General features: G+C 41.3%; 2 protein-coding genes and 1 pseudogene across 5 annotated transcripts; 2 read left to right on the forward strand and 1 right to left on the reverse strand.

Annotated features, from left to right (window-relative positions):
• Positions 1 to 1,546: 1,546 nt before the first annotated feature.
• LOC120726315 lies at positions 1,547 to 6,524 on the reverse strand (annotated as a pseudogene).
• Positions 6,525 to 23,802: 17,278 nt separating this feature from the next.
• Positions 23,803 to 29,370, forward strand: LOC120726147 (eosinophil peroxidase-like). 2 transcript variants are annotated; one of them, XM_040019501.1, is made up of 15 exons: positions 23,804 to 23,887; positions 24,072 to 24,140; positions 24,406 to 24,490; positions 24,623 to 24,795; positions 24,894 to 25,026; positions 25,171 to 25,300; positions 25,412 to 25,618; positions 25,708 to 26,071; positions 26,166 to 26,326; positions 26,411 to 26,669; positions 26,747 to 26,917; positions 27,364 to 27,601; positions 27,705 to 27,904; positions 28,066 to 28,101; positions 28,227 to 29,370. In XM_040019501.1, exons 2-15 carry the CDS (start codon positions 24,074 to 24,076, stop codon positions 28,643 to 28,645), a joined length of 2,643 nt encoding a protein of 880 aa, XP_039875435.1. In that variant the 5' UTR covers positions 23,804 to 23,887; positions 24,072 to 24,073; the 3' UTR covers positions 28,646 to 29,370. The 2 variants fall into 2 exon arrangements, with proteins under 2 accessions (XP_039875436.1, XP_039875435.1); XM_040019502.1 differs by lacking the exon at positions 28,227 to 29,370 and having other exon boundaries at positions 23,803 to 23,887; positions 28,060 to 28,101.
• A 3,697-nt stretch (positions 29,371 to 33,067) lies between these two features.
• ebf2 (EBF transcription factor 2) lies at positions 33,068 to 60,626 on the forward strand. Of its 3 annotated transcripts, none has more exons than XM_040019504.1 (16): positions 33,068 to 33,665; positions 35,519 to 35,675; positions 37,350 to 37,413; positions 38,663 to 38,718; positions 38,843 to 38,916; positions 40,260 to 40,328; positions 54,242 to 54,323; positions 55,796 to 55,937; positions 56,969 to 57,099; positions 58,005 to 58,131; positions 58,228 to 58,316; positions 58,435 to 58,500; positions 59,043 to 59,217; positions 59,309 to 59,491; positions 59,604 to 59,774; positions 59,949 to 60,626. In XM_040019504.1, exons 1-16 carry the CDS (start codon positions 33,532 to 33,534, stop codon positions 59,978 to 59,980), a joined length of 1,752 nt encoding a protein of 583 aa, XP_039875438.1. In that variant the 5' UTR covers positions 33,068 to 33,531; the 3' UTR covers positions 59,981 to 60,626. The 3 variants fall into 3 exon arrangements, with proteins under 3 accessions (XP_039875438.1, XP_039875439.1, XP_039875437.1); XM_040019505.1 differs by having other exon boundaries at positions 37,356 to 37,413; XM_040019503.1 differs by having other exon boundaries at positions 59,604 to 60,626.
• The last annotated feature ends 322 nt before the right edge of the window (positions 60,627 to 60,948 follow it).

Below are 60,948 nucleotides of genomic sequence, written 5' to 3' on the forward strand. Positions count from 1 at the left end.
GATTTCCTTCTGGCACAATATCACCAAAAATTAAAGGAATGTTTCTTATCAGACAAAGAGTCTGAATGGAGTTAAGACCTATACTATTACCACTACTGTCTAAGTTCACCCTTGTTGGACGATTTTTGCTCTCCAAGTAGCCATAGTCAAAAGCATAGATCCGTGACAAAAGAGCAGGTTTCGGCAGAAAATTGTCTGACAGATATTCCAACAGTAACTTTATCTCATATTGTGCTACCCCTTCGAGAATATCATGCATAATGTCCAAGGAAAAGTTCTGGCAAACATGAAAGAATTGAAGAGTGTTCAGTGTAGAATTCTTTCTTAAGCCAAACACATGTAGCTTTTGAGGATCAGATTGCAACTCACTGCAGTGCATTTCAAAAAGTTCTTTCCCTCGTAAGATGATCTTTGGATCATCCTCAGTATACACACTCTGTGCATCCTGTTTTGCAATTAAACACAAACGACAAAAGTAACGTCCACTGAAAGACTCAACAAAACCCAAAATTGAGTGCATCCCCAAGTTGTCCCCAGTTATCTGACATATAGTGCCATGGACCTTTTCAGATGAGAAGGGTAAATCAATGCCATGGCTCTCCAAAAACTTTATGTCATCAATCAGAGGCAGTAAAATAGGATCAAAGCCGTATTTTTTCACATCTTCTGCATGAAACAATGCAACCAAATGAATGTTCATCAATGCAGAATTTAACTTTGGAGGCAGATTTCTGAGGACAAAATAGATTGCACCAACTTTGTGAACACCACGTTTGGAACCAAGTGGATTAGCAGTCTCAAAGTCATCATAATAAAGCTGAATTTGCAAAGAAGTCTGTGGTTTTGAAAACAATGGATGAGACTTATAGTAACTCCCATCACAAAAGTCTTCATATCTGTCTTCTTTTGATACACATAGTTTAGCAAGCAGCTCGCAAATATAAGAATTGCGACATATAAATTTGATTGTTTCCAAAATTGGAATGTACACAAAAGTGTCTTTTACTGGTACCTGGTCATAAGTGCCTGATTTTTTATTTAACCTTGTATCATAGCGTATTCCTAAAGTCTTTTCCACTGGATCCACAATTCCCCATTTTTCACGGAAATATGACTTTCTTTTAGCTTCAGTGTCGAACTTCTCAACTGGATTGTCAAAAGTCTCAAGACATTTTTCCACTGGAGATCTAACAGGATTTTCTGTTGGCACAACGTTCAGTACTTTATGTTTAAACTCACAGTGCAGTCCATCAGCAAAATCTTCCAAATCACAAACAAGTGATGACACAAAACTATTTGCCAAACCACTACCATTGAGTTTACCAATAATTTTAGTGCAAATTGCTTCAGAATTTTTTTTAATTCTTTGACCTGACCCATTGTTTTCAGAACACCCAACCTCTAGGCTCTGAGTAACACTTGTTCCTACAACTGCTATGTCTGTATCTTGTAATCTGTCAAAATCAGCTTGAAATGACTCTGAGGGTTCTGCATCACCACTTTGACAACAATCTTCATCATGAACACTATTTAAATGTTTTTTTAAACCAGAATATGTAGTGAACTGACGGCTGCAACCATCTTGTGAACAAGCCAACTTAAATTTGGTGCTTGGATAAAAACTGTGACCTAGTCGCAAATGACTTATCAAAGCCTGACTGGTGCTATGCAGAGTTTGACAGATAAAACATTTAAACATGGTTCTCATTCAACATTTTGGCACGCAACTCACGAACACGTGGTGACTCATCTGTTGAGGTGGCATCAATGTTGAATATGGTGGTCTGCACAAAACTGTAGAGATGAACCAGTGACTCGTCGTAAGATAAGTTGAACACGTAGTGGGATTTGAAAAGTTCATCAAAAGCACTGAGTGAGCTGGTGGCTTGGCAGGGGATGAGCTGTTTGTCCACTGCGATGTAGAAGGTGTCAATGCTGTTCTGGGTTCGACCAACAGCGAGGATGTATGGTTGTTTACCATCTCTTGCTTGCAAGTGTTCATCAATGCTGCAGCATGACTAAAAACAAATGAGATATTGACATATAGGCCTAGCTTATACTTGCTGAGTATGAACCATTCATTCAGTTTGACATTATGTGCCTTGCTAACTTATTACAAAATACTAAGACACATACTTCATGGAGAGGAAAACTAAAAAGTGCAAAAACTGAAAAAGTGTTTTGTAGGATTTTAAAAAGTGAGACAACATATTTACCTTGTGAAAGTGCACCATTTTGTGTGCTGCATCAGTTGGACTTATTTTGGTTCTCCTCTTTCGTCCAGCTGTGGGTGGCAAAAGTTGAAGGAGTAGCAGCAGAGAGGCCATGTCACTGTCCCAGTCTGTGTATGGTTGAATTTATAAAACAATTTTAAAATGACAGGTAAAAATAAATATTATTAAAATCAAACAAGCATGGTGCGACGCCTACCATTTGCATCACTCTCTGTTGGTTTCTCAGCAGCTTTTATCAAACGACACAGGTCAGTTGACTGAGTCAGCTGTTTGGCTTCTTTAATAACCTTTGGCTTGAATGACATGTCCCACTTCTCAAGCAACTTGGTGGCTGTTTCAGCACCAAACAGCAGCAGGAAGTCTTGATTGACCTGTTCATCATACACACAGGACATAAAGACAGTGCTCAACATTGTTTACATTGCAATGTGATTTTGACCAATATGGGATATAGCCTGACTGGGATGACCAATGATCACATCTTTTACTGTTGCCATCCACATCAGCAAAACAAAAAAAAAAGGATTAACAGTTGAAAATATCAAGTGATTTGACTTACTAGTCCTTTGACATCCAAAAAGCGTGGAAATGTTTTGAAGACATCTGCAGTTCTTTGTGGATCATGCACCAGATCCTGGCGATGTTGGAACGTCATTTTCATCTTCTGAAATACACTTGCTTCATCAGGAGAGTGAACAAGAAATGAGATGGCCTCCTTGCAGGCATCTCCATCAAGTTGCTGAGGCAATGTGGTTGCTAATCTTCTGCGCTTAGGCCCTTGTTCTTGATGCACTGGGACTTCCTTCACTGGCCGTTTGGTTGTAGACCTGGACATGGTTTTGAGGCGCCACGCTACATATCCAGTGCCTTTCACTCCATCGTAGAAATGCTCCTGTCACATTTAAACATAGATGAAAAATAAACATCAAATGCGATCTTACAGACTTTGCAGATTCAGCAAAAAGAAACCCAAGGACTATTATCATGTAACAGGTGCAATACATGTTAAACAACATCCACAATTTCAATACAGTTTTATGACAATAGTTATTACGAAAGAGGAATTAAGATTTTTCTTTTAAATCATTTAGCTGATGTAATTATTCCATGATGAAAACTAAATAATGTGCTGTTTTACAATCACTGCATGACTTACATAGCCGTTTGGGGAAAATGGATCCTTCAATGAGGGAAAGAGTGTAATTATTCCAAGGGCATATTTCTCCTTTTGCTTACGGGAGGGAATTCTGCTATAGAGGAAATACAATTGACAATGTTAAATCAGAAGTATGTGTCTTTACTGCAGTATACATTACAAGAATATTCCATATGGCCCATCTTTACTTTTTTATTAGGTACTATTACTCTTACCCATGTCTCTCAGTCATATCACTTGCCAATATGTTAACAAGCTGCCGCCGGGTGCGGTGGCTCAGTGAATTTTCGGCATTGTATTCTTCAAGAATTTCCTCTCCACCAGGTTTCCTAGTCAAGGCATTTTTAACCATCTGCTCATATAAAAGGGAAAATAATAACAATAAAAACTTGTTTGTCAGTAAAGGTGAAAGTTTAGAGGAATGTCAACAAACCTGTGAAAGACATATCTAGCAAGAAGCACTAACTTCTACTAACATTTTTTCATACAGGGCAAGTTGGGAACCACCATGTTTTGAATTTCAATTTGTATAACAATCTACAGTATAAATGGTGTCAACTCAAAAATACAAAAGACATTTTCTGTTCTCAATTACCTCTTTTGCAGCCTCTGACACAGAAACATTTGGTGCAGAACTGTCTTTGCTGGATCTACTGCGGCCTGCAGGAATGCCCTTTTCCCTGAGGTCACTGTCACTTGATGAAAGTGATATAGTGTCCGTGAGGGAAGATAATGTATCCGAGGAGGATGGTGTGGAATGAGCTAAAGGACAAAAATCTTTGGGAGAGATGATTTGGTTAACTTTCTTTAGGCTACTCCACAATGCCATTAATAACACAATTTCAATGTTCATGTTCAGACAACATTCTATACAAATATGACCCAGCCCTGTCCACTGTCATGTATATTGCATGAAGACAGGTCAATGTCATCTGCATCAAGAGCAAAAGAACTTGGCTCTACATTGAGTGGGCTATACTATGAAAATTTAAGTTATGATAACATTTACCTTCATCTGAAATCTTTTCACGTATTGTCAGGCATAGGTCTGGTTGGGCCTCCAGTAACTCCAGAAAAATGTCTTCTTCGACAGCTGTGTCAGTTTCATCGAAAATATCAAGGTCAGCAGCATCCGGAAGTCCAAACTTGGTTTTGGCTTTACAAAAAGATAAGCATAATGTCACCTAAAACGCCTGAAAAACTTTTTTAAAAACTAATTTTGACTTTTTTATTTAGCTAATATTTATTAACAGCTGTTTTACCTGTCTTTAAAATGGTTAAATTAGACAAGTCTGCAGCAACAATATAGGCCTAGGCCTACTGCTCTGTACTGTTTTTAATGTCACACATTAAAATAAAATGTGTTAACATTTAATTCGTTTTTTAAATAGATGAGATGCAAACATGATGAACTGATACATGTGCAACAAATTTTGTTCTGCCAGGTTATCTTACCTTCACTGATGAATTCTAGATAAGTGAATCCTGCGTGCAATTTAATGTACTTCTTTACATTGAGGTATTTCACTTTCAGCAACATGTCTTACAACAGCACCTGGTGGAGAGAAGGGGGCACAGAATATTTTTTACCATATATTTAAACCATAGCTTAAGTGGCAACAGATCCGGACAACTTTAAGAAAATATTAGGCTATACATTGTGTGATGATCTGTGAAGGGGTGACAGACCACTTCAACCTCAGGAACATAATTTGGCTTCCCCCTGCGCACTAAAATAGCTGAACTTGGGTACACAGAAATAGCATCCAATGAATTATCCACCCATCCACATGTTTATAAGACGACAACGGCGATCTTCTCGTCTGCACGCAGGCTAGATACTTAGTTCTGCTATGTTGCGAGTAAATCGCTGTAGCCTACTTGGGGAAAAGCATCTCTGTTTAAACCATGTCAGGATGATAATCCACATAAAATTTCCTGTTGAACGCACACCTGCCTTCATCACGCTTTCACTTATGACAACAAATATCCCTTATACTGTAAATTAATGAGTGCAAGTCTTACATTTATATCGGGAGTTTCTGACACATGCACAGCCGTCTGGCTAGTTGCTACTTTGTGGTGGTTGTTTTGTGACACGACATGCTAGGATTATCAGTGGAGGCGACGTCAACGACCCTCAGTCGTTATACCGCTTTGTCTTAAACACTGGATGGTAGCCTATTTCACTAAAACTGTAGAAAAGGGGAAAATGTTCCCTTAGATTAGGCCTACTACAACATGTATGATATATCCTAACCGTTAGCAAGCAATCCATGCACAAACGCAGCGCGCCTTGCTTGGTCACTAACATCTAACAGAATTCCATAACCCCCTGCCACTTCAAAGATTTGTAGGCTAGGCTACTGCTAAACTCGCTGGTAGCACGTGTAATTAGCCTATCTTGACGCTTTCCAAAACTTGACTTGAACGTCTCCATGTGATTGTTTAGTTCACTTTTAAATAGGATATTTCTGAGGCGAATGTTCGCTTCCCTTAAAAGCAGTGGGCTAAACGCATTTGTCTTAGCTGCCAGCTAGGCTACCACAAATTCAAATTTTAACATTACATTTAACATATCCAGAGGATAGCTAACTCCTCCCTCGTTTCATTTAATAAGCATTGAACACTGGAAAGCATTTCTCTTATGACATTAGAACTAACTAGAATTGAGAATTATATTGAGCACGCATTTATTTTCGCTGCAATATTAACTTGTTATAGAGGATAGTTTAGCTACCTAAGCTAACGAATCCCATCTCTTACCGCAGATGAATACACTCCACATTAGGAAAATATTGCATGCTTCTGATAAATAATGTTATAGGCTAGTTAGTTACAATATTTAATAATGATAAAATAACATAGGTCTTGTTGTATAGTTCTTACCTGAACAACCTCCTCGATCTTGACAGCAAACTTCTGGCGGACTCCTCATGCCCATGAGCGCGAAAAACCCGGATGTGGAAATCAACTCCAAATGAGTGTTATAGTATTGACTCTTTGAAATAACTCCGGCTACAGAGCTTTTTCAGCACCGTTAGTGTTACTGTAACTCTCAAACCAACACTTTTCAACTCGAAATTTTTAACACCAGTAATTTTAACTCACATCAACACTTCGGATTTTGCTGTGTAGGCCTGCAGAGCGAGAGCGAAGCGCTCTAATAGGGTGATATGGTACTACAAGGTCATTAAGATAAGATGGGGCCTGATTATTTAAGACCTTGTATGTGAGGAGCAGGATTTTGAATTCAATTCTGGATTTAACAGGAAGCCAATGAAGGGAAGCCAAAACAGGAGAAATATGCTCTCTCTTTCTAGTCCCTGTCAGGACTCTTGCTGCAGCATTTTGGATTAGTTGAAGGCTTTTCAGCGAGTTTTTTGGACATCCTGATAATAATGAATTACAGTAGTCCAGCCTGGAAGTAATAAATGCATGGACTAGTTTTTCAGCGTCACTCTGAGACGGGATATTTCTAATTTTAGAGATGTTGCGCAAATGGAAGAAAGCAGTCTTACATATTTGTTTAATATGTGCGTTGAAGGACATGTCCTGGTCAAAAATGACTCCAAGGTTCCTCACCGCGTTACTGGAGGCCAAGGTAATGCCATCCAGAGTAAGAATCTGGTTAGATACCATATTTCTAAGATTTTCAGGGCCGAGTACAATAACCTCAGTTTTATCTGAATTAAGAAGCAGAAAGTTAGCGGCCATCCAGGTCTTTATGTCTTTAAGACATTCCTGCAGTTTAACTAATTGGTGTGTGTCATCTGGCTTCATGGACAGATAGAGCTGGGTGTCATCAGCATAGCAGTGAAAATGTATGCTATGTCTTCTAATGATACTGCCTAAGGGAAGCATGTATAATGTAAACAGAATTGGTCCTAGCACTGAACCCTGTGGAACTCCATAATTAACCTCAGTGTGTGAAGAGGACTCTCCATTTACATGCACAAACTGGAGTCTATTAGATAGATATGATATAAACCACTGCAGTGCAGTACCTGTAATATAATGTTCAACCCCGTGCTTCGTTGCCGTGTTCGAGAAATTAGGAACAGTCAGTGAAGGGAACTCCAAGAGCAAACGCTGAAAAACATTCCCTGAAGTCACTAAATTAGCCCGATTCAGGGGCTCGATGGCGCGAGTGAAACAGGGTATTGAAGAAAAAGACAGTGCATCGATTAAGCGTCTGTTAGCGACATCGACCAGCAGTCCGTGGGCACAAAGAAAATCGGCGCCCAAAATAGGTACAGAGCTAGCGGCAACAACAAAGGTCCATTGGAAATCCCGACCATGAAAACAAACAGTCACGAACCTTTCCCTGAACGTTGCGATGGGAGAGCCATTAGCCGCAATAAGCTGCGGTCCGCAGCCCGCTGCTAAACTGTCGGCTCCGGACGGGGGAAGGAGGCTCTTCTGGGAGCCAGAGTCGACCAGGAAATGTCTCCCAGAGCGCGAGTCTTCTATGAAGAGCAGTTTTTCTTTGTCGCCAGCGGTCGCGGCCGCTACAGCGCGCTGGCGGGGTCCATGTCCCAGGGTCGGAAAAGCGCAGGGCGAAGCAGAGAGTTGGCGAGGCCGGCTCTCACGGCCGCCGGCAGCTGTCGGAGGAAGATGTGGGCGAAGAGGAATCGTCCGGTCCGAGAAAGGATAGCATGTGCTCCATCAGTTCGAGAGCTGTACCGCCACCCAGGCCTGAGAGGGAGAGGAGCTTCTCGGCTCGCTCTGCGTCGGTGAGGGCATAGCGCCAAAGAAGCAGCTCCTTAAGGGCGGCGTACTTCCCTTGGGTGGGTGGGTCCCGGAGGAGAGTCAACGCACGACGGTTGGCTAGCGGGTCGAGAGAAGCCACCACATGGTGATATTTCGTGTCATCAGCGGAGATGCCACAAAGGGCGAACTGAGCCTCCACGTGCACGAACCACGATGGGGGATCGTGAAGCCAAAAGTCCGGCAGCTCGAGCATCACAGCAAACGTAGCTGCAGCCGGAGGCAGAGGGCTGGCGGCTGCTGATGCATCCAGAGCGGAGTCGGTGCCACCATCGGACTGCAGCATGTTCGAGTCAGGGGTCACCAATGTGGAGGTAAACACAGACGACACGAGAGCTCTCGATAAACACTGCTCGTTTATTACTCATCACCACAGAACTGAACACTTTCCCTCCAAAAAACAGCAACAACACTTCCTGGGAACTGGGTGTGAGTGGAGCCCTCCAGTGGTCCACCACAACGCTAAGATTAGCACAGATTCTCAAAGATGGGCAGCTTTTTTCTTTTTCTTTTTCTTTTTCTTTTCTTTTCTTTTCTTTTTTTAAGATCCTGGTCGCCACACGGACAGGCGCACATTCATTTTCGAAAAGTATATACTTTCCTCTATTTACAATCGCCAATTTAACTTGATAATACATGAGTTTTGCAGAAATTGTGCATCTTACTTTAGCTTATTTGGTTGCGTGGCCACGAGAAAAGTTAGTAGGCCGATGTGTAGCAACATCAATGTACATGGTGGTTTTTATTCACCGTGCATGTGTTGGACAATTACAGAATGAACATAAAAACACACAAACGCAAATTTTGCAACATGACACAATTTTCTTTTTGTTGGACATTGACTAGTAAGATAAACAATACGAATGTAAATGGAAATAAGAATATCCAATATCCTTTTAAATTCGCAAAGTAACTTAACGTATATACGGTCACTGCTTGTGTTGACTGGGAAATGTTTTAGTTTATTGCAATTCTTAGTATGCAGGAAGTTGTTTTCTTAGTTCATTGTTTGTGCGCATTGTCATTAAATCTGGAGAATGTTTGTCTGGCATCACTTATCGCTTATCTGACACCATCGTTTGACGAGCATTGTGCAAAAAATTATCTTTGACTGAAATAAAATAAAAAGCAGACAAAACGGTTTCAAGTTTATACTTTACCTAAAGCAACATTTGGATGCTACGTGTTACACAACAGAAATCGTGCATTTTGTGCAGCGATATGCAAATGTGATCAGCTTTTTTGGTTTTGTAAAAACAACCTGACCCATGTGAGAGAATAAATGGTGTACACTACAATCTGTGTATCCATGATAATACAACACTTATGGTGAAATGTTGTGTTCTCTCAAAAATTATTTAATGGAGACACAAACAAATGTATGAATTAAAAAAGTAAAGACACTTATTTGTGAGATTTTTCTCCCTCGTTTTAATCAAAACGCTTTCAATTTTTGGTATTATTTTGAAAATGTTGTTCTTATTCTTTAATACCATGACTAAACACCAGGTCTTCTAGGCATGGAATGAACAAGCTGTGACATATTGCAACATCTATCTTTTTCCATTCTTCAAGGATAACCTCTTTTAGAGCCTGGATGCTGGATGGAGAGTGATGCTCAACTTGTCGCTTCAGAATTCCCCACAGGTGTTCGATTGGGTTCAAATCAGGAGACATACTGATACTGATACATACTGGCCATTCTGTTCTTCCTCAGAGATGCAACAGTAGCTTTAGATGTGTGTTTTGGATCATTGTCGTGTTGGAAAAGTGCACGAGGACCAAGTGCACGGAGTGATGGCATCACCAGATGGGAATGATCAGGAATACAGGGGGGTCATCAGTGACTTTGTTGGCTGGTGTGAGACCAACGTACTCCAAATCAACGCCGGCATGACAAAGGAGATGATCATAGACTTCAGGAGGAAGTCACCTCCTACAACACCGGTGAACATCCAAGGGAAAGACATTGAGATAGTGGACTCTTATAAGTACCTGGGTGTTCACCTCAACAATAAACTGGACTGGACTACAAATACAGACATCCTGTATAAGAAGGACCAGAGTCGACTCCACCTGCTGAGGAGACTGAGGTCCTTCAGAGTCTGCAGGACTCTGTTAAGGACATTCTATGACACTGTGGTAGCATCTGCCCTTTTCTATGCAGTGGCCTGCTGGGGGAGTGGATGCACGGACAGGGACAGGAGCAGGACTGACAAACTGGTGCGGCGGTCTAGCTCCGTGCTGGGATGTCCCCTGGAGTCTGTGGAGGGGGTTGGCGAGAGGAGGATGTTAGTAAAGCTGACATCCATTATGAACAACCCACATCACCCACTGCATGAGTATGTGAGTGGGCTGAGCAGCTCCTTTAGTCAGAGACTGAAACACCCTCGCTGCAGGAAGGAGCGCTTTCGCAGATCATTCATCCCAACAGCAGTTAGACTCTATAACTCCTCAATCACGATGTCATAAGTCACTGGACACTGTGAACATCCACGGTCACCACTACATGCATAATGGACCTTCCATGTGTATGGACATGTGCAGGTATATATGTATACTAGGGGTGCAACGATACACAAAATTCACGGTTCGGTTCGATACTTTGGTGTCACGGTTCGATATTTTTTCGATACAAAAAAAATGTTCATGCCTTTTTAATTTTTTCATTTATTAAATTTTGAACGCACATTCAGCACCACATCTCTGTGCGTTCATCATTTGTTTGAAGCCAGCTCACCTCCTGCAACTACTTTTCCAAGAATACGTGCTTCTTTTGTGGTTCGGACTTCTGACATTTCTTTGGAGGTGGAGGAACATCACAGTAATTGCTTAAAGGAGCTTCTTCGACATCTTTAAGAGTTCTAAACAAATGTCTGTCCTCCTCCTGAAAAACTTATGTACACAAACACACGTTGCAACTTCTTTTCTTGTGTGCATTTTTTATTTTGACAGCGAATGCGCACCTGCGGACCACTTATGTGCACCCCTGGTTATTTAGCTTGTCATATTGCAGCCACAGAAATTCTTTTGTCCATGAAACCATAAAGCTGCACTTTCTTTTTGCCTTATAGTCTGATTTGTCATAACTTTTCCGTTTTGTGGTAAGCTTTTCTTTGGCTGTCACTTCTTCACCCTGACCTCTCTTATTTGGCTCAGCAGAACTAAAATATATATCCTGCTGCTTTTACACACGCACTCACATAACGCTCAGCGATTCTCTGCGCCATCAACCTCTCACATGTTTAAGCTTGCTGCGGGAGATTTCACTTGTCATGTTTGCGTAGTAAGCTGACGATTGATAAGACGATGTCAGAGGAATTGGTGCGCAAATTATCATCACTCACCAATCAGTACTGTCGCTCTCTATACACAGTTCACGCGATTGCAAAGTGAAAGCAAAAAACAAGTGCAAATTCAAACGCGATTTCAATATGTCACATATTGACAGTGGCTCACCGATGCCAATGACATAATTACCCAGCTACATTTCCGAAAGAATGCAAAAGCATTGACATATATTTTTCCTTCCTACGATAGGCTGATGGGCAGGGCAGAGATAGATTTTGGTAGCCCGACTGGAAAAATCGCTAGCCCCGGGACGTCGGGCTAGCGATTTTGCAAGCCCTGTATCTGATTGAGGAATCACTCATCTTTGGAAAAGAGAGTTTATTACAGAGAAATGGCTCTTTCCAAAATAAATGCTATACTATACGCTTCTTCTGGGCTATATTCTCAGCAGCATATTAAACATATCAGGTCCTCATAAGGAGAATCATGTGCTAACGGCTGTCTAAATGACTCGGGTAAAGTTTGTAGCATGCGTGCTTATTGTTTTTGTCTGCTTCCACTTGTCTTTGCACTAGGATGATGTCGGCGTAAATGTGCAGTCATATTCGTTGTGTTCCCACTAATGCTGTCAGCGTAAATCTCGTTGAAATGACGTTAACGCCACAACACGGCAAATCTCCGTTAATGAGCTAGCGCGGATCGCCCCGTGCACGGGGCTGGACGGCCAACACGTTAATGAGCTAACTGCGCTAATACACTAGCTCCCACCCATGTAATTGAGCGTTGCGTCTCACATCCAACATACTGTTTTACTTTAGTCCATGACGCGCTTACCTTCAGGGTCATACGTCACATGAAAACCAAAATAGTTCCAAACGCCAGATCTGAATGAGGGTGGGGGAGGTTCAATTTGCCATGTTGCAAGGAGAGCTTAACTTCTGTCTCGCTAGCTTGCCCTGCGCTCAGTGAATCTGCGTTCGACTACTCCTCCTAGGCTGCACTGTCGAGCGCAGATCCACTGAGCGCTCAACATAGACAGCATCGTCAGAAGGAAAGTTGATAAAATAAATTAAAAATTTTGTATTGTTCGATACATATGCGTACCAAACCGAAAGCACTGTATCGAACGGTTCAATATCGATACGAGTATCGTTGCACCCCTAATGTATACATATGTATATTTAGTGTGTACATGTGTGTGTGTACATGTCTATAAAAAGGAATAGTAGTGGTACAATAGCTATATCAAGCTATATAGTTTATGTCTTCCATATTTCCAACCATATCCATAATCACATACTGTGTATGCTACCATTGTATATAGTGTATTATCTTACTTTTTTTCATTGATTGTACTTATTTGTATTTTTGTATTTCCTTCTGATATCTGTATCTGAGCTGAGGTGACGCAAAAATTTCCCCGTTGTGGGATCAATAAAGTCTTATCTTATCTTATCTTATCTTATCTTATCTTATCTTATCCTTCAGAATAGAGCAGTACATTGTTGAGTTCATACCATCAATGAAATGCAGCTCCCCAACACCAGCAGCACTCATGCAGCCCCACATAAGGACACTACCACCACCATGTTTCACTGTAGGCACCATACATTTCCCCTTGAAATCCTCACCTTTATGACACCATACAGTTTTGAAACCATTTGTTCCAAAAACAGTGATCTTTGTCTCATCACTCCAGAGTATAGAGTCCCAGTAGTCTTCATCTTTTTCAGCATGGGCCCTAGCAAATTCTAGGTGTGCTTTTTTGTGCATGGACTTTAGGAGAGGCTTCCTTCATGGACGATACCCATGACATGCCATTCCTCTGCAATGTGTGCCGGATGGTGTCACGGGAAACGGTCACTCCAGTTTGGCTTTCTACTGCTTTAGCTAACTGCAGTGAACTTCCATGGTGATTTTCTTCAACCCTTTTCATTAGGAGACGCTCCTGTTGAGATGTTAACTTCTGTGGACGGCCTGGATGTCTCTGTAATATGGTTGCACTTCCATCTTTCCTAAATTTTTGGATCACTTTGACTGATATGTAAAGTTTTGCTGATCTTCTTGTAGCCCTCACCTTTTTTGTGTAAAGAAATTATTTCCTTTCTCAGATTTTGTGATATTTCTCTTCCATGTGGAGCTATTGCTGGTAGCATGAAATGGGAAGAGCTTTTCTTTGTTAAGTAATGCCCTTTTATCGTCACCTGTCTGCTGGACACCTCTTAAATAAATCATTAGACTCACCTGTGGTTGAATGCCTGTTAATTCGAATTTTGCAGTCTTGTGTGGCTTTTCTCCTACGACTATAATTGAGGTGTACTCATTTTTGCAACATGAGCTTGAATGAGTTTGTTAGGAAAATCATTTTTTGTGTGTGTGCAAATTAACAAATCTTTTTTTGCAATCAGTGGCCCACATTTATGGCAGTATTTTGTATTATAGCATCTCATAGAAAATGTTGATTCTGAAAGGAAACTAAAGGTTTTCTGACAAATGTAAAGGGGTGTACTCATTTATGCTGCTGAGCACTGTATATTCCAGCTTGCTACCACACTTGAGTCACCACTTCATGCATAATGGACCTTCCATGTGTATGGACATGTGCAGGTATATATGTATACATATGTATATTTAGTGTGTACATGTGTGTGTGTACATGTCTATAAAAAGGAATAGTAGTGGTACAATAGCTATATCAAGCTATATAGTTTATGTCTTCCATATTTCCAACCATATCAGAGATATAGAGGAATTGAAGAAATATGAATGAATACTACTGAGGGTCTGCACAACCTGTGTCAGTTAAGGGAGCGTAAACTCATACAATGACATCTAAATACGCCTTAAATCTGACAAAAGATGAATTAGAAACACAAGAACGGAGTTAAAACTTTGAGGATTTGGAATTGAAGCATTTCGAATATACTGATCATAATGCTTTAGATCAAGAAGATCAATTAGACCCTGACAACCACTTCCTATTAGCCAACCCAAATGACTGTAAATATTATTCTGAAAAAGAATATATTTCCTCAATTAAAACTGATAAGAAATTCTCAATCATTCACTTTAATAGTAGAAGTCTGTATGCAAATTTCAGTTCAATTGTGGAATATTTACAACAGTTTCACGACCCATTTAGTATTATAGCAGTATCAGAAACATGGATTAAAGAAGAAAAAGGTGTTGATTTTGAATTAAAGGATTATAATCTCAATTATGTTAATAGAACAAACAAAGCAGGAGGAGGTGTTGCTATATATGTCCACAGGAAATTTAAATTTCGAATATTGGAAAGTATGACATTGACAATAAATGACTTATTTGAATACTTAACCATAGAAATTATCAATGAAAAAGAGAAAAACATTATTGTTAGTTGTCTTTATAGATCACCTGGTTCGAGTCTAGAAGTATTCACTGATTGGATTGAAAAAATATTTTCAGTTGTAAGTAATAAAATATTATTCATCTGTGGAGATTTCAATATCGATTTGATAAACCCAAACAATCACAAGATCACCGAGGATTATATTAATAGGATGATTGGTATGAGTTTATATCCCACAATTTTAAGACCAAGTCGTATAACAACTCATAGTGCTACCCTTATTGATAACATCTTTACAAATAATTTAGAGTTAATAATTGCTAGCGGACTAATGGTATGTGATATAACTGATCACCTGCCAATATTTATAGTGTATGACGTTAAGAGTGTATGCAAGAAAGTACCTCAGAAATATATCTACAAACGAGTAAGAACAGAAAATGCAATTAATCTTTTTTATCAGGACTTGATGAATCAGGATTGGAATGCAGTGTATGCTGTAGATGATGTGGATAGTGCTTTTGAAATATTTTTGGATATCTTCAACTGCCTGTATGATAAAAACTGCCCAGTCGGGCAATTCAGTATCAACAATAAATCTATTAAATGCCCATGGTTAACAAAAGGATTACACAAGGCCTGTAAGAAGAAAAATTCTTTATATAGACAATTCACTAAGCTAAGAACTGAAGAAGCAGAGTATAGATATAAAAAATATAAAAATAAACTAACGGAAATATTAAGAACTAGTAAGAAATTATACTATACTAATTTAATACATAAAAATAAAAACAACACTAAAGAGATATGGGGAATACTTAACACTATTATTAAAGGTAACACAAAAAAGTGCTCATATCCAGATTATTTCACTAATAATAACAGTGACAATTACAATCTAAACGAGATGGTGGAGTGCTTTAACAGCTTTTTTGTAAATGTGGAACCGGAGCTGACTATAACAATTCCAAAAAGTAATAGCAGCGAAATGTCACTGATAGAAATAAATTCAAAGACTATGTTCTTGTCGGGAGTTACTGAATTAGATATTTTAGATGTAGTTAACAGTTGTAAGAACAAGACCTCTACTGATTGTTTTGGTATAGATATGACATTAGTTAAACGAATCATACATAGCATTGCCAGACCTCTAGCTTATATATGTAATTTATCATTTCAAACGGGGAAATGCCCAAAGAAAATGAAAATAGCTAAAGTTATACCCATATATAAAAGTGGAAACAAACACATCTTCACCAACTATCGACCAGTGTCCCTGCTCCCTCAGTTTTCTAAAATATTAGAAAAACTTTATAATAATAGACTAGGTAAATTTATTGACAAACATAAACTAATTAATGAATGTCAGTACGGATTTAGGATAGGAAGGTCAACTTCAATGGCTATCATTGATGCAATAGAAGAGATAACCAACAGTCTGGATAGAAAAAGACATGCAGCAGGGATATTTATTGACTTGAAGAAAGCATTTGATACGATTAATCATAGCAGATTATTTAAAAAATTAGACAGATATGGTATTAGGGGAGTGGCTTTGAAATGGATCCAAAGTTATTTGACTGAGAGACAGCAGTATGTGAAGATGGGCGAGTTTGAATCGGGGTATTTGGGCATTAGCTGTGGAGTGCCACAAGGATCAGTTCTGGGACCAACTCTATTTAACCTTTATATAAACGACATATTTAATGTATCAAAGTTATTAAAATTAGTTATATTTGCTGACGACACCAATATTTTTTATTCTAACGACGACCATAGTGACCTAGTACTTAACATTAACAATGAGTTAAGGAAATTAAAAATATGGATGGATGTTAACAAATTATCTATAAATTTGAGCAAAACCAAGGTAATGTTCTTTGGGAATTACAATGTAAATGAAGATACTGTAATAAAAATAGATGGTGTAGTCATTGATGTAGTATCAGAAATAAAATTCTTGGGAGTAATGATTGATAGCAAATTATGCTGGAAATCACACATCAGACATATACAAAATAAAGTGTCCAAAAGTATCTCAATCATAAATAGAGCCAAGTTCTTCTTAAACTGCCATGCAATGTTTTTGTTATACTGTGTACTAGTCCTACCATACTTGACTTATTGTGTAGAGGTGTGGGGCAATAATTACAAAAGTTCTCTGCATCACCTGGCTATACTACAAAAATGTGCTATAAGAATAATGTATAAGGTAGGATATTATAGTCACACTAATATTTTGTTTTTGCAGTCAAAACTATTAAAATTGATTGATTTAGTTGAATTCTCGACTACTAAACTTCTATATAAGGCAAATAAGGGTATACTGCCAGAAAATATCCAAAAGCTCTTTACGCCTCTCCCCACCGCAGGGAAAAGGGTAACACCACCTGGGTCTGGGTGCAGTTCCCCCCTCCAGGGGCAAGGGTACCTAGACCCGGTTCGTAGAGTACGCTTGGGGAGTGTGACCGTGTGTACAGCGTCTCTTTATGTCTGTCTCCATGTTGGTTGAGTGTGGAGTAAGTGCATATGAGAGCATGAGGGTGGGAATGGATGTTTGTGTCTGTGTGTGCCTGTATGTCTGTGTCTATATGTCAGGTTGGGTATCAGACGCCACCTCTCTGGGGACATCTCAGGCCCTCCAAGGTTTGGAGGCCTATCTCCACCCACCACCACTTCCCCTGCCAGTGGCGGACTCCCTCAGGTGTCGGTGCGTTGGTGGTTCTTTGTGTCTGGGGGTGGGCGTCCGGGTACACACCGGCTCACTCCTTGGCGGCCGCTTATCGGGGCCTGGAGCCTGGGGCTCGCTCGGGCCACTCCGGAGGTGGGGTCGGTCACTGAGGCACAGCTGGCTGCCGGCGGAGCTCACGGGCGCGTCACTGCAACTCCCCCTGGCTTCTGCTCCGCGGCTGCTGAGTGAGCCCTCATCTGGGACTCTCCTCAGCTCTTACTGGGACAGTGGCGCGGCTGCCCCTCTGTTGGTCTTCCTTGGTCTCTTGTGTTCTGGGGGCCTCTGGATGTCTGGAGTTTTGATCTCCTCCATACCTGCTTCATGCCCTGGAGGACGGGGCTGTGGCTCCCCACACTCCCTAGCAGATCGTTACATGGAGAAACCTTTGGAATGCAAGCATGCTGATCCACACAGGTATGCACACAGGTGTACACACGGGTATTCACAGACGCGGACTACAGCTTTCTTGGCTGCTGCCTCAAAGCACATTGTGCGCTGTCTATCTTGCGTGCTGCACAATATCATTTATTATTTAGTATCTACTGATATCTACTGCTAGCTAGTTTATTGTGATAGTGCCGGTTTTTTTATTTATTATGTTGCTCTTTGTTGTTTGCTTTCTCTTCTGTTTTTTTTCTCCATACAGGTGACCCAGGAGTTTTGTTCTTTTTTTTTTTTTTTTTTTTTTTTTTTTTCTTTCTTCCCCCCCTTCTCACCGTCTCTTCTCCCATTTGGTTTTCTTTCTCTCCCTCTCTTTCTTTCATTCTTTCTCCCTGTCCTATCCTCCAGTCATGTCTGTCCCGTTTGTAGCAACTGAAAATAAAATAAATTCATAATTATAATAAAGGTCAATCAAATGGACCAATATGGCAAGGCCATGATGATCCACTTGGTAAAATAAATCCGCTTGGCATCTTTCTTGGCCTTAAGACAACAATTCTGATGGCTATAGATCCAAACGGGACACAAAAAAAAAAAGAAAAAAAAGAAGGAGGTTACAATTTGAGGGGATGTAGTAACTTTAAAAGGCAGATAGTTAGAACTACCAGGAAAAGTTTGTGTGTGTCTGTGTGTGGAGTGAAACTTTGGAACAGAATGGATGTAGAGCTCAAGCAATGTCCAAATATTCATCTGTTTAAATCGAGGTACAAAAAATGTATATTGTCAAGGTACAAAGAGGAACCGAGTGTGTGATTGTTTATCCATGATAGTAAATAATAATATATTCTTTGTATTATTTCTTTCTTTTTTCTTTGTTTATATATAGAATGATAACAACAAATACTTATATAAACAATTATTTTGTAGAGTTGAAATGGACACTGTTGATATTGTCTTACGCTGTTGTTATTACTGTTATCTCCATTATTAGGAAACAGTAGACCAGAATTAATTCTTAAAAGTAAAATTGATGAAGTTACAACTATACAACGGAAGCATACTTCATTGATATTTTCATAGCTAAAATATAAATAATATACGGAGAAGATGTAATGGTAATGTAATGACCATGATGGTGATGACTGTGATATTCAACGGTGGTAACAAAGACTGTATTATTGATGCTAAATATTTACACTACTGTATGTTGTAATTATGACAATGCGATAATTTTATAACCGTAATTGTATGTCACAAATATTTAAATGTACTGCGCAACTACAAAATTTAAAACTCAGATAAGATTGTAGGGGTGGGAGTTAAAAAGCTTGTCTTCATCCCACTCCTTTTCGAGCTAAACTTGTTTTTTTCTTTTTTTGTGTAATTGTACATTACAATAACTTTATTATTTGGTTGCTCGAATAAAAGACATTCATTCATTCATTCATTCATTCAAATATCCATAATCACATACTGTGTATGCTACCATTGTATATAGTGTATTATCTTATTTTTTTCATTGATTGTACTTATTTGTATTTTTGTATTTCCTTCTGATATCTGTACCTGAGCTGAGGTGACGCAAAAATTTCCCCGTTGTGGGATCAATAAAGTCTTATCTTATCTTATCTTATCTTATCTTATCCTTCAGAATAGAGCAGTACATTGTTGAGTTCATACCATCAATGAAATGCAGCTCCCCAACACCAGCAGCACTCATGCAGCCCCACATAAGGACACTACCACCACCATGTTTCACTGTAGGCACCATACATTTCCCCTTGAAATCCTCACCTTTATGACACCATACAGTTTTGAAACCATTTGTTCCAAAAACAGTGATCTTTGTCTCATCACTCCAGAGTATAGAGTCCCAGTAGTCTTCATCTTTTTCAGCATGGGCCCTAGCAAATTCTAGGTGTGCTTTTTTGTGCATGGACTTTAGGAGAGGCTTCCTTCATGGACGATACCCATGACATGCCATTCCTCTGCAATGTGTGCCGGATGGTGTCACGGGAAACGGTCACTCCAGTTTGGCTTTCTACTGCTTTAGCTAACTGCAGTGAACTTCCATGGTGATTTTCTTCAACCCTTTTCATTAGGAGACGCTCCTGTTGAGATGTTAACTTCTGTGGACGGCCTGGATGTCTCTGTAATATGGTTGCACTTCCATCTTTCCTAAATTTTTGGATCACTTTGACTGATATGTAAAGTTTTGCTGATCTTCTTGTAGCCCTCACCTTTTTTGTGTAAAGAAATTATTTCCTTTCTCAGATTTTGTGATATTTCTCTTCCATGTGGAGCTATTGCTGGCAGCATGAAATGGGAAGAGCTTTTCTTTGTTAAGTAATGCCCTTTTATCGTCACCTGTCTGCTGGACACCTCTTAAATAAATCATTAGACTCACCTGTGGTTGAATGCCTGTTAATTCGAATTTTGCAGTCTTGTGTGGCTTTTCTCCTATGACTATAATTGGGGTGTACTCATTTTTGCAACATGAGCTTGAATGAGTTTGTTAGGAAAATCATTTTTTGTGTGTGTGCAAATTAACAAATCTTTTTTTGCAATCAGTGGCCCACATTTATGGCAGTATTTTGTATTATAGCATCTCATAGAAAATGTTGATTCTGAAAGGAAACTAAAGGTTTTCTGACAAATGTAAAGGGGTGTACTCATTTATGCTGCTGAGCACTGTATATTCCAGCTTGCTACCACACTTGAGTCTAAATAAGAACAAACTTTCACACATTAAGCAAACATAATTCTTATTCATTTGTCTTATTTGTCACACACACACACACACACACACACACACACACACACACGCCCATGTAACAATAACAAAGCGGTTACATGCCTGTGGAAGGACCAGTCAGTTCTCTATGTTGGAATGAATTTATGTTATTTTTAGCTTGAGGAAACAGAGTGCAGAAAACCCCAGTGACTCAATTTAAGTACCTAAAACTGAATGTTTTTCTAAGCTTACAATAGACTAGGCAGATTGATAATGTGAGTGCCATGTATGTTTTTTTGTGGTCACAAACATCTATTTTATCCCAGTAAAAATCCAGACACAGCCAATGTAATTATTAAATGATATAATCAAACCAAGTACACTACTTCCAACCCCTTTGTTCTCCAATGTGTGCCTTTTCATTTGTGTGCCTTTCTCTTGATAGTACTATATATATATCTCTTCCAGCTTTCATGAGTGGAGAGAAATGGTAATTTCACAAGTTAACCTAACTGGCACGTTTTTGGACTGAGGGAAACTGCACCTGAAGAGAACCCAAGCAAGTCATGGGTGGGTGGGTTGGGGGCCGACACAAACTCCACACAGAAAGGCACCAGACTAAATTTGATAACTAGATAACCCTAATCCCAGGACCTTCTCCTGTGAAGCAATGGTGTTACCACACTTCCACCATGCAGTGTTGGGGTCAGATGCGTAGAGCAAGCTGTTCCAGAGTTTACTTGTAGCTACAGCAAAGTTCTTTTTGTTTTAATCTGCTTCTGTGTACAACCAGAGGCATCTGGTCAGCTGACCTCAATGATTTTTTGAAAGCAAAAAGTTAAACGGAAAGGTAACAACTTCAAGCCAGTACAAATAAACCAGGAGGGGTAAAATGTGGTCCTGCTTGCATGTGTGGTTCAAGATACCAGCTCCAACATTTTGCAGCTATCTGAGACAGCCTAATGGTCAAATAAAAGCTGTCAAAAATAAAAAGCCTGGATGAAATTAAGGCATGGATCACTTTCTCAAAACAGCACCTGAGGATGACTAAAAGGGAAACACATCTGCTAGCAAAGAGACTTCTGACAGCAGTCGAAAGTTCAACATGGATGGATTTGTTTTGTTTTTCATGTTTGCGTGAAAGCAGTTTGCAAAGAAGCACAGGTCAAAGCAGCTTTTTCCATTAATGTGTTACATTAATAATTGTACAATACTGCCTTGCCATTTTTGCTAATATTATTTGTCGAATATGTATGTCAAATATATAAAAAGGGATTTTTTGTGACATAAAAGTGACACAAAAAGTGACAATGATCCTTGGGAAACAAGTCATTTCTCTGCTTTCGACATAATTCTTTCGTAAATCATATTTTCTACATCCTGTTTATGAATCAAGAGAAACTTTCTTTAAACAAATTGTGAAAAGTTTTAATCGCCCGTGTTCATGCTTTGCTGTCGCCAGTGAATATTTGGACAGGTAAATTGTTGAGCAAATAAAATGAAGCAAGGCTACTGCACACCGCACCCCAACAGCAAGCTATGGGTTTAGAATGAGAGGTCGGCTTGACCTTCAAAGTGCCAGCAGGGAGACTTAGTTTAAAACGATTATTAAATTCTTTACTTTATCAGGCTGTTTATCTTAATCTGTCTTAATAACCACTGGAACCAAGGCAGAACATTCGTTTTGCTTTATTTAACCATAAGTATGAAATTACTTAAGTATGAAAGTACTTAAATAAAAATGTAACCCATGTAGTTATTAAATTGTAGTTAAACAGACATATTGCTGTTTAAGACTAGGAGTTATTATTAGCCTATTAGATTTTAATCCCGTTTCACTCTCACGTCGTTGTCCACGTAAACTGGAAAGTTTTAATTGCGAATGAAGTTGATGAATGGCGACATCTTCCTTCCCCGAGACGGAACAATAGGAGATGGCCTTACCTTGATTAGTTACAGGCATTGTTCCGAGCTGACTCAATGACATGATCTACCTGTCTGAGATGTAACCTCACCTGCAGGCAGTGGAGGAATTTCAGTACACTAAGATTAGCACAGATTCTCAAAGATGGGCGGCTTTTTTCTTTTTCTTTTTCTTTTCTTTTGTTTTTTTAAGATCCTGGTCGCCACACGGACAGGCGCACATTCATTTTCGAAAAGTATATACTTTCCTCTATTTACAATCGCCAATTTAACTTGATAATACATGAGTTTTGCAGAAATTGTGCATCTCACTTTAGCTTATTTGGTTTCGTGGCCATGAGAAAGGTTAGTAGGCCGATGTGTAGCAACATCAATGTACATGGTGGTTTTTATTCACCGTGCATGTGTTGGACAATTACAGAATGAACATAAAAACACACAAACGCAAATTTTGCAACATGACACAATTTTCTTTTTGTTGGACATTGACTAGTAGGATAAACAATACGAATGTAAATGGAAATAAGAATATCCAATATCCTTTTAAATTCGCAAAGTAACTTAATGTATATACGGTCACTGCTTGTGTTGACTGGGAAATGTTTTAGTTTATTGCAATTCTTAGTATGCAGGAAGTTGTTTTCTTAGTTCATTGTTTGTGCGCATTGTCATTAAATCTGGAGAATGTTTGTCTGGCATCACTTATCGCTTATCTGACACCATCGTTTGACGAGCATTGTGCAAAAAATTATTGTTGACTGAAATAAAATAAAAAGCAGACAAAACGGTTTCAAGTTTATACTTTACCTAAAGCAACATTTGGATGCTACGTGTTACACAACAGAAATCGTGCATTTTGTGCAGCGATATGCAAATGTGATCAGCTTTTTTGGTTTTGTAAAAACAACCTGACCCATGTGAGAGAATAAATGGTGTACACTACAATCTGTGTATCCATGATAATACAACACTTATGGTGAAATGTTGTGTTCTCTCAAAAATTATTTAATGGAGACACAAACAAATGTATGAATTAAAAAAGTAAAGACACTTATTTGTGAGATTTTTCTCCCTCGTTTTAATCAAAACGCTTTCAATTTTTGGTATTATTTTGAAAATGTTGTTCTTATTCTTTAATACCATGACTAAACAAAGGAGGAAGATCCGCCTGTAAAGGTGACGGGCAGGAAGTAAGAACGAGAAAATTCCGAGCAAAATTCCTGCCTGCAGATGTTGCATGGGATGACGTACTTGTCCACTGGCCCTATAAAACACCTGAGCAGCGCAGACTTCTGACAGCTGCTGGTGGATGCCACAGGACATCAGAATACAGAAGGTACATGTCTTGTACACACACACACACACACACACACACACACACACACACACACACACACACACACACACACACATGTAACAATAGCAAAAAGGTTACATGCCTGAAGAAGAACCAGTTATATATATATATATAATTATATATATATATATAATTTACATTTTATTTTACTTTTTTTCCTCAGAGATGAATCAGTTTCTGTGCCTTCTGGCTGTGGGCCTGTACCTGTGCTTGCAATGCCAGGTCAATGAAGGTGAGTACTAACTCTGTCTTCTGACAGCAGCATATAACGTTTGATGCATTCCTCGCTCAAGTGAAATGATCACATGGTTCTACCATTTGCCTTAGATATTTTCGAATTAATTTATGAGATGACAAAGAAATGTAAAAGTTTTATGCTTCTTCTTCTCTTCTGCATTTATATCTGTGTGTAACAAACATTTTCATGCAATAAGCAAAGTATCATGCAGTCAGTGAAGCAAGGAGTGAATAAAAGCAAACATTTTCTCTTTTATCAGCACATTTGAGTCAGAGCTTCATTGAAAACACTGTGATGGCAGCAAAGGCAAAGGTGGATGCAGCCTATCGTTATTCAAGGCAACAGTGAGTCTCCAGACCTCTTAAACTACAGCTAAATCTTCAGACCCTGAACCAATGGGCACAGCAAAAATCAAAGTATTTTTCAAGGTATCCTACTTGAAACTTTAACAAATATGAATTCCTCACACATCACAGGAGCTTGGATCGCGTGAGAAGAAACGCACATTACGCTGACGTTGTGCGGCTAATGAAGCAGCCCAGAGGAGCATCCCGCATTGCTGTGCGCTCTGCTGATTACCTGGCTAATTCTTTGCAAATGATCACCGAAAGTCTTGAAAAGCGTCACAAGCGCTCCATCAATGCCACAGGTGTGTATTTAAAAATGTTCATTTAAATTTCAATTGGTAAATTTTCCATTTTACTTAAATGTTGAAGTTAATTAATTTTCATCGTCTGTCTTATTCAGATTTGATCTCTAAGGAAAATCTACAGGCCCTCATTGAACTGACAGGCTGCTCTCCACGTCACCGCATCCCTTCTTGTAGGACAACTCAAAACTTGCACACATATCGCACTGCAAGCGGTGTGTGCAACAACATGTGAGACAATCATTTATCATTTCCAGAATAATTATTTCCCATTTTGTCCTGACAGTGATGCCTATAATTTGGGACTTGGGTGAGGTCTTTTGTTTGATGTTGTTTATCTTTATACAATATAGTGAATCTGCTTCTCTCATGTAGGAAAAACACCCGCTGGGGAGCCTCCAACACACCTTTTCTCCGCTTTCTCCCTGCTGAGTATGAGGATGGCACTTCTACACCTAAAGGCTGGACCCGTGATCAAGCAGTGAACAATCACATTCTTCCCCTGGTAAGACACTTTAGAATTTCATCTTTACTGGGCACACTGCAAAATGCTCTAAAGAAATATGTGCATGAAGCCTCTCTACACAGAATTCATTTTCTACACCCTCATACACAGGTGAGAGAAGTGTCCAACCGCATTTTGCCAACACCTACCGCTGACGTGCAGAGCGATCCACTCTACACTTTCCTGGTGACAATCTTTGCCCAGCTCACTGATCATGACCTGACCTTCACTCCTACTTCTCCTTCCATTGCTTCATTCAGTGACGGCATTGACTGTGGAAAGACTTGCACGCGCAGAGACCCCTGCTTCCCCATTGATGTCAGTGCCACTGCATTACTCAGGGAAATATATATTTGCATTCAAATGCATGCAGAGTGAATGCTGAGTGTGCCTTGTCTTCCAAACAGATTCCTAAAAATGACCCCCGGTTCGGCAATAATTCAGAGGATGAGTGCATTCCTTTCACCCGCTCAGCACCAGCTTGTGGCTCTGGAAACACTGGCTTCAACTTCGGTGCAAGCACAGTCCGCGAACAGATGAACACTCTCACGTCCTTCCTCGATGCAGGTGAAGTCTACGGCTCAGACGAAGCCAAAGCTCACTCCCTCCGGGACCTCACCTCAGATAAGGGTCTTTTGAGGGTCAATGACATTTTTAATGATACCGGCCGTGAGCTTTTACCCTTCAGCTCTATGAGTACCAACATGTGTGCCACTCGAGCTCGCATTACGAATACCTCAAATGCGGTGGAGGTGCCTTGCTTTTTCGCTGGTGAGTACCATCAAATACACTGACTTTCAAATCTCTCAAGTGCACACAGCCAACAAGACTTGTTTTTTCCGCTCTAATATCATGTGATTTTAAGGTGACGATCGCGCCACTGAGAACAACGCACTGGCCTCTCTGCACACTGTCATGTTACGTGAACACAACCGACTCGCACGTGCTCTGGCCTGTCTCAATCCACAGTGGGATGGAGAGAGACTCTACCAGGAGGCTCGCAAGATTGTGGGCGCCTATCTGCAGGTTAGTGAGGAGCTAGACTTCCTGAAGTATTTTAATTACACTCATTATTCAATTACACTGCTGAGTTTCTCTTTGGTCTTTTAGGTGATGACATTCAGAGACTTCTTACATCACATTGTTGGTCCAGACGTCATTGCAGAGCTGCTGTCCACCTACCCTGGCTACGATGAAGACGTGAATCCCGGGATCGCCAATGTATTTGGCGTAGCTGCCTTCCGTTTTGCTCACCTGATGATTCAGCCAATCATTTCCCGTCTTGATGAGCAGTACCAGCAGCACCCTGAATACCCCAGCGATCTGCTGCACAGAGACTTCTTCACACCATGGAGGATGATCTTTCAAGGTAGAGACGAAATATTTAACTTTTTAGTCCTATCATTGAGGATTTTCAAAACTGAAATGATTTTGTGTGTTTCTCAGGTGGTGTGGACCCTGTCATGAGAGGGCTAGTGGGTCGCCCAGCCAAACTGAACACTCAGCAGCACATGATGTCTGAGGAACTGACGGACAGGCTGTTTAAGTTCTCCTCTAGGGTGGCACTGGATCTGGGTTCACTGAACATGCAGAGAGGAAGAGACCACGGAGTCCCTGGTATTTGTTTAATCTTTATAAATATAAGTATATTTAATCTGACAAGAGAGAACTGCAGTCCTTAAATATAAACCATAAACCTACTTTTTTGATTCATTTGATTGAGTATGTTTGATAGACATTACTTGCTACAATAATCTTTATTTTCTTTCTTTATGTTATTTTTAGGTATTTTTTTACTTAGTTATTTAGCTAATTATAATTACTTCTATTGTTAATGAAACTTTGCAATTTCATTTTTTTCTTTAAAAAATTCCTATCATTGCATGTCAGTAATCAGTGAAGGACTTTAAGCTACTCTACCTTGCATGGAAAGTACTATACAAACACATTTTGATAGATTTTTTTTGACTGATTAATATAATTAAGTTTGCTTAATCATTCAAGGCCTCTGATGAACATGCATAGAAGATGAACTGTCCTAAACTGTGCTTAATCCTTTTCAGGCTACAACAAGTGGCGCAAGTTCTGTAGACTGTCGCAGCCACAAACTCTTGAGGACCTGGCTGCAGTGCTGAACAATACAGATCTGGCACAGAGGCTGCTGAATCTCTATGGCACCCCTGACAACATTGATGTGTGGCTTGGAGGAGTGTCAGAGCCATTTGTCCATGGAGGACGAGTGGGACCTCTGTTTGCCTGCTTGATCGCAACTCAGTTCCAAAAGATCCGTCAGGGAGACCGGTAAGCAGAAGGAAAACAAAGCGAACACTGTTGAGGCTCAGGGGGCTGTGTTAGCCTTACTGTTGGATTTGGTCTTTAAACTTTAAACGTTGTCCCATTTCAGACTTTGGTGGGAGAATGATGGAGTCTTCACTGAGGCTCAGAAACGGTCACTGAGGCAAACATCAATGGCTCGTATAATCTGCGACAATACTGGTATCACTGAAGTCCCTGAAAACCCCTTCCTGTTCCGGCCTCGAGGGAATGGCTACACCCAGTGCGAGAACATCCCTAAGTTCGACCTCAATCCATGGAAGGAGGGTGGTGAGTCCTTGATGTGAAATTAGACTCCAGACAGTCAGTGACATTGGATTATTTAGGAAATAATTATTTTTGCTTATCTTGCATGTCACTAATCAGTGAAGCACTTTAAGCTACTCTTAAAGGATTTTGGACATACTGATTTTTACCTTTTTTTTTTTAAGATTCAGATGAATCTTCAAGTTCAGAAGAAGATCCAGGTAAACCTCTCACTTATTGTTCTATATTGTCCATGCATGTTCAAATTTATATTAAAGTATTACATGTAGCTTATATTCAAGTTTACAGGTTATTTCGTTATAATAGCACTTATGTTATTTTTCAGAAACAGAACCACCTTTTACCCCTAGCCCCCCTGACAACCAACGGAACATTGCTTTCTCAATGCGACTTGGCAGCAACTCCCCCAACGCTGACAATCCAATCATTTTCCGTGACGTGATCTACAACGGACAGAACGGCTACAACACTCAGAATGGGATCTTTACATGTGAGACCCCGGGTGTTTATGAGTTTGAGTTCAGCCTTACGATTTTCCAGAGGTCTGCCACTGTGGATCTGGTGCGCAACGGGAACCGGATTCTTCACTCATTCACCACAAAGCATACCGGTTACCTGATGGCCAGTGGAAGCATTTATGTTCAGCTTGAGCGTGGTGACAGGGTCTGGCTGGTTGCTCGTAACAGTGCCAATGGCATCACTAGTAACAGCTACTTCAACGGGCATCTGCTATTTGAAGTGTAGGATGTTTACTAATAGACAGCATCCTCACAACAATACCCAGTTTTTTTTGCATGTCTTTTGTTTAACTTGCACCTTTTAAAAGGCTGCCTTTAGGTTATGATAATTCTAACTAACTATTATAATCATTTTGTAGGTTACTAAGATTAAAATGACCCCAATCTAAATCCCTTAACCTCCTTGACCTGGCGTCCACATATGGGGACATCACATTTTGGGTTGTCTAGACCACAACACTAAATTTTGCTCTTTCAAATGAGCCATATTGCTCAAACAGGCACAATTGTTGTTTCTCATTTTGATTTTGTACTGAGGAAAAATGCTGCTGTGTTCAGACACCAAATAAAGAGTTCAATTATGACACTACAAATCTCAAATAGCAAAGAGAAATTTAAAATGAAAGAGTTGGGGTATTAGGAGGTTAAAGATAAAACAACTGAAACATGCTGTGGTTAATATGTTGCACTCTTTAAATGTTTTAAAGATTTTCATTTAATGAAGAAATATGTACAATCCATTGATACCTGTGCTTGCAAAAAGGGATGAAGAAGTTTGTTGTGAAGATTCATTTTAATCGTGAATGATTTGTTCAATCTTGTCTTTTAAATTCCTGAAGATTTATTGTTTTTCATCCTTTTCCTAAATCACATAAGATATATTTCAAAGATCATGCATTTATTCATAAACATTTATGACTTTCAGTTCCTAATAAATGAAAATTAAAATGAGCAACTAGATGTTTTCTTTTGATCCCTCCAACTCTGAAAGTCAGAGCTGAATGCTCCATGCAGACCAGGAGATGGCGTTGTCGTAGAGGCTTTTAAATTACAGCAAACTAGGCAGACGCGCAACCACGTGGATCAAATTCACTGACTTTACTAGAATGTTGTGATTATGCTGATTCTTGAGTTATTTTAACTCAATCTGTATGAAAATTGATGATTCTTTAAAAACATAACACTTAATTTCGTTTAATGTTTCCTTTAAACAGTTTGAAAGTTTGTGATAGTTTCATTAGAACAAAGAAACAAAGCAGATTGATCTTTCAAAGATGACTAAAGCAAAAGAAAATATAATATATTCTGGCGGTATTTATCCCCGTGTTTCTGAAAAGATGAACCCAATTCAGTAGTTGGTAAATCCTTTCCAAAGCCAAGTTTCTCTTATTGTAAAAATAAATTATCTAAACTATTACAGATCATAAACTCACGCTCCCATGAAGTGGTCCGCATTCAAAAAGGGGTTTTCTATTATAAGTTCATGTCAGAATTTGCAGCCTGACAACAAGTACAAAATTTCTCAAATAAAGAACTCAAATCAAATTTTAAATAGGAGGTACGTTATCGAGTTAATTTACATAAAGCACTTCACCACTTTGAGACTGAGAGTTTAAAAGCATTCTTTGATCATTTGTTTTACATTTACTTATCGCAAAGGTTTGGAATAGTTCTTTTGTTTTGTTTTGTTTTTTTGTTTGTTTTTGTTTTTTACTTTCAAAGGATGCACATTTTATACTTTAATGAGCGAAAGTAAAATTTTACATTTTTACACTATTAAAAGTCCAAACATCTGCAGTTGAGATGAAAATTTTGCAGTAATATGTTGGGCAGATGTTAACTGCACTGATATCATGAAGCCAATTTGCAGTGAAAACCCATTTTGATCAAACCGCCTATAACAGTCATGTGGGGATTTATTCAGATCCTCGCGCACAAACAGACGGTCTTCTCTCTGTGTTATTGAAACTAGCTATGGACCAATCCCTGTTTTCCATTTGGCTTGCAATATTTTATTCTATATACAAACATTAAACAGAACTTAATCCGAATGTTTGGGGAAACTTTAGCTGGGTGATGTGCTTAAGGAAAGAAAAGTGGCCACCCGGCCTCAATTGCAGATGCCGACACTTCTCCCGGGGATCTGCGTCCTTTCCTAAATAAATAAACAAACATATAGCGATCGATTAGGGACGTGGAGGGTCGCATTAGCTCTGTTGTTTTCTGCACAGTGGAGAGGAGGGACGGAAACCAGCTGCAGCGTCTGCGACTCCCCCTTACGCACAAGCCACGCCCCTCCTGCCCTCCCAGGACACGGTGCCATCCGTGCAGAGTGGATTTGGTTGTCCCATGGGAGCAGGGGAATTCTGGGGAGGACGAACGGCACACGATACCCCATTGTTTGGTTTAGCAGTCACCAACCCCCCCCCCTCCACACCTCTCCCCAGCTCCTCCCTAAAACGCACGGCCTGACCGTCTCAGTGGGTTAAATTGATTAGAAAGACGTTTGCGGTCTGACTAATCCCCCATTCTCGCTCCGGCTCCCTGCTTCACCGAATTACAAAAGCCACACATTTAGAAAGTCTTGCGGGTTGCGATAATCGCGGCCGAGCCTCTCACACCTGCGGGGCTGAAGAGTCGGGGCAGGCCGGACAAGTCAATACTAGACGAACTCCCAAACACACAGGTTACAGCAGGAAGATTTCGGTTAATGATCTGCATGGTCTTTTTCCTCTGTTCAATTCTCAAGGTGCACAAAAGCCTAAAACCATGAACATTAAATTATAATCGACAATACTCCTGTACAGTAATTTAAGTTATTTTCCATTTATTTGGAGGAACTTTTTTCTCAATTATAGTTAAAATCGGTTTTCTTAAAAGAGTCAATGATACAATAAATTGTTTTAAAGTATTTTTGAGGATTCTTTATTGACTCCATGCACATGTAGAGGATTTTCACAGAAGAGCTTTGTGTCATCCTCTTGTCATTTTTTTTTGCCTGCATTTAAAAATTTCGAGATCCTCCCCTGCTTAACATTACATGTGGCCCATCACGATGACAAATTCTGTAGCACTTACACCAGAGGAACTATTAAAAACTTGTCATTTAAATAGTAAACAAATAGATCGTTACACGCACACACACAAGCATACAACAAAACGTCAATTCCTTACAATCTACATCTTAACATTTAAAGAGCACATCCTTGTCGTTTCCTTGAGATCTACAGGAATTTTATCTTTCGCCTCTGTGTCATCATGTATAGATTTTGTCATGGTTTTAGGGTTAAGTAGAGCTGTCAGTCATTTTAGGAAAAGTGTGTGAGGGAGACGGCGACAGGGCGGAGACTCGGCAGCAGGATTCCCCAAGACTGCTTTCATAATTGGGGGAACATCTGACTTTGTCCCGCGCTGGCAGATGGTGAGCTGAGGCGCGATCCAAGGGGGGAGATTTACATTCATTGTCCAGGCGCACAAACTCCACATAGAGACAATAGTCTCGGTAAGGGGCAGAGAGCCCGCGTTGGGGGGGTAACTTTCCCTTTCATAGCCAGACGAATGGAAGCGGAAATTAATTTTATTCCCTCCCAAATGTAACCCAAAAGCATTGGACATACAACCCAAATTTGACTTTAATGAAAGTAATAACAGATCAGAAAGCACGAATGGTAAAATGAACCCATCAGCACTGTGCTTGGTTTCTTTAATATGAGCCAGTAACGAAATCATCAGATGGAGCAGCAAAGGAAACTTTGTCAGACTCTCAAAACTCGTAAGTTCATGTATTCCATTTTTTTCTGCGGACTACAGAGGATGGTAATCATGTTTGTTAACAGCATTATTTGCAACGGGTCTCATGACTAGGTTGGATTTGTTGAGGCAGTCTGTCGTATTGATTAAGAGAACTCATTTCGGGCACTGTCAGGCAGCGCTTCAAACGCCAATCAGAGTGCAGCGTCGTCGGCTGCTGGCGGAGATTGATGGACCAACCAGACGGCCATTGTTGCTGCTGACACTGATGCGATGCGTCCTCAGCGGAATCACCGCGTTCAAAGGAGCAGACGGTCGAGCTGCTGAATGCGTGCCTGTCGAGAGCGCACTTGTGTTAAATGTTGACTTGAATGAATAGACCAAACAGAACTGGCTGTACGGGCTTTTAATGGCAGTATAGCTGCGCAGCATGTACAAGACAATCTGAAACCAAACGCCAGTAATTGTTTTTTAAATACACAAAAGCGCCCAGAAATTCTTAAAGTGAGCAAAGTTTTTTTCTTTTCCCCCCTAACGTAACCTTTCACGTACCTTTTAATAAAAGGTTTCAATGACTACACTCCTACTTCTGCCACACACACAAAGAAAAAAAAAACCGTGAAATATAGTATACACACTAAATTCTTAAATTAACAACGTTTCTTCATTATAAATGTTTTATTGTGGTTTTATGTGATTTTTATCTAGGGAAACTTCTCTGTGTTTAAAAAAGTTTGCTGCTGGAGTCACAGGTTGGATGCTGAATCTGGCAGCAGACCAAACAAGGGATGCACTTTGCACCAATGAGAGCACCCATTTCAACGATCCCATATGGCATCGAGGCCCCGCCTCCACGCCCCATCCCAGCTGAGGGTCTCATTCATGCTTCAACACAGTCGTTCGCTACAAGCTTCCTGGCCCTCGGATCAACTGGTTTGATTCGATTTGGCCCTGTGACAAAGGAAGACTTTCTGCACACTCATACTTTAAAGAATATTTCGAGACTCGCTCCCGGATATCTGCGGAGCTGAACGCACAGAGCCCGTTCGGACTGACGGTAGAGATGTGCGCTTGGAGAATGCTTCACATCAGTGGAAGGATATATTTACTATCATCATTTGAACCATAAAAGAAAGTCCTTTCGGATTTTTAACGAGACGCCCCTGAAACATCACACAGCGTCGGTTACTTCTTTCCCCCCACAAAGCTCTGTAAATGCTCAGTTCGTTTGTGGCGCTTTGGAGGAGCGCAGCGCGTTGAAGTGGACCTTTTCTTGTGTGCCAAAGTGCTTTAGCTGCCTAGCTCAGTGTTTTTTTCAACTGCTTCAAGAAAGTGTTACCAGCCGATCGGAGCAGGGTGTAAATGTTTGGAATCCAGGAACATCTGATTCGTGAAGCGAGCGGATTAAAAGAAAGAGGTCTTGGAGAGGAGATGGATCCAGTCCGGTCGTGGGTGCGCAATGTTGGGGTTGTGGATGCGAACGTCGCAGCGCAAAGGTACAGAACAAACTCAGCTGATCTGCTGACTTTAGGTTCTAACCATCCTCTCATCTGATACGCCCAGGCTTGTCTGACTGCTCATGATGGAGACATCTTTATTATTATTATTATTATTATTATTATTATTATTATTATTATTATTATTATTATTATTATTCTTTTAAGGTCGAACATTAGAAGAGGCAACCTTTGAGAAAAGAGCTGCAAACTACTTGTTGCAAAATATGACACCAGTCCCCTATAAAACTCACTGCCCCCAAACTCGTAAAAACTTCCTTAAAAGTGACGAAAAAAATAACAACAAACATTTTTCACAATGCTTGAAATGATAATGAAACTTGCCCCAAATGCAAAACAGCTAACAATTATTTATTTCTACATAAAGGCAAGAGGCATTTAATAACGTCATTAGTTTTCGTTCACAGGAGCGGAGATCACTGTTAAAGCTGTTTGTGACTAAAACGAAATACATATTTTTCCCAGAGCAGCTTTAGCTTCAGCTTAAAGGCAACTTCATCGTCACCTGCCACAAACTTTACAGCTCTGACTTTTTTTAAAAAAACAGAAATGACAGATTTTCCAGTGTTGGCTCTTTCTTCTACTTGTTTTTTACTCTTCCGTAGATGTTCAGTCAGCTTCTGCACACATGTATTAATTAATATATATATATATAAATATATTTACAACACACAAACCGTATTGTACTTCAATGTTGAAGAAACAGTCATGAAGAAAGCAGAATCATTTTCAAGATGAAAAGTTGGCAACATGCTAAACAGCGCAGCGCGCATATTTTAATAGAGCAAATAGAAAACAGTTATCAGGATTATTTATTCATTTTTTAAAGTATTTTAGTGATTTTTTTAAGCAGATGGTAGCTGGCTGTTTGTTTTTTAATCGACACTTCTTTTGTTCAACTAGAAACAAAAACTGAAGTTGTCAAGACAAAATCTAAAGTGCACTCGAGTGTGATTTGAGGTCTTTTTCAGACAAAATTAAAATTACAGAACAATTTAACAAACAGTCAAACCTGCTCTGAACCAGCCCGCAGATTCATAACAGTCTCTTTTTTATTAAGATGAATTCAAACAAGCGTTTCACGTGTCCAAATCTTTAATCCGTGTTAATTAAACACTCAGTGTCCTAATGTATATTTTAACTATGATGCTCCGCCATCGACACAATTTTCACTTAAACAAGACGTCGACACTTTTCAAATTTCAAGTTAAAAGAAAAAAAAAGTTTGAGTAAGTTTGGCTTATAATGACGTTTTTTCTGTATTTTTTTCTAGTCCATATTTGGTTCTCCTTGAAGGGTCAAATCTATGCAAAATTATCCATCAGTTTAGTTATTTTATTTGTTTGGCTTATGCTAATAATCTACAATTAATGTATGGATCAAAGAAAGACTTTGAAGAAAAAAAAATGCACGATGATAAATATGCTTTTAATATTTTAATGTTTTAATTAATTCAAGCTATAGTAAATTTAACGATAGTTATTGTTGCATTTAATCTATTTTAATTTAACTTTCAAGATTTATTGCAAATAGAGAAAAGTGTTTTAGTTTAGTTTGTTAGCATGCTTGTTGTGTTTCTTTGTCCATGTTATTATTATTATTATTATTATTATTGTTATTATTATTATTATTGTTGTTGTTAATAATAATAATAATAATAATAATAATAATAATAATAATAATAATAATAATAGAAAGCTTGTTAATTGTCATTTAATAAAAGGAAAACAAGTATTTCTATTTGATGCTATAAATGTGTTTAATTAAATAAAGTATGATAATATTCAGTGTGATAAGCGTGAGCTGACTGTCTCTTCCGGTTGTGTCCTAAGTGGAGTGGCCCTGTCGAGAGCTCATTTCGAGAAGCAGCCGCCCTCAAATCTCCGCAAGTCCAACTTCTTCCACTTTGTCCTGGCGCTCTACGACAGACACGGCCAACCTGTGGAAGTGGAGAGGACTGCGTTTGTGGACTTTGTGGAGCACGAAAAGGTGTGTGACTGTTCCCGAAAGCTTAGAGATGTCAATTCTACATCGAGTTTTAATATTTAACGTGTTTAATCAAAATCGCACGACATTAGAGATTATCCACATGTATTTGTAATATACAGTATTTCAGCCGTAACCAGGTGCTCAGCTTAATTTCCCCCATCCTTGGTAAAGCCAAGCATATCGAACAGCTGACGGCTACATGTTTACACAAGCTTTACCCCCAATGAGCTGATGATGTGGGATTGAAAAAGAATATCTAATGACTAATTAGCAGCTTGCCTCATTAGGAGGACATCACTACTTTTTAAAAATGCAAATTATGCTCGCTCCTGTTAAGTTATACAGTGAACTAATCATCAAAGTCTCCTTTTCCTTCATGCCTCTCTCCCATATACTGCTGTATGGGGGTGGGGGGATTCCTCAAGTTGGACAACACCAAAATAAAGAAGGGTGCAGCATGGAGAGAAAGACAGAAAGAGTTTGAGATATGCCTGGAGTAAAGCCTTATGCCCAGTGTTAATGGATGTTTTTGCCTTGTGGTGAGGGGGCACAAATCTCCTGAACTTCTGGCAACCACTGCACTCTGTGGAAAAGACAAGGGGAGTCTATCCTAACAACTAAAGTTCTAGCATACTTTTGGGTTTTTGGAGCTTCGAAGTGAGGCAGGCAGCAATCCTGATGCCGGGGCCGAAGCTGTTGGCGTGCTCCCCTTTGTGCCACACAGACCATAGACTAATATGACGGCAGTGGAGAAGTTCATTTTCTGCATGGTTACCCTGGCATCTGTTTTTGCTTTGTAATTGCGCAGAGGTAGAGTGATGGCATGGTGAAGTAAACGTCCCTCTGTGTATATTTACAAAAGTTATGAAGCTGGGCATCCATCTATCTCCAGGTGTGTTCTCATATTAAGTTTGGAGCTTTTTCATCTTATCTTCATGCATCTTAATTTCCACCCCGTTTCCTCTCCTCTCCTTGCAACTGTCTCCATTTCCCAGTTTCTCTACTCCCCCAACCTTCTTGTTCTCTCGCCTCCTTTCTCGCGCTCATCTCTGCGATGCCAGCCTCCTGGGTTATTGGACCAGAGAGCATTCCTCTGAGACCACTTAGAAAGACCAGTGGAGGTAGAGAAAGAGAAAGGAAGAGGGAGAACACAGAAGAGAGTTGGGGGGGGGGAAGAAGGAAGAAGTGAGAGGCTAGCGGAGAGTGTAGGGCAGGGGGGTGTAAGGAGGGATAGCAGAAAGGAAGTTTTTCTGTCAAGGTCGACTGCTGCTCAGTCTCACACGCAGTACTTTCCACTCGCTGGAACACACTTTGCCCTCACACACACACGTGCATATAGCCATGCCTGCTACCTCACTGCAGCGAGGACCACTGCATTTGATCCGAGGGGTTTTTTAGGCATTTGTATCAGAGATGACAGTTCAACCTCTACAAAGAATATCCGACTCAAGGTTAAGTGCTCAGCTTATGAGCACAACACAGGGTCCCAAATGAGCTTTGAGCCTACAACTCTCTGATCTCGATGCTGCTCCATGGGAAGGGCGAGCTGCAGGATTAGGCAAGACTCACTGTGCTTAACCCTGTTTACTGATGCCCAGCTGTGCTTATCTGTACCCCAGCGAGCCTAACTGTATTCTCTGCGTTTGTCTGTACGCCTGCCTCTCTTTTTGCAAGGAGCAGACAGGAGAAAAGACCAACAACGGTACTCACTACAAGCTGCAGCTTCTCTACAGCAATGGTGAGTAGGTTCAAAGATGAGCAAAAATTGGACAAACCTGACACAGCTCTGCTCTTGACTTACCCATTAATTTCCCCTCTAGCTCTTATCACTAGATTTATACAATTTACTGTTCAGCTTTTCAAGCTGTTACTTATGGACCCATGTATAGGGAAATGAGGTGCACGCTGCCTCCCCATCCCAACACCTCCTCAGCTCCTCGATTCCTCTTTCCACTTCCCCCATGGTGCTTCCACAGCAGATCAGGGGGGATACACAGAAATTTGGTTCCCATGAGCCACTGCTGCCCCAAGTCTGTCGCAGTGGCACCCATGGGAGAGAAGATAAAAGACGCGTTCCAGAGCAACCCGCTGATACACACGCATACATACAAGTACACTAAAAGCACTTCCTCTCATCCCCTTCCCCCAAGCGTTATCAAAGGCATCTCAATCGAGACTTTGATGAAAGGAGCACATTTTAAAGGCAATACTTTCCAAACTCTCCATGAAAAAATTCACAGGCAGCGTGGTCTCCTCTGAGGGAGTAGTTCAGTGCGTGTTGTCTCCTTCTCCTGAGGCAAAGTTTTAAAGAGACACACCTGATTACATGCAAGTAAGAAGAAATGTTTTAAAAAAGAAACAACCCGTTTGTTTCTTCATTTAAACTCTTTAATAAGCCGATCAGCTCCCGTTCGAACGCAGCAGAATGTCTCCTGCCAGTCATAGCTTCACACAGGAACAACCATAAAAGGAACAGCTTGACAAGCCGTGAGATTCTGGTTATAAATTGTGGCCTTAGAGTCGAATATGAGTAATAATCATCAAACATCAAATAACTCAATCCCCTCAGAAACCATCAGAGAGGAAATTTGAACTGCATGCCAATCTTGTTCCTCCATGTTGGCTGGACAGAGTTCAATGCTTTTTTTTTTTTCTTAGAGCCTATCCAGATACTGTGGAAAAAAAAATTCTATCATAAATCTTTCCATCTTATTTTGAGAATCCACAGAGATTTATCGCTGAGTGGTTAGGAGAGGTAAGAGAGTTTAAGCGCTTAATGTGACAGATCGGTTATGTTTTGCAATTAATTTAAAATGAGCATCTCTTCTTTGGAGGTTTCCAGCACAATAGAAATGTCTCTTTCAAGCTTCAGTAGCCTCTACCCGCAGCTTACATCCAACTAAAGAATGACAATTATTTCAGTGTAACAGAATTGTTCTCATGTTTGAAACACTTTATAAAAAGTGACATCTTTTTTTTTCCTGCAGGGGTTCGCACTGAGCAGGATCTTTATGCACGACTTATCGACTCCGTCACTAAACAGGTTGTTAAACTTTCCTAAAGTTTTCCCTTGAATGGGATTCCTCTTAGAGTTTTAAGAAACAGCAGTTAATTTACTTTTACATGAAACTCAGTCTGACCCTTTGCCCCTTGCTTCTTTCTCTCAGCCCATATCGTATGAGGGACAAAACAAGAATCCAGAAATGTGTCGAGTTCTGCTCACACACGAGGTTATGTGCAGGTGAGTGTCACACACACACACACACACACACACACACACACACACACACACACACACACACACACACACACACACACACACACACACACAAGTACTTATATCCATTACACTCTTTCACTTTGTTTTGTCTCAGTCAGCTTTAAATGGGTTTTGTGGTGATGCTTGGGGCTGTTCTTTTTTAAAAATTACCCTGTTATTGAACTGTAAGTCTAGGTTGTCCATCATCATCCTTGTTACAGTTGTAACCCACCACTGCTGTCTGCTGTGAGGCAGCATGTCCCTGGTTAAGCTCCCGTTCCGTCTTGGAGCGCTCCACTCTCTCGGGCCTGTGGTTTTTGCAGTCAGAAATCAACTGACAGCAGCAAACACTTTAGGGGATCAATCTGCTTTTGGCTCATGGAAATAAAAATTATGTTTAGACATGCATGAACTTCATCGGCACTGGATGACAAGTGCGGTGGTGTAGCCAGTGCCAAAGAGCAACTTCGGAAGCAGAGCGAGTTTAAGAAGGCTGGTCGTGGCTTAGGTAGCTGTTTTTTTTTTGTGGATGTAGAAGAACTTTAAGAGTGTCTGGAAGTGGGCCTTGACCTATAGGATGTGAGGGCCACAGGAAGAAGGCTAGGGGGACTGGAATATCAGGAGGAGGGCTGAAGCAGAGTGAGCTTTGCCATTGTGTAGCCAGCAGATGCCCGAATGTGACTCACAGCTGGCTAATAACAGAGCCGAAGAGGCAGAGGGCAAGCGTCACAGCTGGGGAGTGAGGCCGTCTGACAGGGGGGCGGAGGGGGGGCAGGGCAGGGCCAAGCTGGGACACGAGAGGGGTAAGGCGAGGTGTAGGGGTGGCAGATGGTTAGGGGTGGGGGCACTTTTGTTATGCAGTGAAGGGGAGTTGGGGGCTTTGGGAGGGGTTGTTGAGGGGGACTGGTCGGCCAGCAGGCTCCTCGGACAAGACCGCTGACGAATGGTAGGATGTTATGGGACGGTGTGCGTGCGCAGTAAAGCTGCGTGGGGGTTGAGTTTGATTTCAAAATCAATGTGACAGATTGCCTAGCTGGCTTTTCACTTTTTCAATGGTCCCTCACTGTTTGTAGGGTGTGTTGTTGTACCTTTTCTTCCTCTTTTATTCTTTTGTCCATTCTTCCCCACCCCTCCCATGCTGCTTTTGTGTGTTCCTGGATCACGGCCCACTGTGGGGCAGAGCAGCCGGGGTCTATGGATGTGGATGGGTCAGAGAAAAATGGTGGCTCCTCCTGTTTAATTTGTTGTTGTTGGTGGGTTTTTTTTTTTTTTTCCCCACAATGCTAACCTTTTCCACTTTCCTGTTTCTTTAACCGCCCACTCAGTCGCTGTTGTGAGAAGAAAAGTTGTGGCAATCGAAATGAGACGCCGTCCGATCCAGTCATCATTGACAGGTAATAAAATCCAAGCATGTCCCACACAGTGTCCATCACCTCAAACCATCACCTATCTATACTATCTAAACTCTCACAACAGTCCCCTCTGCACCAACTGTAGAAGAAGCTTATACATGCTCTCTGTTCATTTAAGACATAATACCTAACTGTGCGTGTATGCATCACATGTCAATTTTGTTCTTCTTCTCCATGGGAAGTATGTTCATTGTTTCTCCGGGGCAATTTACACCACATCACTGCAAACAGGCGGTAACATCCAGTGAAAAGCGCCCGTGTCTGTCTCCCATGTGTCTTTCTGTCTGCGGCTTTCTGTTTATCGGCTGATCTATCTTCCAGCTTGCTGGGATCTGTTTCACTTTGGTCACTCATTTGCACCTGAGACCTGACAAAAGCACAGATTTACTTTTATCAGAAGCATGTGGACCATTCACACCACCAGACGGGCTCACATATGTACTTAATGTTCACCCCGAGGGCCAGTTATCAGGCTTAAAGGGAGATGACCACCCCTGTAATCAGCATGTGTGAGAGTCTTCACGTCTAAAGGGCTTTTGGAGGTCCCACACTGTCTGCCTGGCATTAACCAGCGTGATTGATACTCATAAGCAGACCGTATGTGAAATACCTACTGTGTGATGTCATGGGGCAACCTTCATCACCTCTCTCTCCCTCACTCCCTCCTTTGCCCTCTCCTTCCTTCTCTCCTTCCCTGCAATTGTCTGTCTAGAAAGCACTCACTTCACATATATCAAGGACCCTTTTCTTTCCCCTCCTCAGTTCAAGCCGGCTGGCTGTTGACAGTGTGTCTCAGAGGATCTCAGATGAAGATAGTTTTCATATAACGGAAAAATCGGGTTGTTGTTGTATGAATTTTCCCAGAATACCTTGGAGCAGCTGCTTTTCCCATTTACTCTAGAACATTATTCTCACAATCGCTCCCTCCGCACCCTTTTTATACTTCCTCCTAACATGGCTAAACTGCTTTGAAATTTGCTTTTTAAGTAGATTGGCGGTTTTCTGGTGAGGAAAAACAACACAAAAACAGTCTATATTTCTTTGTGGCTTTCTGTGTGTGTGTGTGTGTGTGCAGGCTGATGTGCAGCTCTGAGGATTGATTTAAATTAAATCATTGACCTACTGTACTCTCTAATCACACTGGCCATATCCTGTCCTGATGGGGGCTTCTCCCTCTCGACTAGCCTACAAAATCCCCTCCTCAGGGACCCACCTATTAGAAGCCAGTTAATTTCTGCTAAGCTGGTGGAATACTGCTTTACCCAATCAGAGGTGTCCTTACTTTTCTCCATATGCTCAATGTATGTATGCTCAACTAGGAGGAAGTTTATAACACATATGCATCGTTTGCATGCACGCAAACGAATGTATATTTTCATGCTTGTGGGGATGTTTATTTATGTATGTATATGGATCTATGTACGATTGTCTGTGTGTCTCTTTGACCCCTACACTGACCTTTTCCCCTAGTCCTTGCTTGGGTCTTAAATTATTCATGTGTGTGTGTGTGTGTCTGAAGCCTATGCGCACTTGTGTATGTGTGTGCACTTCTGTGTGTGTGTGTGGAGGAGACAGTCAGTTTCTGTGGCTCCAGTAATCAGCCTCCTGCTCCCAGCCCTAACACCTGTTCTCCAATTAACATGCAGCGTGCTGGGGCCCACTCCCTTCCACCACCACTGCTTTCTACCCTTTTCCTTCCTTCTTTTCTCCTTCTCCTCGCACCCTCAGTGCATTGCTCCCTTTCCACCTGCCCCAGTTTGTATCTGCGCTTCTGCACACCCCTCTCGCCCTTTTGCTCTCACATGCTTACTATTTTAACTCCCTATTGCTTAATTCCCGTGCTACTCTTTCTTTTCTCCGTCACATTACCATCTCCTTCACCAACACCCCCCTCCACCCTCCCTTTAGCCTGTCTAATTTTGCCATAATTAGGCAGTGTCATTAGGACACCTACCCAAGCACAAGGGAGTTTGCAATTCCCCAAACGGCCCAAACCCCCTCTTTTCTAATCTCCTTTCCATATTGTTTCAGTTTTCTCTCCCCCTTCTCCTGCTGCTGCTGCTACTGCTGCAGCTCCCTCCACCTTCCCTTCTTTCTAATCCTGATCTGAGTGAAAGGGGAGAGAGAGGAGATCACAGCTGATCCACTGGGAGGGGTGAAAGGACAGAGGGTGGAGGGATGAAGAGGGCAAGGGCAGGAGTTGACAAAGAGATGACTCGAGTTGCTTTTGGGGGCGAATTATCTAACGCCCCAGTGCCTGCTGTGTCTGCTAGTTTTGCAGCTGCATAGGTGAACTGTTATACTAGCAGTCCTAATGTGACATCTCAGTTTGCAGGATGTCACTTATCCTTGACTGATGGCCTGACTTGTTTTCTGATTGGTTAGATGAGTGGATTGTTCAATAGGAAGTTGGATCAATGCCTCTGGGCTCATTACTATAAATGTAATTCTTCAAGCTCATGCAATCAATGTATTTATTACATTACATTTCTTTTCTTTTCTTGTTTTAATAAACATGCGTAAATAAATCTTTTTTTCAGAAACTGGTGGTTGATTATTTTGACAGGTCATTTTTAAGGTCCTTTATTAAGCGAAATAGACAATTATTGAGTGCTTTCAGGTCAAAATTCAAATATTGGTATTTCTTTTATTTTTATTTCTTTATTTTTGGATGATTGCTTTCACTGTTTGAAACTTAGCTCATTCTCAATCTCAACCCAGGCAGATCTGTTAATGGTGGTATTATTGCAAAACTGATCTCTGACCTCAGAGAAACTATATTGGTTCTGGGCCTCAGTCTTTATGAGTGAACTGTGGGGTTTACAATGGAGACAAGCAGATGTCAGTATTAGTATTAGGCTGTGTGGGTTGAATGGGATTTATTGGGGGGGGGGGGGGTCAGCTCTGGGTGTGTGCTTTTATATTTGGCTAAGAAGCTGAGATCAATAGTTGGTCATATAGAGTGTGCAGAGGGATCCATTGTAAGGCAGGAGTCTTGTGAGGGGCACTGGGGTGATCAATGGTAAGCACTATCTCACTAATTGATCGTGTTTCCAAGAGGGCCCTTTTTTTAACAAGCCGGTGCTCAGAGAAAAGACGAATAATCAATAGGAATTTTCCAATGTTGTCAATATGCCTGTTCCCTTCCCGACACTGAAAATGAGCTCACAAGGACTGTTACATACTTGTGCACACTTTCAGCAGCAGCAGCTTAAACCCAGATTTTTTGTTTTTCAGAAGGATGCATTTAGAGTTTATTTTATTCTTTTATTTATTAAAACTATAGTATACGAGTCTCGAGAAATGACTTTATTTGAGCTTAGCTCCGAGAACGATCCATTATTCTTAATCTTAGGTTGTGGGTTGTATTGATCTGTTTGTAGTCTTGGTTCTAGTTGTGTGCATGTACCACAGGTTTGTTTTCATTGAGTGCGTGCAGGGTTTCCTTGCTGATCAATATACAGAAAATTGGTTTAGTTTCATCTCAATTACAAATTTCCTCAGGTCAATGTGCATTATTGCAGTTATTAGTGAGCAGTTCTTAATGCTGGTATAAATCTTATGTCACATTTGGATATCTCGCTTCTGCGGTGCTTGTGAGCTGTTACACTCTGTCATTTTTATTGTTTTTTATGGCTCGACGCTGTCTGGAAAGTTTGACAATAAACTATTCAAATATCTGTTGCTGTATGTAAATACCTGCTCCCTGCCATTGTGGTGTATTAGACAGACAGTGTGACCATCTGTTTTGATGTTAGTCTTTCCACCTGCGTGTGCCTGCCTGTCATATTTTCTTTAAAAAACCCATGATGATGCAGACTACTTCCCTCTGTGCTTCCTGCAGGGCTTTGCTGCCTACCTGATTTCACAGCAGGTCACATAAAGTTACTCCTTGTCCTACTAATGATGGGGAATATTGGCCTCCTCATTCTTCAACCGAAAAGAAAATAGAAGCTACAAGTCTTTGGGAAAAGAACATTAAACTATCAGCCAAAGAATAAATGCAGCAACATTTTTTGGACTGTGTCAGAGGTCGAATTCCTTCCCTTTCCCAGATGCATACTCAAATTCTACCGCCAACTCGCCCCGTTAGGTCGTCATATACGCGCTTGAGAGTTTTATGTGTGAGACAACAATGTCGTTTTAGGAGACTGTTTCTCATGCATCCAGTATTAGATTTGCCTTTTACTGTACTTAATTAAAACTCATAATTCACTCTGTGTACACTTGTATGCTGTCTTTACCTTTTTCCTCTCATATTATTTTAGGATGAGTTTTTTGAGGTTTGGTTCAAAGCTGGAAATGGTGCACGTAGTGTCTGAACCCACACGCTTTGGAAAGCACAACTCAGTTTCACATTTTTATTGTGAAGTCACAGATCTTTTTGCCAAGAAATTATTGAAGTCCAGTCAAATATCTCAAACCGTGTTCATACGCGCCATCCTGAACCCGAGCAATCAGCGCTAAGATCATAATATCATAGCTACATGGCTTCAAAGTTGGATCTCTCAGTTACTTTTATTTGATCCTTTGACTGGAAAAGAGTTGAAGATGATGGTGGTGAAGTTGTTGCAGACTGAGACAAATACACCTTCATATACTCTGAGTGCAGCTGTAGCTGGCTGAGGTGTTTAAGCTGTCAGTTTCTATGACAGTAAGTGGCAGTCCAGCTACAGGTGAGCCTCAAAATCTAACATTTTCAATGTGTGCAGACTTGGCTTTAAAGCTGCTGTTGAATACACTAAAGAAACTGAACATGTCATAGAGAAGCATGTGTGCGCTCTTAGTTACGGATACAGCAGCCATTATTATCTTTGCATAAATTACCTGTCTGTCACACATGCATGTTCAGAGACAAAGTCTGCCCCCCTCAGTCCGCTGTCACAGGACTCTCCCTGGTGAGCTGGTACTGTCCAGTCCCTCCAGACCCTCTGTCAGCAAGCCCCTCATGCAGGGGTCCAGGCAGCGTGGCGACAGAGCCCTGAGGCTCTAGTGCACAACGCCTCACACAGCAGAGCGGCACGCAGGCTGGACCACTGAGCAGCTGGCACAGGACTGTGGGGATGGCTCCTCCCTTGGGGCAATGCAAGCAGGAGAATGACACAAAGACAGACAGGGAGAGACGATGCAATGTCTAGAATATCAAATTCTCTGACAGGCACCGCATCAAACAGTAAGAGCCACACTCAGAGTTAAGACCGCTGAAAATGAGTTCAGGGACCTTTGGTAAGTCTCAAGCTCTCTACATTTTGGTGTCATGTGAGCTGGAAATACCCGGGACTCCAGCATGCACAGGAAGTGTATAATGAGTGGAAGGTTATGGGCCGAGTTTGTGTTTGGTCACCTTTGCTCTGATACGGCCAGCATTTGGCTGTTGTGGCTTGAACTCTGCCACAAGAAGTAGGCCTGGTTTGTTTTCTTTGAGAGCCTACACAGGGGGCAGTAGGAAACAGACAGCAACGGAGAGATGTTGTGACAGGAAATGGGATCGGACTACCAATGGATGAACTGTGGGGGGGTATTTATGAATGGGAATTTCGAGGAGGGGTGGGATGCTGGGGAAAACCCTCCCATTTGTCTAGCCACTAATAAGGTTCACCTTTGGTTGAGCAGTGAAGGGATTAAGCAGGGACACTCAAAGGATCACAAGTGGGCAAATTACAGTGATTTAGCAGCACTTCAGATCATGAGCAAGCGAACAAGCATTCCTGCACTGGACTTTCATAAGAATCTAGAATCTTTTGTGTGTGTTTGTGTGTGTGTTGGGGGGGTTGCTGGAGTCAAAGGCCAGTTAGCAGTGGTATTTAGTAACAGGGGCTGTTTTCTTTGGCTGGACACTGCTGCTGGGGGTGACTGGGTTTGGTTGTGGTTAAAGGCTTAAATTTCACTAATGACTTAACAATGCCCCCTGGTGCTAAGCCGGCCCCACAGGCCACCTTGTTTTTTTGTTTGTCTATTTATCTGGGATCTGGAAAGACTCTTATTTTTCTTAGGAGTTAGATTTCTCTGAAATCCCTGACGCTCACTTTTTGAAAGCATTTCCAAACACTAATATTTACACTTCTGCAGGATTTAAAAAAAAAAAAAAAATTTTGATTAAGTATCACAGGCAAAAGTTATACTTCCTGCGGTCCATGAAGGAAACAGACAGGCAAAGACACTGTGTATAGACACAGTTCTTATACAATAGCTTTTCATTCGTAAGAACTTCAGTACATTTATCAAAGCTGCTTGGAAAAAAATCAAGCATGGAGTAGCATGGAGCATATGAGTGCAGGATTGCTGTAGAGAACCTTCCCACTGAAGGCAAGTCCATGGTGTGTTTCCATCTTAATAAGAAGATCTTTGGTGTGACCGTTATTAGCCATTCTCAAGCAAATTTAATGTGTAGAGCACAATGTAGATACTGCACATTATCTTTAATAATAATCTTTAATAATTTGTTAACTGTCACAATTTGCTGTCTTTGTGCTATTTCAGATGTTACATCATATCCGATAGTCATGGCTATACCCAGGTTATGTTCCCCTTGAGATTTAGTTTGATTTAGTTAAGTTTTTCCTTCTGTTTTTTTTTTTTTTTGCTGACTTCATGATAGATTTTAGTTACAAATAAGAAAATAACCCACACTTTCTATTGACCGTGTGCAATACACAATTTTTTTTAACTGTCTTGCAACAAACAGCGAGCAAAGAACCAAAATGGGCTTAAAAGTATAGAGAGTGAGCTAAAAGCCTGAAGTTTTTGAAGCGTTTTCACGAGATCTCATGAGAACTGTAGCGGTGGCTTGTCTGATGTGGGGATGATTGCTGGATCGGACATAACATTAACAGATAAAAGTCTGACAGGAAATGTGAATTAAAAATGGCAAAAGCAGTTTAACAATTGTCGCTGCAATCTTTTGGATACATGCAGCAGGGTGTGGGATGGTCCTGATGAATCTGTCAGGGCTGAGGGCAGGGGGTGATGTGACTGCTGACAGGCTCCCAGCAGGCATGCTGAGAGCCCCAACAGTCTGCATGCCCTCCCTAAAGCCTCCACCCTCCTGGCCCCCCAACCACTCTGCTCCCCTTCTCCTCTCACAGTCCACGGCTCCCACACATTTGTTGTGTATTAGCCATGGACAGTAAATTACAGCACCTTGAAACCTCTGAGTGATTCCATTCCCATCTCTTCGCACGTTCCTCCTCTCTCCCTTCAGCACCATTATCCAGCTCACCTTCTCTGCGTCTGTCTATCTTCCTCATTTTCTCTCCTTTTGATCTGTTTTCCTTCTCCTGTCTGTCATAGTCGTCCTGGCTTTTCGACTCCCTCAACCCTGTCAGATTTCTCTCCCCTGTCTGTCTTTCTCTCACTTCTGCTATACTTCTCATCCTCCTTTCTCCATTGTGTCACGCTACACAGCGTTCCCTCCCAAACACATCCCCTCCGCTCCCCCTTTACTTTCTTACAAGCAGGTCCCTGTTGTCTAGGCTTCACAGGTTTCTCAGCAGTTTCTCTCTCTCTCATGCTGCTTCCCATCCCGCTCTCTCGCCCTCTTCTTCCCTCTCCCTCCTTACGCCCCCCCCACCCTCCCTTCTCTCTCTTTCTGGAAACAGATGTTGTTTGTCAGATCTTATCATTACTGGCTAATTAAGAAGACATCTCTTCTCCTTCTGTTGTTGCTTCTCTTTCCTCTCCTCTCCCTCTCAGTGGCATCCATCCCAGCTTCATTGTTCTTTTGGGCCAAGCTTTGTACACGTTATTGGTAAATCTTATTAGCTGCTGATTGATTGAAAGGGTATTGAAAAGGTAAGATTAGATTTTGGTGCGTCGTGGATGACCTTCTGGTATATTTGAAATCTATTCAGTTGAAGAAGGTGCTACGTGTCTCCATCTGACAGTTGTGAGAGTATATTTTGAATCCTCGTCCCTCAGGACACGCCAAGCATGCTGGGAGAGGTCAGGCCACTGATGGGACTTCTATTCCCTGTCCTGGTTGTGAATTCATGTTCTCTAGACTCTGAATATCTATCCATATCTATCTATTTGGCAGGCTGACCGCAGTCCCATGTGGATGGTCTGTATGCTATGCTTTTGGCTAAGCTCGGGAGACTAACACATTAATTCATTTTAAATTGTTGAAATGCACATTTAGCAGCTGGTGAGAGGTTATGCAGTAAAACACTTTTTACACCCAAGAGAAACCTCTCAAGTGCCTCTTGAGTACCCTTCCCATCATTCCACTTTCCTCCTCGCAGCCCTCTTAAGCTCCCAGCTCCAGAATGCCACAGTCACTTTTTCAGTGGCAAGCCTAAAGGTTTTACAGCGCTACCCAGCTCTATAAATCAGCACCAGTGGTTAAAATGTTTGGCTTTGTCACAGTTCTCAAGTTTAGAGGCGGGGTAGGTCTGGGCTGGGGTTGCAGGGGTGAAGCCAGCCCGGGAGGCAACGGAGAGGAGGCCAAACGGGACACAGCCAATCCACCAGTCAAATTTATAAAGAGCTGAGTTCACCCATGTGCTCGCTGTCTGCTTGAAGGTGTATCTGGTGAAAGTTAGCATGTTCCTTTTTGAAGCCCAACTTCTTAGTCCTGCATTTTGTCTTCACGCAAACAGCCAAAAGAAGAAGCCTGAATAAAATCTGTGTTTAATAGCAGCAAAATAATTCTAGTGATGTGTAATTACCTGAGGTAGGGATAAGAACGGATAAATAAAACACACAGCATTAAGTTGATGTGTGGTATATTCACACTGTTTTATTTTACATGAGTAAGTTGGCCAATTGAGGATAATCTTCCCAGCTCACACAGGATAAATACTGCTGTCAAATGAGATCAGGGTCCTACAGTGACAATCCATTTAGTAGATAAAGCCTTCATCTGTATTTAACTTGTGGAAACAGATGAGGGTCAAGCTTTATTTTTTTTTAATGATGATGATGATGACTGCATATATGTTTAAAAAGCATCCCGGAAAAAAGAAAATGAAAGAGAAGCTCAAGCTGTAGGGAATTTGTGTGGCATTTGCTGGTGAAAGGGCAGTGAAGGTGATGCCACAGATATCCCTGTATGTTTTTAGGAGGAGGAGGGGAGCGGACTGGGGACGACTGGTGTGAAAGGTCCTGTGGTGGTATGCGACAGAGGGGGTATCAGTTCGTGGAGGGTTTTCTGTGCCCCATTAGCAATGTCAGAGGTCAGGTGCCCCGGGTGTTAACCCTGGTGACCAGTCTAGCTCCCAGTCTGCCAGGGGACCCTGGTCCAGGGGTATTTATTACTCTTCCCCACTGACACATACACATCTACTATGCTCCAATTCCCCCCCCCCAATACAGCTCCCCTCATGAAGGAAAACAAAGCTCCCCCAGCCATTTCTCAGCCAAAATATATGTCCTAATTGGATGCATATCCATACAGTGATGCATGATGACCCATCTGTAGATTTTTGTCTTACAGTGAAAAATTGTTACGTCCTCCCTAATTTATCCAAATCTTCATTCCTAGCCATGAGCTGCAGCGTGTTTTGGCCCATTTCACGCGTGTTTTATTAAAAACCAGCTAGCATGCTTACATGTTTTAGGCATTTGTTTTTTAGGCATCACTTTTTCTAATGTGTATAATTCTGCATGATTGATTGTGCACACATGGCTGCTTTCAAGTCAGTATTTGTCTTTGTGTGTGCATGTGTACGTGTGTGTTGTTTTATGGCCTGTGTGTGTGTGTGTGTGAGACATACACATGCATGCGTGCATGTATCTTAGCCTGCTGTACGAGTTAGTGTTCTCAGTGTGTGAGTGTGGCAGAGGAAGGCCCTCAGCATGTCAGTATGTTTTAATGCTTCACATCTGGTTTCCTAATTTTCCTCCCCTCCTCCCCACCCGCCTTTCAGCTCCCCTCCACCACGATGTCAGGACACTGTTTTGTTTTTTCAGGGTGGTGGTGGGGAGGTGATGGAGGGGATGTCTGATGAGTGATGGCCCTGCATACAGGACGTCGACATTCTTCCTCTCTTCCTCCGCGTCCGCCTCTTCATCTTTTTTGCATTTTGCAGCCTTTTTTAGTTTGAATATTAGGGATTACAGACTGGGTCAAAAATTACATTTATTAAGATGATGAAGAAGAGCGTCTCTTTTTCCGTCTCCACTTTTCGCCTCTCACCAAGCAGCAGGGAACCCACTTTTGCTGAGCAAAAATGATGACAGTCACCCCCTCCCCATAGTTTCCTTAAAGTTTTCTCCTCTCGTATATTTGGATTAAAGCATAAATTTGTCACTTTTGCTGCACTGACCCAAAATTAGAAAACTAAAGCCAACCCCAGGAAAGTGAGAGTCGGAGTGTTTTCTGTGCTCCTGGCTAATTTGAACTCTTCATTAAAGCCACGCTTGAATCAGATTGCTTGAAGAGCCACTGCAACCAGTAAAAGTTCATTTACAGCGAGCATAGTGGGTGATGTGTTTTACGACTATGTGAAAAGGCAGTTTATGTCAACAGTGATTAGTGCTGATGAATGCCTATGAAAATTTTTGTTAAGTCCTTTGGTGCTTAGGTGCTCACTGGATGATTAAGGCCATGTGTAAAGCAGGGCAATGCTTACATGTGTAACAGATGCCAAAATCGACTGAGGAATGTGAAACCAAGCATAGTAAAGAATGAAAACGTGTTAAAAAAAACTGTTACTCTTTTATTGTTTTTAGTGTCACGACTTGGAGTTTGGTCACTGATCTAGTTTTAGCAAAGCAAGTTGTCACTCCTGGGATGCCCACCTCATGCTGCGAGGCCTGTGTTTAGTCTTGGGAACTGACGCAGATGTAGACAAAGGGACTGGAGGCCTTGACAGAGATTTAGAAGTGAAGACAGAAAAGAAAAAAACACACTCCCTGTGGCGCTCTAGTGTAAAATGATCCCAAAGTTTAAGACTTGGTTCTATGTTTTGTTTGTGTTTCCTGTTTTAAGCGTGTCTGTGGAGGGAAGACGCTGCAGAAGATAAAACTTGATTCTCATAGCTGACTGCAGCATGCTGTAGGGTGAAATTTGCCACTAATGTGGAACAGCAATCTTAATCTAAGAAGTTTTATTTTTAAAATACATTTTTACAAGATTACCAATAATGCTTTATCTTATAGTCTGCAGTTCTTCTTCAATTGTCAGTCGTTAAAACAAATATTTATTGAGGCAGACAGTTTAAAAGTTGTTTCACACCTCCCATTAGTTTTATTTGCACTGTGTTACCCACTTGACAGTGTTTTAATAAAAACAGGATCTCTCTTTTCCACCTGCTTTATGGAGCAGTATAATCTGTGGATGTGTAACAAAGCAGCCATTAAATATAAACACGATAACTCTGGTGGAGTTCTTTGAAAATAGCCTTTCTCTGCAATTTCCCTGTGACATGAGGATCACCTCCAATTCTTAGCGTGTTCTCTTCGTCTCTTCTGTGTGCACGGGGAGGTGTGTGGGTGTGTTACATTACCAAAACAAAAACAAACAACAGCAATATTAAACTTTTGCAACCACAATAGAGGAGGGGATAAAAACAGAGGGTCCTCGACTTCTTATTAATTATGCAAGATTAGTCTAATTATAATTCAGCAAATGAATGTGTGGCAGAAGGTGCGAGGCGACGGGGCTGGGAGATTTGCATGTTAAGTGGGCAGGGGGAAGCGGCTAATGCATGCTAATATATGCGTCAATGTCTCGCTTTAATTTCAGCATTTGCAGCTGTGTGCGTCCGAACTGGGGGGGGGGGGTGAAAAGTTGACTCAATGGGTTTTTGGGAGGGGAGCAGAGGGGTGTGTGTCAGTGTATTAGAGTGTGCATGTATGCATGCATGCGAATGTGTGGTTGTGAGCGTGCATGTGTGAGGCATCCGGTGTCATACAAACAAGGAATGATGAGAAGAAGTCAACAAACAAGGTCAAGAACCCTCAGAAAGTGCACAAAGCCTGAGATCGGTGTAGACAGCCTTTGAATTAGGTTGTGATTTTGGTATCTGATGCATCACTACAGCAGAAATTTATCATGTCAGTCAGTCAAGTGAGTGATTACGACTGGATTGTGTGAGGAAACCAGTGTTATCAAACCACAAGCATACAATGGACCTGCTTACTGAACCAGAAATGTGATTCCTGTGATGTAATGGTTAATGCATAAGGCTTCTATATTCCTTTAAATGAGCCACAGTGTAAGAAACATTGGCCCGGACATAATCAATATGTGTTCTGTATCACCTTCAGTAGACACAGTAAAATGAAACGGGACACTTTTGATTATTGTCCACTTGTAGAGTCCAGAACCAGACTTTAAAACTCTGCCTGTGCAGGATTTTAACATACATGTACTGCTGCATGTATGTTAAAATCCTGCAGATGTGCCCTTTTACATGTTTCCACCCCAAACTGAGCGTAGCTTTGAGTTTGGAGGCCTAAGATCTAAGTGATAAATTGCAATCGCCCTCTGCCAACAACAATATTGATTGTCCTCTGACGAAATAGCTCAAATCAAGAAATATTGGACACACTGTTGGAACGGAGTTAGAAGCCAGGTCCTGTTCGCAAGGGAGGAAGTTGGAGCGAGTGATGGAAGAATAGCGAGTAAAAACTGACAGAATGAGGGAGAGATTAGTATTCGATGGGAGGATTCAGGGCCATGGGGCCAATATGAAGTTCCTCTCCAAACAACCGCTCTACATTAAGATGACTTATACTTGCGGAAAACACAGTGTGGGTGGGATTGGAGCTACCCATGAAGCCCCCCCCAAACTAAAAAACCCCCCAAAAGAAATACGTTGCATCCTTGTGCAACATTTTTCTCTGCTTTGCTATTGTTTGTTTTATTGGAGTGCTAATGGGTGTGTTTCTCACAGACACGGCAGAGATGTGGCAGATGTGTTTACTGTGAAGTGAAGAAGCGTAATTACATCACAATCCTGCATCAGCGCAAAGCTCATTCCTATTTTATTGTATTTTAACACACGTCCTCTCTTTAAGTCCTCCATCTCCTGCGCCCTGTCTGCACCTGTCCTCTTTATATACTTTCCTGCCTCTCACCTCGCCAAGTCTCTCTCCTGGCTCCGCGCTGGGTTTCAGTGATGGAATGTGTTCTTGTTGTTTCCTTTTCTTTCCCACCGCTGTCTTTGCCTCAGCATGGGGACTTTGGGATTGCGGCAGAGCTGCGTTGCCATGGCAGCGGGCTATGTTGCCGAACTGCGTACACCTGGGATTTGGAGTCTCTCTCCACAGTCTCCCTCTCTCCTATTTATTCCACCTTTCTCTCAGGTTTCCTTTGGTGCAGCAGAGGCTATCAGCACCTCTTTCTCTCTCTCTCTCTCTCACCTACTCTGTGTCTGCACAGTCTATCACGCCCAGAAGTAGACTCACATACGTAATGAGACACATATACTTGAAAACAAAATTCATGTCCATGCCAGTGCCTGTGCCTCTATCGCTACCTTCCATCTTCCCACCTCCTCGTTTCACTTTCTCTGTAGTTGTCTGTACTTCATTTCCCTCTCCATTCCCATGTGGGGGTTCAAATACGGCATTGTGGGATACCACGGTCCCTTGAGTCTCCTGGCATACATCACTGTCTCCAGTGTACTTTGAAACACCGTGGCTGTTTCACTGGACTGTGCTTCAAAATCTCATTACTTGATTTAAAGTGTAATAACATTGACTTTATTATTAAACTAAACAGCTGGGATTGAAGACAGAACAGTAATCAGATGTGTACAGAGCAGAGACGCACACATCCGCACAACCTTACACACACGAGACCTGTCTCGGAAAAATAATTAGCGTCTTCTTAGACTGCCAGTTTGTTACAGGGTAGCAAATAATCACAAACGTGATCAAGATTCTTTTGTGTGATGCTTTTTTTGTTGCTAATGTACAAACATGTGTCCTTGTATTTACCTTTGCAGGTTTTTCTTGAAGTTTTTCCTGAAATGTAACCAGAATTGTCTGAAGACAGCAGGAAACCCAAGGGATATGAGGAGATTTCAGGTACAAGTACACGGAGGGAAACCAGCAAGTGTGTGAGTGTGTGCTTGCATGGAAGTGGGGAACGTGGCACTAAAAAACAAAAGGTTTTGGATTAATGAGAATGTCACCTCGTGTCTTCTAATTTAGATAGAGGATTTTGTTTTTGAATTTTCTTGTCACACTTTTACCTTAAACTCCTCCTTTGGAGAGGTTGTGCAGAGAAAAACACAAAGGTGGGAGTTAAAGGTGAAAGTTAAAAATCAATAAGAAGACAGCAAGACAGAAAGACAAGTGAAAGGAGTTGGATATGTGGAGGGGGGCTTGGTCGTGGGGGTGCTGGAGTGCAGGAAATAGGTTGAGGTGTTTCAGGAAGTTGTCAAGAATTGAGTGATTGGCTCCAGATGGAGGAGGTCATGCTCCGTGACCCAGGAAGTGGTCACTTGGGACGCTCCCGCCTCACTTCCTCTGCCGTCTTTCAGCAGCAGCGGCCTCTGTCTGGCATTCTCCTCCTCCCAGCAAACCCCCTGTCCCTTCCCTGTCTTCGTCCTCCTGTCTTGCACCATTTTTGCTTTATCCCCTGCGAGGTGACACACGCTGAGAAGTTATGAGCACGCAGGCACTCGGAGACTGTCATCTCCGGGTTAAAAGGTGATCGGAGCTGGACAGGAGTCTGACGCTAGATCGATAATTTACAGTTATTTTCCTATAGCTGCTCCTCTTTTTCCACCACCTATGGACCATATGCCTTTTCTCCTTTTTTCCCTCCTCGTGTTCCCTCACCTGTAAAATTACTGCCATGTGTTTATTTCAAAGGGAGTAAAAAGATTGATCTTTTCTGACATATCTAAAAAAAAATAAACAAAAAAAATAAAAATAAAAACATTATGGTTTATTCAAATTCTTTTCTCATTGATCTTCTCCCTTTAACTGTCAAAAAATGTTCATAAACATGCGGAAACTCAGTTTTGCGCTCAGGATTAGCATTGTATCAACACTCATAATTTTTCCAAAGAGAAAAGTGTCTTCTCATTAATTATTTGTATGTCATCCTCGTGATGTGGGAAGGGACACACACATGCTGAGACCAGAAAATCAAATTAGGGTCACAATATATCATCCACTACCTTAACTGCTGGCTAAAATGGGAGATTTGGTCCATATGTTTGCTGTCATTGAAGGATCACGAGGAGACAACGATGAGCCTGCTGCATGCTCTATGAATCAAAAAGTTAGTGCAGGAGAGGCCATATGGAGACCTGATGGGGGAGTGGAGGCTTGCGGGAACAGTGTCATCCCCAGAATGCAGACATATTATGGAGATCCCGGGGATGTCACATTACCTATTAAGAAATATGACTATCACCTGTACACTAAAACAAATCGTTGCTCAGGGATTTTACTGTCGTAACCTGAGATTGTGACTCGCAGCATGCTGTCTAAGTGGGTCATAGACGCTCATGTATCTTCCTCATGGCTCTTTCCCTCTCTTTCAGGTGGTCCTGTGCAGCACTGTGAGTGTAGACGGTCACGTCCTAGCCGTGTCTGACAACATGTTTGTCCACAACAACTCAAAACATGGCAGAAGAGCTCGAAGACTGGAGCCAGGCGAGTCTGTTGAGAATACGATGGAATATGGTAAGACAATTACGCCATCGCGTCACACTTCATTTACCGTACCTTTTTTTTTCTGTGTTACATGTCTGCTGCATCACTCACAAGAAGCATAAGACACACTCATCCACAGAACATAAGGGAACAGCAGGTACTTGAGTTGCATAACGTCCGATCATAATCACCGTGGTATATCAAACATAACTGCTGAGGTCATTAACTGAACTAATTAAAGCATTTATTCCATACTTGTCAATGTGTCCTAAAATATTCAACTCAAGATAATGCTGTCATCTCTAATAAACAATGTGCTATGTGGGTGACCAAGGCTTAGGTGATGAAGTGAAATTACTCCTCCCAGAGCTGGTGGTTTGATATCTTACTGCTCCATATGCGAGACTATCAAAACCCAGTCTGTTTCACAGGGCAGGCAAGCACCTTGTGTTGCAGCTACGGTGCTGTTAGTCTCTAAACAGTGAAGGAGAAACACACTTCAAAATGCTTTGTAGAACCACAAAGTGAAAATGCGTATATAAGTGGAGACCATCTTATTGTAAGCCTGAGAACAAAGTTTACAGTTGGAGATCCGTTTCCAGGTCTACATCTTCAACATCACATCTCAACTAAGAACTACTTATTTATCTGAACAGTGGTCAAAGGTAACCAAGAACATTTACTCCGGTTCTGTGCATAAATACATTTCATAACGTATTTATTTTTTAATAGAGATTTGTTTTTAACTCTTTCATTGAATGTCCATTGATTGAGCTCCTGTGTCTGCTGACCTACACTGTATATCTTTCCAATGTGCTCTTCGAGTTCATTGTGGATAAAAATCACATCGTAAACAAAATTAAGTTGAAATATTCAGGCACTAATGCTTTTAGCTTTTGTAACTTTATCTTAGAACTTGCTTTGCACAATCCTGAACTACAGAGCATCTTTAAAACAGTCTTCATCAGATCCCCACTTCCGTTGCACATCTTCTTTTCTCAACTGCTGGACATCCTGTATTGAAACCGCTGAAGTGAATCTTGCTTTGCTCTTCTGTTTAGCTACCCCATGTATCAAAGCCATCAGTCCGAGTGAGGGCTGGACCACCGGTGGTGCAATGGTCATAGTCATTGGGGAGAACTTTTTTGACGGGCTACAAGTGGTGTTTGGAAGCATGCTCGTATGGAGCGAGGTAAGAGCATCTTCATAACATCACACTAATGGTGGTAGATATTTAAAAACGAAAACTTATGCTTTATCACATTATTTTAGTTACTCAGGTGCAGCCTACACAAAATTAGATTGTGTACTGAAAATTAGACTGTGCACTGTAGAAGTAGCCTGAACATTTACAGGTGAGGATATTTCTTTAAATGCCAGTGGCAGCTGTCATAGCATGACAAATGTCACCAGGGTGTCACAGAGTTAAGCTAATGATAGTAGTCCACTTTTTGATGGCTTGAAATTTGCCACTTGTGTGTCTTTTCCTGGCCAAATGCCAGTTTCAGTTTGAAAACTGAACTAAAAAATAGTCCAGCTACACTTGACTTGAGCTCCAGACCATGATTAAAAGTCATGTGCATGGCTCGTGACCAGGACTTCTGGCCTTGTATGTAGTTTCAAACAAGCTTATGCAGGTTGTTTCCAACCTTGAACTGATTTTTTTTTTACACACCATGGTCTGGGTCTACAGCTCTGGAGCCTTTAGTTGGATTTTTTGGCTGTTACCATGCTCTTGATTTTTGAAATCCAGATATCACAAACAAGTGAGTAGTCATTCCCTAAAGCATACCCTGAAACTAGCAATAGTGACCACAGATGCACAAGGAACCTTATTATTGACCTCATGCATGAAGGAAGAATTAAAGTTGCTTCCTAGGCCTCTGTTCAGCTGGATCGTTCTCCTGAACATCCCCCGCTGGTCATTACAAAGAAGAAGGATTCAAATTCTTCTTCACTGACATAATATGTCTGCGTCAATCTTTATATATAGTCTTTTTTTAACAAGGAGCAGAAATAAATAACCAATGTTTAGCTGGAGTCCTCATGTTGAATTTCTTATCATTTTGTGACACAGTTTCTGTGTTTGTTCCCCAGCTGATCACACCACACGCTATCCGTGTCCAGACACCTCCGAGACACATTCCCGGGGTTGTGGAAGTCACACTGTCTTATAAATCTAAGCAATTCTGCAAAGGAGCACCCGGGCGCTTTATCTACACAGGTATGTAGACACATCATTGTGCTCTATTTGTCCATGTTATCCACAAGAATTTTAAACTGAGACTGATTTTGACTTACTTTGTCCTTCCTTTTTTAGCTCTTAATGAACCAACCATAGATTATGGCTTTCAGCGTCTTCAGAAGGTTATTCCTCGGCACCCTGGTGACCCAGAGAAACTAGCTAAGGTGAGAGAAAGCTACATATATGACCTTACTATATTACGATTATCTTTCAAACCACAGTGCACATGTCATAAAGAGGTTATTGTATTCAATTTGGTTTTTGTTCTTTTGTTTTTTGCAGGAGATCCTCCTGAAAAGAGCAGCAGATCTTGTGGAAGCTTTGTATGGAAATCCACACAGTAATCAGGTTTGGTGGAAATTTTCTTTACATATTGTATTGAAGCCCAGAATAATGTACACATGTGACTGTGATTTTGTATTTTTTACATATTAACAATTAGCATTGATTTATAGACTGAATTTCTAAGTAAATGACTGATGGTTTCCAACATTTCATTATAACGACTGCATCTTCCAAAGAGGTGTGGCACTCAGAAGGCTAAAAGATTAAAAAACATTGCAAAAAAGTACAATTTTAGATTGTGGATGTCAAGTGGCTGTTCAGCTACTGATTCTCAGTTTGCACATGAAATGAAAACTCATGAAGGCACCAGTATGAGTCAGAAAACTGTCAGCTGCACGGTTGGTACACCGTATGAAACTTGTAGCTAATGGGCTAATTGGGTGTAGCGGAGACATTCACAGTTTTAGACATTAATTAGATATTAGATATTGTGTTTACTGCCAAGCTAAAGATATATTAATTAACAGCAATAATATGTTGGCCAAACTGCATTATATGTCTGTGAGCCTGACCCATTGCTCTCTATTTTATTTGCCCTCCTGTAGGACATGCTACTGAAACGAGCGGCTGACATTGCCGAGGCGCTCTACAGTGTTCCCCGTCCTCACAGTCAGCTGCAGGCACTGCCCAGTTCACCAGCCCACGGCAGCGTCATGGGCCTGGGCTCCTATCCCTCTCAGTTGGGTGTGAGCATCGGAGAGCCAGGACAGAGCAGCCAGGGTGAGCAAACTGAGCCTTAAGTCATCCTTCATGTTTGATTTTGTAGCTAATAAAGCTTAAATGTAACCCAACTTTTCCACGGTCCCTCCAGGTTACATTCGCAATTCGAGCAGTTTGTCTCCAAGGGGTTACCCGTCAGCCTCAACTCCCCAGCAGTCAACCTATGGCACTAGTGGAGGGATGACTGGAGGCTATGGGACAGTTCCCATGACTAGTCTAGGTGTTCCTGGATCTCCTGGTTTTAACAGTGCCTCCCCCACTGGCTCTCCCTACAGTAAGATCTTAAAAACTTTCTAAATATCTTCAAGTGTGCATTAATGAACTTAACAAAGCAGATGTGTTATGACTTTCAGGCTTAAAGTTGACTATTGCTCTCTGTTCCACAGTAATGCCCTCTAGCCCCACTATACCAGGAAGCTCCAGCTCCTCATCTTCTCTCTTGCCTTTCTCCTCCTTCCCGTCTGCTGCTAAACAGAAGAGTGCTTTTGCTCCCGTCCTCAGGCCCCAAGGCTCTCCCTCCCCTGCCTGCCCCGCCTCAGGGGGGAACAGCTTCAGAGGTAGTCATCCAACTCACTATCTGACCCCCCTGTCTGAACTTATGAATGCAGTCTAACCCCTTGTACTAACTCGAAAGCTTTGACTGAACAAGACAGAAAACAGTTGCTGGATGTAGAATAATGCAAGAGCTGATTGAGTCGAATCATAGATTTTGTATATTTTTTTCTCTCCAGCAATGACGGGCCTGGTTGTTCCCCCGATGTAGCAAAGCACCCCCAATCTACCCCAGACCACTGCTTCACTTAGCCCCTCTTTTGGCACTACGAGGGCAGGGAGAATGGAAAATTGATCACTAGCGACCATGTACTGTATATCTTCCCTCCCCAACCCCGTATGCTCGCCTTTTCTTAGTCCCTTTTTCATCCGTCTGGATGAACAGCACGGGGTATGAAAATGTCCAAAGACCAGCTATCCACTGCAGACACGGAGGAGAATAATCCACCCACAACCACAGAGACCATCCTTAGCAAGCAGCACTAGACTGGACCACATTCGGCTGTGTACGTGTGCGTGTGTAATGAAGCCTCGGAAAAGAAACAGATGAAGACTGCTTCGAATTTCGTCTCAAGCTTCAAAAGCATCTGTGTTGACTTCTGACCAACCATCACATGCAGTATTCACCTTTTTTCCTCAACACCTGCGCAAAACCACGGCCAGAGTTTTACAGGACGCACAACGAGAGCACTGAACACTGATGGACGACAGACAACTCGGATAAAAAGTTGCAGCTCTAAAAAGCAGGGTGCTATTCTGTCTGCGTATGGACACGTTAAACGGCATGTGTGTAAACCGTCTGTGAGTTAGTGAGAGGTTTTTTTGTAGTAGACTTTTTGAAGACAATTTACATTCCAGAAAAACAAACCCTTTATTTTTTGTTCTGATCGTTACGGTTTTTCAAGGAGAGCTCTTTGTCTCAAGGGTTATTACTAAAGGAATTCATATATTGATTTATTTAAAAACAAGCAATTTAACTTATTATTGTTAGTTTAGGTAATAATATAAACGTGTTTTTATACAGTGATACTTTTTCCAGCTGTTACTGACATGAATTTATCTCAGCAGTTACTAATGAATTTGATGAATGATCAGCAGAGAAGATGAATTCGTTTGTTTTTTTTAAAGTAAACATCCCCAGTTTGCAGGATCTTGCATAATGATATATATGTTGCAGAA

The sequence above is a fragment of the Simochromis diagramma genome, unplaced genomic scaffold (genome assembly GCF_900408965.1).
Source record: "Simochromis diagramma unplaced genomic scaffold, fSimDia1.1 OVJJ01000822.1, whole genome shotgun sequence".
NCBI lineage: Eukaryota > Metazoa > Chordata > Actinopteri > Cichliformes > Cichlidae > Simochromis > Simochromis diagramma.

Excerpts from the sequence above, each read along its gene's own strand:
- LOC120726147 (XM_040019501.1), top strand. The coding sequence starts at position 24,074 with ATGAATCAGTTTCTGTGCCTTCTGGCTGTGGGCCTGTACCTGTGCTTG. Across the intron at positions 25,619-25,707 it reads ACCCCTGCTTCCCCATTGAT|ATTCCTAAAAATGACCCCCG; the intron begins GTCAGTGCCACT and ends TCTTCCAAACAG. Across the intron at positions 26,670-26,746 it reads ATGGAGGATGATCTTTCAAG|GTGGTGTGGACCCTGTCATG; the intron begins GTAGAGACGAAA and ends TGTGTTTCTCAG.
- ebf2 (XM_040019503.1), top strand. The coding sequence starts at position 33,532 with ATGTTTGGAATCCAGGAACATCTGATTCGTGAAGCGAGCGGATTAAAA. Across the intron at positions 58,317-58,434 it reads ACCCAGAGAAACTAGCTAAG|GAGATCCTCCTGAAAAGAGC; the intron begins GTGAGAGAAAGC and ends TGTTTTTTGCAG. Across the intron at positions 59,492-59,603 it reads CCCCACTGGCTCTCCCTACA|TAATGCCCTCTAGCCCCACT; the intron begins GTAAGATCTTAA and ends TCTGTTCCACAG.